Source organism: Patagioenas fasciata, chromosome 3, assembly GCF_037038585.1.
Source record: "Patagioenas fasciata isolate bPatFas1 chromosome 3, bPatFas1.hap1, whole genome shotgun sequence".
NCBI classification, from domain to species: Eukaryota; Metazoa; Chordata; class Aves; order Columbiformes; family Columbidae; genus Patagioenas; species Patagioenas fasciata.
In genome coordinates, this window is record NC_092522.1 from 66,721,770 (window position 1) to 66,792,679 (window position 70,910).

The 70,910-nt window shown below is 42.6% G+C and overlaps 3 protein-coding genes across 6 annotated transcripts; 1 reads left to right on the forward strand and 2 right to left on the reverse strand.

Moving 5' to 3' along the window:
* Positions 1–5,569: 5,569 nt before the first annotated feature.
* SLC2A12 (solute carrier family 2 member 12) lies at positions 5,570–35,052 on the forward strand. 2 transcript variants are annotated; one of them, XM_065835986.2, is made up of 5 exons: positions 5,570–5,908; positions 13,569–14,873; positions 30,791–30,913; positions 33,081–33,213; positions 34,738–35,052. In XM_065835986.2, exons 1-5 carry the CDS (start codon positions 5,776–5,778, stop codon positions 34,832–34,834), a joined length of 1,791 nt encoding a protein of 596 aa, XP_065692058.2. In that variant the 5' UTR covers positions 5,570–5,775; the 3' UTR covers positions 34,835–35,052. The 2 variants fall into 2 exon arrangements, with proteins under 2 accessions (XP_065692058.2, XP_065692059.2); XM_065835987.2 differs by lacking the exons at positions 30,791–30,913; positions 33,081–33,213; positions 34,738–35,052 and adding an exon at positions 29,744–30,768.
* Positions 35,053–40,973: 5,921 nt separating this feature from the next.
* Positions 40,974–55,254, reverse strand: TBPL1 (TATA-box binding protein like 1). Of its 2 annotated transcripts, XM_071806526.1 has the most exons (8): positions 55,054–55,254; positions 54,284–54,418; positions 48,542–48,728; positions 47,846–47,928; positions 46,917–46,980; positions 45,277–45,380; positions 45,081–45,175; positions 40,974–42,231 (listed from the first exon to the last, which is right to left on the reverse strand). In XM_071806526.1, exons 3-8 carry the CDS (start codon positions 48,674–48,676, stop codon positions 42,161–42,163), a joined length of 552 nt encoding a protein of 183 aa, XP_071662627.1. In that variant the 5' UTR covers positions 48,677–48,728; positions 54,284–54,418; positions 55,054–55,254; the 3' UTR covers positions 40,974–42,160. The 2 variants fall into 2 exon arrangements, with proteins under 2 accessions (XP_071662627.1, XP_065691252.1); XM_065835180.2 differs by lacking the exon at positions 54,284–54,418.
* Positions 55,255–65,293: 10,039 nt separating this feature from the next.
* TCF21 (transcription factor 21) lies at positions 65,294–68,418 on the reverse strand. 2 transcript variants are annotated; one of them, XM_065835942.2, is made up of 3 exons: positions 68,287–68,418; positions 67,478–67,930; positions 65,294–65,834 (listed from the first exon to the last, which is right to left on the reverse strand). In XM_065835942.2, exons 2-3 carry the CDS (start codon positions 67,925–67,927, stop codon positions 65,745–65,747), a joined length of 540 nt encoding a protein of 179 aa, XP_065692014.1. In that variant the 5' UTR covers positions 67,928–67,930; positions 68,287–68,418; the 3' UTR covers positions 65,294–65,744. The 2 variants fall into 2 exon arrangements, with proteins under 2 accessions (XP_065692014.1, XP_065692013.1); XM_065835941.2 differs by lacking the exon at positions 68,287–68,418 and having other exon boundaries at positions 67,478–68,245.
* Positions 68,419–70,910: the final 2,492 nt, after the last annotated feature.

A 70,910-nucleotide genomic window follows, 5' to 3' on the forward strand; every position in this document is an offset into this window, starting at 1 on the left:
TACTTTCCAACCTCCCATTCTTCATTTCAGTTTGATTTTAAGTTTCTGCTTATACGTAACTCTTAAAGTTTCTGATCCTGTCCACATTGTGCTTTTAAAAAGTACTTTTAAAGAAGATGCAAACAGAAGAGCAGCAGGAATAAATAGTTGTGCAGGGTGTCAGTAGGTGTTTCTCAGGCCCTAGAGGGAGTGGTGAACTGCAATGAGCTCTGGACTCTATTATTTGTTCTACCAAAAGAGGTCGAGAATTTTTCTGAAAGACTTTTTTAAAGTCAGATAAAAATGTATTGGTACAAATCAGTTCCTCTCAAAGTAATAAGAATAAAAGACAAAGAGAATGACTTAGTAAGTAAACCACAGGACTCAGAATGAAGAAACCTGTGATCTCATTTTTTCCTATGTGACAGGAGGCTACATTACTTATTTATTTACTTAGTATTATCCATTTATTGCTGTATTTAGAGTTTATTTCTTTTCAAAATGACACAAATGGCATAGCTTAAATATTGAATTTATGAAATATATCTTACATCTATAAAAAGCAACTTTGCAAAGCTGAGTCCTGAATGGCAATTCACTTGCTGCACAACAGTAATAACAATTATCTTCTCATTATTCGCACTTCCTCGTGGATGGATCATTTCACTTTCTTGAGATAGTTCTGTCTTTTTCATCTAGTTTTCATTGCTCTTTGACTGGAATTTTGGCACATTTTCCCCCCTTGTGTGTGGGTGTCAACGCGTCAACAGTAATGGGAAAGGCTACTTATGCTTTTTCAGATTAGTACTTTTTTCTTTTCTTTTTTTTTTTTTTTTCCTGGAATAAGCAGTACATTTTCATTGTGGTTTTTGCTCCGTTTCTTTTCTCTCTACATCTCTTTCCTTCTCCCTTCCTCCCATCCTCCCTCACGTTGTCCCGTGCTAGCTATCTCATGAACTTCTGCAAATGGTGAACTGTTAGTTCTGAGAGCAAACCTCAATGATCACAGGTGCAGGAAACGTAACTTCAGCTGGTATGTCAATAAAATCCTCTCTGTAGTTTTTCTGCAAAACTTTTTTCCCATATTTTAGAATAAATTAATTGGGAGAGTTCTGCTATCTTCTTTTTTTTTCTGAGAGTCATAAAATCCACAAGAAAATAAGATGACTGTCTTTACTCCGTCACTGATAAATATGACCTAAGAAAACTGATTCAGAAAGCCCTTCAGCTCTTGATTTGTTCCTATTGACTTAATGCTGACTTCCCTGTCTTTTCACAATCCCAAATTTGAGTTATTAGATTGCTGAAAAAGCAGACAAATACAAATCAATACCAGAGAATTTAGAAGAAATGTCCACCCCAGTCTCACAGATTTTTTAGGCAGTTTATTCAGCAGTTTAATGTAAATATCTCATCTTATCTTCTTTTTCCAGCCTGATCATGTATCTAATTATAAAATGTTTGGTCGGTTTTGAAAGCAAGGAATTGAAAAAATATCAGAAAAGATTATTTCTTGCCAACTGGACTTGGACAAAACAGACGGGGGAATCTCATGACTATTACACTCTCCTGCTTTTGGCTTTTTTGTCTTTTCTGCCCTTCTTTCTGAAGCCCATGTTCATTTGTCCAGCCTCAAAGGGCGCAGTTGTGGAGCTGGGACTTGTGCTCTTCAGAGCATCCGTAAGTTGCTTGCCTGGTGTTTGGGATTTTTTGCTTTCTGGAGCATCTCTCCCCACGCCCTGGTTTCATCTGGATTCCCTTCCCAGGCAGCAGCCAGAGGGGCAGAGCAGGTACAACCCCTTCCCACCTCGCAAACCCTCCGGCAGCGCCCCCGCCCCTACTCTGACTGACACCTCTCGCTCTCAGGCACACAGCAGGAGCCAAGTGGTTGTTTTAACAGCGAACATGGGCAAGGCAGGGACAGGAAAAGAACAGAGAACTGAAAAGCAGCAAAGCACACGCCCTTTTTTCCCCTCCTTATCCCATTCGTGTCTGCGGTGCTGGAGTTTTGTTTGTTTGCTTGCCTCTTTATTTCTGCTGGGAAATGGAGGGGGCACAGGGCTGTGGGACCAGGACTCTGTGGCCGCCAGCAAGTGTTTCACAGCCACTGTGTTTCACGAAATCACTTTATGACCGCCTTGGCTGCAGAACCAGCACAGACTGCTTTCCCTCCCTGTTTGTTTTCAGCGGCTGGAACTGGCCTTTTTTTCCAGTTTCTTCCTTTTCTGGGATGCCAGTTAACACCAGTTAACACCAATGCCACAGCTTTTTGGCCACAATTGTGAAAACAGATTCTTGTATCTGCTGAGCTGTGGCTTTTCAGTATCAGCTGACTACTGACAATGCTGCAAAACATCCCTCAAACTAATGCCATGCCAAGCAGCAGATCTCAGGGTAAAATTTTTCACATGCCTACTTACGGGGAAGTTTTTACCCCAGAACTTATGTAGAGAAATATTTATCACCCTGATATATTGCTTTTGGCATGGGGTATAACTTAAGGAGCAGGTTGAAGGCCGAGAATCCCCTGGTACGTTTGCAGCACCCACAGCTCAACATGGCAAGGGTGCACTGTCCTCTGGGCAGCCCAGACATAAATCCCCAGGATAACAATGTCTCTCTTCACTTTTTTCTGGGCATTGTGGCTTGTGCTGTGTACTGGCTGTTTTACCATCAGTGAAAGGTAGGTACCTCCTGAGGTTATCACAGGGGGCAAAGTTAAGCCATTGCTGCGTTGCAGCTGGCACGGGTACTGTGAAATGAAGGCACAACTAGGGAGGAAAAAATGAATTATTTTGCCTTTATTTTCAGGAGAGGATTAGTCTGGATTTCTGAGTAAACAAGTAGGTAAACATTTAAAAATAAATCTAAGCTCTGGCTTCTTGGGGGAATGCAGGTACCACTGAACTCCAGGTTTAAACACAGTTAAAAGAAATCCTACTGTCTAAAATATGCCTTTTTTCTATTACAAAAAATGAAATTAACTGTTGTATTTGCTTAACATTCATTACTTAAAATCTGTTTGTCACAAGATTTGGGAACTCAATGAAAGCAGCCTTTTATTTTTATTAGTTACTCAACAGCTTTTTATTTGTATTAGTTACTCCTGTGAGTAGTATGCTTCTTGTTCAGGGGAAGCTGCAGTTCCTGACAAGCTTTTAAAATCTCACAAGGTACGTAGGTGCCAGCAGCTATACATAATCAGTATATTAGTTGGAGAACTGTATGGGGGCGGGGGGGCAGGCACTTGAACAGAAAGGACTGCAGTTGCTTTACATCTCTTACTTCCGTCAAAATTAGTAATACCCTGTAGCTGATGAGTCTGATTCAGTTCACAGCTGAAGAAGGACACTCTACAAGTGTGACTGGAGTGGAGACACCTGCCCAGGCTGTCTTCATAGAGATTTGCAGAATCAGTTTTGGGCAGAACTGAGGTAATGAGGGGACAAAGAATGTCTGTAGAATTGCTTCACAAATACAAGAAGGAGTGATAAATACTTCCAGTCCCACCAATGCTCTGCTGCAAACTTGTCTTGATAATTTCACACAGCAGTCCCTATTCCAGCAAAGCAGCCACATGTTAGTTGGATGGCAAAAGCTAATAGTAAAATTAAGCACTCAGTTCTTGCATATCCAGTTACCTAAAGATGGGACAGATTTTCTAAGTGGAATCTTCTGTAACTCCACATGTACAAACTTAACAGCTGAGAATATCTGAAGAATCCTGGTGCAATGAGAACATGGGATGGGGAAGTTCATCATCGGCTCAGGCTGTTCAGGACGCCTCACTTCCCACTGGGCATTCTCCCTTAAAAACATCCCCCTTTTCTGACAGACCTCGCCAAGATCCTGAAGAGCCTCTCAGTAGTTCTCTGTGAAGCTGAACCTGCCATTCAAGTGAAGACTGAACTGAACTCTTTTTCTCTCAGCTCCTCAGCAGGCAGGGGCATCACTGCCTGGGGGTCAGCCCTCAGCAGGCAGCAGCTCTGGGCAAGAGGAGTGAACTCCAGAGCATCCTGGGTCTCTTGGTAGTTCTCTGGCTTCCCCAGGACCATTAAATACAGAGACATTTGGGAGGTGGAATCCAGTGTGTAGCTGTGGAGTTAGCTGGGTTTGCAGAGGGCAAGCACTTGAGCAGAGTTGTGGGTTACATGAGGTGTGGGTGGTTAGATGAGGTTGGTTACAAACCACATTATAACAGAGGAATCTTATCACAGCTGAGTTTAATCTTCGAAAAATTTCCGCTCATTCCCCAACCTAAACAGTCTCTGATTTTTCCTGACAACCTCAGAATAATATGTTTAAAAGTTGACATGAATTTGCATGTAGCCCGAGAGGAAACAACACCTTTTGTGGCAAGAAATTTGTGTTTGTGGCAAGAAATTGCTAACAGCACTGATAGCATCCTGTACTGCCTGACAGGTGGACATTTTACACAGAAAATATGTTACACATGAGAGCTGAGCTAGGGTGACTCTACACCAAAGGCACTGCCAAAACCAAACTCCCCGCTGGAACTGGTGCCCTCATGGTATCCCTGGCACTCAAGCTTCTGAAGCTGATAGTGACACAGCTGTCAGACAGGGCAGTCAGTCATGCTAGTTTTTGTCAAATTTTCTTGTTAAGAAAAGGCCAAAAAAGGGTGTATCATGCCTACTTGACTTAAGGGAAAAAATGTTTAGGAATACTCCTTCCTGGAAATATTGCAAAAGCTACCAACTTCCCACCTCTGTCTTCCCTCCCATGCTATCTGCAGACATTAGTGCATTAAAACAGAAACAACCAAGACAAAATAGTAAGCAATGAAAGACAGAGCACAAACAAGAAGCCTGCAGCACTGCCAAATTATACAACAGCAATTCCCATTGGGGATAGCTTGGACAACTTGCCTCACTGAAGCCACTGGGTAGGCTGGGAGAACCCAGAGGTTCCCACACCAGGACCAGGATCAGGATCAGGACCAGGACCAGGATGGGGCAGGCAGTACCCGTAGGCAACTCACCTGCACGTGTTGTAGCCTTCCCTGCTGCTGCAGTCCAGCCCCAGTTCCACCAAAGCTAGTAGGGATGGGGTGACTCCTAGCTCTCAAAAATCAAGCCTTTGACTGCATACAACTGACACAGTCTCAGTTTTCCCACAAATAATTCCCCCAGGAGAGACAGCGGCTTCCCTTTCATTTGCTTGTAAAATAGTAAGTGCATCTATGCTGTGAAAAATCCCAACTCCTAGTGTCACAGACTGCAAAGAGGGCATAGCTTGCTTTCCTCTCTGCTCTTTCTCACAACTTTTTAATAATGTACAAGAACAAAGTGACGCCATGCGTGCGTAATCAGTGCCCCTAACTTTAGCTGGCAGAAAAACGCTTCAAAGTCTCCTTTTCCGAGTGCCTTCTCTGTCAAAAAAAACCCTGTGCATATGAACACCAGAGAGAAGAGAGAATGCAGACGAGAGAGAAACCCTTTAAGCTATTGAGTAAGGAATGTACATCGAGCTGTGCGTGGACGTCTGATGTCTGCAACTATTTGTTAAAAGGCAAAAGCAATACTTCCGACAGACGGCCCTCCCCTCGCCTGCAATAGGCTCCCAAGAATAGCAACAGCCTGTGTCACCGCAAAGGGCAAAGCCTTCTGAAATAGCAACAAAGTTCTTCACAAACCACTTTGCGGTTTGCATTTGGTTTCAGCCAGCTTCAGCAACTTGTTGCAATGAGAAAAATAACCTGCGCTTTCCTCGCCAGCCAGGGAAGGACCGCTGCCCGGTGAAGTGCTCCTGCCCCAAGGTGCAAAGAGGGTGGTAATGGCACCTGGGCAGAGCACGGAGGACCTCGGCCAGCAGAGCCGGACGATGAGAGCAGGGGAGGATGAGGAGAAGAGCCGGGGCAGCCGCCGCAGCAGCCGCCGCCACCTCCACCAGCTCCCGGCTGCAGCAGGTAAAGCGGCAGGAGCTGAATGCTGCTGTTGGGGAGCAGCAGCGTGTCCCCGCAGCTCATGCTTGGGGCTGGGGGAGAACAGCCTCGCAAAACACAGAGACTTTGGCAGTGTGCTGTCTCGATTTCAAAAAGTACGAGAGGGGAAAATGTGAGTAGGGAAGGGGAATGCTGGCTTGGATTTTGAATGAAGGTTTATGTGATACTTTTCCCAAAAGGCCTTGGTCCTACTATTTGTGCATATCTTGTGTGCTGTGTAAATCCCTTTCCTTTTTGAGGATCAGTCACCTGAAAAATCAGAGAACCCACTGCTGCGTAAGATAAGAACAGTCCTCTGGTCCATGCGTGTTCGGGAGCAGTTCAGCCCTTTTCACTGAGTTGGAGGGAGGCCAGGCAAGCCTTGCACCCACTCATGCAGGGGGAAAGTACAGGGGGACACAGGGACTCCCTTCTGTCTTTTCTTCCCTGGCACTCCAGGAAGAAACAGGTTTTCTGTGCTGGCACCCAGGAAAATCAACTGTTTAATTTCTTATGCAAAGATATTTGAATGCTGAAGCTGAATTTTATAGCTCATCACCTTTGCTCTCCTACCCATTTTTTCTAAGTTACAGTATAGTTTTGCATCTTGAGTCTCTTCCACTGATGATCAGATCAAGGGGAAAATGACCCATGACTGTGACATTTCTCACCCACAAGACAGCTTTACCCAAACAGGATAGCATGATTGGAAGCCTGAAATGACTTATATGTCCTGAGCAGGTTTTGTGCACTTATAAATGAATGAACTGACTAACCCATGTATTTTCAGATACCACAGGCACACATGCTTTGTTGGAGCGTAATAGCGATCAGTCCAGCAACATCTACTGATACCTGGAAGCAGAGGAAACAGAGGTTAATCAAGAACAGAAAGCCAGTCGGTGTGCAGACATATTTAACATTATCTTAGGGTATGGGGGAAGCAATGCAGATGGTTATAGGATAGCATATTGAAAGGGAAGCACAGCAGTTACAATAAACAGCAAAGTTACTGCAGCACAAGGGCTATGGTTAGAAGAGTACATGCAAATTATATACTTGGCCTTACCCTCAGAAATTAAAGCAGTAACCTGAGGAATTTATAATTGCCTAGTTAGGAATTAAAATAACTTGTTGATTCTTGCTGAAAAGTAATAAAACAAAAACAAAACCAAAATCCTATTTAAAGTAATGAAGGACCAGGCTGCCTGTTGACATAACGAAAATACATGGCAGGACACTAAGAGATGGAGAGATAGCCAGGGTGGGTCTGTCCAGGATCTGCATTCACTGTCTCTCAATCAGTGCCAGAGGGATTTTGTTCATAAAATCTGAATATTACTCACACCATACATTCATCAGGCTTAAGCTATACGAAGTATGCAATGCTTCCCATCATCGCAGGAATTTAGATGTGTGAAAATGTGTGATACATTAACTTCCTTCTGCCTTGTTTTTTAGTTCAATTTTTAAAAAAATATTTATTTTGGTTTTGTCTTTCACATTTGAGTGGGAGGAGTCACATTTGTCAAATAATCACGATCCCACATGGCCCTGGCACTATTTTTGGGTGAATTCAACATTTTATAAGATTTTTCCAGCTCTGCTTGCAACACAACTTTGTCCCACAGCCACCATGTGTTTCATCCCTCAAGGTCTTGTTGGGTAACTACTTTAGATCCCATGTCAGACTTGTAAACGGACAGATAGATAGATGTGTCTTAGCTTATAGGAGAAATGCACCTATTGGGCAGCTACTGGATCTAAAGATCATGATGGAATGAAAAGAGGACAATTGCCTTTTACGAGAAGCAAAACCATGATTCAATTATGCAGCAATTTTCAACAAGTGCAATTAAATATTTTTCCTACAAAACTATGTGATCCACACACTATACACTTCAGCAAAATGTTTCTCTAAAGACAATTTGAGGAATTTTAAATGCTATTTCCCTGTAAAGGCAAACTTCTTGTATGTCAGGAGCACTCAAAGAAGAAATATTTTGTTAAAGATAGCTTAAAATTTTCAGATACAGATGCTGTATTTTTAAGATTTACCATGGATAAAAGTAGGTGCCTTGTTTTATTGAAAAAGGGAGATTCCGCGTTGCAGATTCATATCTATGCAATTCACTCAACTCATTGTGATTTTCTAACCTGCACTTATTAACCAAGAGTTGACAGGGCCTGATTTCACCTTCCAAATGTCTAAATAGATCAAAGAATCCCGAAGGATTTAAATAATATATATTTGACTTCCCACGTAAATCCTTTTGTTCCCTTCCAAACTGAGACATTTCTCACCTCAAATTAAATCAAAGTCAATGGAAGAAAGCACCGTGGTGGAAGAGACTATTGTATCCCCTCCTATTAAAATAGATGTAGTTGCACAGGTCACATCAAGGAGTAATCTCCCTTCCCATTCCATACCACTAGTTTTCTGTATGGATAGCGCATGTTCTCTTAGGAGAAAGGAAAAAAGAACTGCGTCACAGAAATCTCAGTGTCTGGACAAATGTGGAGCATGGTACTGCCAAGGTGAGCTGGAAGGGGATTGTGGGCACCTTTCTCACAGCTCTCTTGCACATTAAGTGAGGGAAGAGTGGTGTTTCCCAGCTCTGACTGCTTGCAGATCTTCCCTGACACAGACTATTTGCCTGTAATGCCAATAAAATACATGCACAGTCCTTTGGAAGGACTGTATTTTCTCAAATGTGTACTTGAAAATTAGTGAAGGGGCACACCCTTACTAACTTGGCCCCATCCAGTCTCATCAGCAGGACACTGTGCTATACAGCAACTGCACTTGGTCTCCTTTTCAGGAACAAAGCATAAACATTTCCAGCAAATGTTCTTAAAGATAAGTTTGTTTGCCAAGTAGTGCTGCTTTTGACTTGACTAACAGTTTTGAGAAAACATTTTGTTTACATTGGAAAACTAGAGAAGGGAGTTTCCAATCACTTGCTGCATACCAGCCACACACTCGTTAACCATGGTGTTTGTTGAAGGCAGAAGGATAAATTTCTCTGGAAGTCATAATTAAGTTATTTTATTGCCCTAGGCTGGACACTGCCACGTATTTTGCAGGCATGTCATAAAAATAAGAGGAATATACACTCTAAGAAGCCTTTTTTGTAAAATAAATAAATAAATAAATAAATAAATATTAAAAAAAACCCAGGAATGCCTAAGAACTGCCAGCAATATCATTAAAAGTGACACTTAAAAGGTTTGTGAGTAGAACTACTGCAACATGCTCTATCTGGAAATGTTAAAGCAAAACATATGCTGAAGTCAGAAGGAATTTTGTCTGGAGAAAAACCATGAAGGAAAACCAAGCAGAGATTTCAGGGTTTAACTCGGCAGGCAGTTCTAAGCAGGCAAGCCTTAGGTACCTCAGTTACAACAAAACCTCATGGTGATACAGGGATGTTGCTTAGAAGAATAGTGCCTGTTAGGGACAAGAGACACCAAGTTAACTGCTGAGTTTGCTGTTGATAATGCATGTTGATAATGCAGAAAGATGGTGTATCTCACTCTGCCTCACATCAGAATCTGCTTTTTGTTCAGAGGTCTGCTTTAGTTACAGTCCATCACTATTTCTCTAAGACTGTGGGCATCTATCACATGAACAAGGATATCAGTTGACCCAGTAAAAACAAACCAAAGAAACACTGAGGCATCAGTCAAGCCACTGTACTTGGAGGTGCAAGAAATATATGGTCTTGAGTGCTTCCTTAACAACTTTGCAGGTGTTCAAGCTCCACACCCAGTTTGTACAGCCTCTTGGTTTAAAAATAAATAATCACCCCCATTGCTCTGATCTGAGGACCACAGGCTGAGGAGAGCAAGAACAGTGCTGATGACAGGCTGCTACAAGGTATTTGACTTGGCGCTGTCATTTTAAATCAGAAACCAGGACAAAAATGACAGTCACACGTTTAGAGAACTAAAAGCTGTGTAGGACACAGATCTTAAATTACCAATTGGAGATACTGCCTACACCACTGTGTTTCTGCTGGAGAGTCTTAAACTCAAGGTTTCGTTCCTCTGTTACTTAACATTTTTTCTCAGTTGCTTGGAAGAAGATAATAATGGATTATTTGCAGGTGATAAAGGTGACAGGTGATTAATAAATGGGATATGTCACTGGCTGAATGCAATTTGGATGGCTTGGCCTGCTGACTGTGAGTGAATGTGCTGTTTGAGATTCCCTTCAGCTAACTTTAGACATCTGCATCTGAGCAAGCCACACAGATTCCTTTTATAGGCAATGGAGAAAAATAGGCATCTGACCTACTTCAGACACCTAGAAGTGCCTATTTTTTGCAAGTGGTTACAGAAGAAATTTAGAGATGCTGTAGATCTCTCACAGTTAGGTAAGTTAATCCCACCCTATGTGTTTTAATAAATCCCAGCACAAACTGATTTGCATTCCTAGTTAGGATGCAAGAAGGCAGGCCATATTTAAAGGAAAGGCAGTGCCTTGGAAAAAATCCAGTCAGAAAAGAAGTTGGTTGTCCTGGAGAAAAAACAGTAGCAAATGAGCTCTTGTACACTGCAGTGACAATTCCTCGATGAGTAGAGAGGCAAATGTTCACCAGAAGCAGGACAATTATGTCAGGTTCCTATCAACTCTGTGCAACCACTGCAGGAGTGCTCGATCTAGCTCACAATTTATTGAAGAAATTGATAATCTGGAAAGAGTTCAGAGAATGGGGCTTTGAATACTTAAAGGACTGGTAAACTTGTAAAGCCTCACAGGCTATGTAGTTTATCAAGGAGAGGTCTGTGGGATGACTCGATGACAGGTTATAATTTTGTAGTTAGTGAACACAGCTGAGCGCAGGCAAATGGAGAATGTGATCTGGCAGCTGGAAGCCAAAGCTGCAGAAAATAAGTCTAGAAATAATTTACAAATAATTTACAGTGAAAGCAATTAACCATTGGGACGATTTATGATTAAAACGATTTACTTTCAACCACTAGCAATTTTAAAATCAAAGCTGAATATTTAAAATGGCCTAGTTGAAGTAAAATGTCATTTAAACATGTCTTAAGGGTTATGTTGTGCTGTTCATGACAGTCAGACTGGATGACCGCAATGGTGTCTTTTGGCTTCATAATATATAAATTAAAGAAACATATTAGGTTAAATCTAAATAGCCCAATAACATAAAATACTGAGATATCCAAGAAAGCATGGATATCAGCACTGAGCATTAGTTTGGAAAGAGCACTGTGATCAAATTAGCAGTGTAGCTTTTAATACTCAAGCCCATTCATTCAGCACAAACACTGTTGCTATCAGCCCTGATTTCCAGCCAGGTTTCATTGGCAGGATATATTTTCCAGATCTGGTAATAATGAGGAAGCAGGCAAGTTGAAAGTATAAAGCGGAGGGAGAAATTAAGTTTTGCAATGATAAACTTAAGTTGCATGCATGCATTGGAGGATGGAGCACGTAGCACAAAGCAGCTTCACTGGAGGGAGTAGTACCTCCAACAAAGTGCTGTTCAGTATGGGAAGGAAGTACAACAGGACCTTGCCCTAACCCATGCTCTGTCTAAAATAAGTGCAATGATCTTGGATACTGAAGCCATAAAGGAAGAAAAAGCTTTAGGCGCAATACAGACATGGACAATAACAATATATATATAAAAAAAATGTTCCGTCACCAGAGCATTTTGCCATTTTTTTCTGACATTTTCTTCAAGCTGTCCCACCTCCATTGTAATAAATCTACCATCCACCCCCACCTTCTGAAAGTCTTCTCACTATACTCCCATTTCCCCCATGCCCTTATCATTATAACCAAACCATGTGGTTTTTGCCTGTCTCTGGTTTGCCAGCCCCCTGAGCCCAGAGGCAGAGGGGTGGCAGAGGAAGCTGAGGCACATGTGGTGCGCTCAGTTGCTTGGGGCTGCTGCCACTTGCCTTCTGCTTGGCTCATAGGGAGCAAACCCAGAGCCAAGTAGGGGAGCTAACAGACGATACTTATCTTAAGAGACTTAATGGACTTAAACATCTCCCCTGACCCTGGAGGCACAGCTTATATTCACACAGCTGTACTATGCTTGCTATCCTCCAAAATAACCCGTTCTCCTGCGTAGTGGCTGCAGGCTGTGATGTTGGGCTTGTACTGTGAGCCAAGCTGCCTCCAGGAATTGTTAGGACAGCATGAGGTGGTGTGGGGCACAACCATGCCAGGGACATGCCAGCCATTTCGCAGGATACGTGGCCTCATGCCAAAGTCCAGGCCTGGGCTCTGGCACTGTTTATTTTAGTAGTGCAGACATACTGCTAAGGTGGCACTCTTCCTCTCTTTTCACCATTTGCTCTAGAAATGTAATACTCTCTGTCAAATGGGACTGGTCCTCACCAATGAGCTCAAAAATTATTGGCAAGGAACTCCAGGCAGTCAGCATGATCAAAGAGCCTTAACACCCTAGAAAAATAAACTGAAAATAAACAAAGTCTGTGTATTATTTTCAATTAGACCATATACCACTTCCCAGCCAAGCTGGAAAGTGCTTGTTGCGGGAGAATTAACTGAAATATGGACTCTGTTATGCTGCAAAAGCTAGTTCTCCTCAGACACGTCCTATCTCTCCAACTAACCAGAAAATCAGAAGTCAATTTACTCTTTTCCTAGTTGTGTGGCAGCCAACATCATGATGAGAGGAAAATCATGCTGGGAGAAAGAACAAGACCAACAATAACAAACTGATATATTCCTTAAGGTTTAGGGTGCAAAAGGCTTCACAGTTAGTAAAATACGATCAGTTAAATCTGTCTTGTAATAATAAACAATGAGTCGCAGTTGTATAAAATGAGTTTATTTTAAAGTGTATGTTCAAAGGCCTATAATCTCCATTTAGTTTATTTTTCACCATCTGGTTTTTATTCCTGACATTCTGGCTGTCATAAACTACGCAAAATATTTGATCCTGATATTCTGAAGGATCTGAGATTAGTGATGAGCAAAGCTCAGAAAGTTCATGAATTTGTGCCTCAAAGACTGGTTTCTTTGAGTATCCCAGCTATCTGGGTCAGCCTGGTGCTCAGTGGATAGGTTTCCATTTAGCAAAATAAAAACACTGGTACCAGCAGCCTTCATGGCATCCTCAGATGAAGCAAAGGAATCAGTAAGTGGCCAGGGAAAACTTAACTTGTTACTTATTCAGGTCAAGGTTGAAGCAATTTGGCTGGGAAATTACTGCTTTTTTTGTCCATGTTGGGTGGACAAGAATTCCTCAATTATGTACAAGTAAAACACTGAGAACCTCTCAAGGCAAAAATTGCTTTCTTACTAGAAGATTGTATTGTCAGTGTTGCCTTTTGCAATGATATTCTGAAACAGGAGGTTTAATTCTTTGGAACCTGATCAAAACTTTATTAAATTTTGATTGGGAGAATAAGGAACTGAAAAGCATTAAAATTAAAGGGGCTTTTATATTTTTATTTTTTCTTTTCAAAAAGGACTTTTTATGTCACTACTACTACTGGGTTTGTATGCACCTAACTGCTTGCCCTTTTTACAAAAAGATTTGGGGGGCTGGTATATCAAATAAAGTTATTATTAGTATTCAGAATGTTGCAGAAGTCACACTTTCAAGTTTTTGTGTTTTTTCTATTATTTCAGGCTGTGGAACATTTGCTTTTCTGTCTTCTGCTGTTGCTGCTGTAAGTGGACTTCTGATGGGCTATGAGTTGGGCCTTATCTCTGGAGCCCTTCTTCAGATGAGCAGCATATTAGCACTCTCTTGCAAAGAGCAGGAAATCATTGTAAGTTCCCTGCTCTTTGGGGCCTTATTTGCATCTCTTACTGGTGGATTCCTGATAGACCGATTTGGAAGGAGACTTGCTATAATTATTGCATCTTCTTTACTTGTGTTGGGGAGTCTGATTTTACTGCCCTATGAATCATATGGGATACTTATTGTGGGACGGATTGCCATAGGTATTTCCATATCGTTATCATCAATCGCAACATGTGTGTATATTGCTGAGATCGCCCCACAGCACAGGAGAGGCCTCCTCGTATCATTAAATGAACTCATGATTGTGATAGGCATTCTCTTTGCCTATATTTCAAATTATGCATTTGCCAGCATATCTCATGGCTGGAAGTACATGTTTGGCCTTGTGATTCCATTGGGTGCCTTGCAAGCTATTGCCATGTATTTCCTTCCACCAAGTCCTCGGTTTCTTGTCATGAAAAATAATGATGAAGCTGCAAGAAAAGTACTGGAGAGGCTACGGGAAACATCAGACGCTACAAGAGAACTTACTGTGATCAAGTCTTCCCTAAAAGATGAACATCAGTATAGTTTCTTGGACCTGTTTAGCTCAAAAAACAACATGAGGGCGCGAATGTTGGTAGGACTCACTCTAGTCTTTTTTGTGCAAACAACTGGACAACCCAACATTTTATTTTACGCGTCAACTGTTTTGAAGTCAGTTGGGTTTCAGAGCAATGAAGCTGCCAGCTTGGCTTCTACTGGAGTTGGAGTGGTTAAAGTGATCAGCACAGTCCCAGCCACGATTTTTGTGGATCAAGTTGGAAGCAAAACTTTTCTGTGTATTGGCTCTTCTGTTATGGCAGTATCGTTGGTCACTATGGGCTTAGTGAACCGTAACATACATGTGAATTTCACCAATGTCTGTAGAAGCCAATCGCCAGAGGATTTAATTCTCCAAAGACCAAGAAACCTCACTGGTGTCACGAATGGGAGTCTCATGGACCTCTTTGAAAGACTGTCATTTGATACGCAGAGAAGCCCAGATGTTGCCAGGACAGGAGAACTGAACAGGACTGCCTTGGCAGGAGACAAAAGCACAAAAGGGTCTCACATGGAAAGTGGGGAGGTTCCCGTTGTCCTGAAATGGCTCTCACTGGCCAGCCTGCTTGTTTATGTTGCTGCATTTTCCGTAGGCCTTGGACCAAGTAAGTATTTAATTTTTCTAACTCTTTGCAATTATTTACTTATGGGTGGATTAAGTGCTGGGGTGACATGCCCAGCTTGGCATCAGGCAGTTCCCAAGCTGGGCAAAGCAGTGTTTTCTGATGATATGTGCTGGTATTGTCACAGACTGTCCTGGTAGGCCTGGGGTGTGCTTCTTAGCAATAGGTCCTTCCCTTTGAGGTCAGTGGCCTAACCTTGCTTCACTTCAGTGAAATCATCTGTTCCTCTTCAGTGAAGTTAAGAACTGGTGTGAGCTTTGTACAGCAAAAATATGTGCCCGCTGGCTATCTTTCCTGTTCCTAGTCTATTGTGTCCTTACATTGGGAATGTTAAGATGAGGCATTTGCTGCTGCTAACTCATAAACCCAAGATAATGATGAGCTCTAGACCTCTGTAGGATGGCTCAATCAAATCCATGAAAAGCCAACATGCCTGAGGCCAGCTGAGAACCTGGCCCCTTGGCTATATAACAATCTTCAGATACAGGAAAGTAATTCAATATACAAAAGAAATTCAAGGCATTGTGGTTCATTACCAAACCATAGTATCATCACCACTACCTGTGCTGAACAGCACAAGGGGAGGAACACAAAGCTGCATCCCTGTACAACTGATGTGCTGCTGCAGCTGCTGTCACACCTGTAGGGTTCCCAGTCTCTCCAGAGAGCATGTCTGCCATTCCCAGGAACTAGCAATTAAATCTCTTCATTGTTTTTTGTTTTGTTTCAATAGCACTTGCTTATTATTCTTCTTTGAAGGTGTTGATTCTTAAGCCATATTGCAAAACCACAGACGTAGAGTCTGTTATTTATTAACAGACTTCATGTGCTTTAGTGTCTTGGCTCAAACTTGCCTGCAAACACCCTGTACTCCTGCTGCACTATTATGATAAAAAACTTGCCACAGGAGTACAACCCAACAATTGCACTAAGAGCAACTCCCCTGCAGTATTTGTTTATTTTAAACACTACTCACTGGGAGAGCAGCGTGAGATAAGCATTCATTGCCAGCACAGCGAGCTTGACCGTGTTGTTGAAGCATTATTCTCTTCCTTGCAGGAGGGGGTTGGATTCTGCTTTCGGTGACATAGGTTCATAACCAGAAGTGCAGCCTTGAAAAGAAAATGTTACTTGAGCTCTTACTTGGGCGTTTCAAACACACGTTCAATAACCCTCAAGGCAGGGGCACATGTTCAGGCTTGGCCTCCTGTTGAAAGCTGCTTTCCTGTTGGCGTGGCAGTAAGTGGGTTCCCGATCGTTTGAGTTGGCGTGACGTGACGTTAATGATAACAACATCTACTTCATTGAGGGCTACAGAAACTGAGGTGTGTTTGCCAGGCTAATCTGAGAAGTCTTTGAGGCTCATGTTTGTTTTCTGACCCCTTTTTTGGCTAAGAGCACAAATGCTCTCCAACGGCAACTGGGAAAGGACACAGTCTCAGCTCCAGCATGTTAAAATCATGTATGATAAAGCCATGTTGAGGCAATTTACACTGACAGATGCATTTGTGTAGCAAGTGAAGGCCAGGTCCAGGAGAGATACAGGTATTTCAAAATGCAGATAAGTGCTTCCAAGACATTTCCATGCCTTTACAAACACAATCTTCAGTTAAAATTGAAAATTTATAGAAAATGCAAGGGTCAGAGAATCAAGAGATCGTTGGAATCTGCAGAAGATCTATTGTGGTTAAAAAGCCTTGTGTTGGTGCGCAAAGTTGTGATTTGTGGCTACTGTGGCCAGGCGATGTCTGGGAGCCTGGGACAGAGCATTGTAGCCCCTGCACCACCATATTTTCAATGCAAATTCTCATATTCCATGCAATGTCTGCCTATCCTGCTGGTTAAGGTGAAAGCTGTGCCGGTGATGTGTCTGTTTGTAACAAATCAAATCAGCCTCTTTTGGACAAAGAGCAAGAAAAGATCTTGCTCTTTTCCCACCACATCATGAGGCCATTTCTGGAACAAATTCACTCACTTTATTATGAGTCCATACTGCATTATGTTCTGTGGGGGTAAAGAAGAGTCTATGCAGCACCATTGGGAAATGGCGCGCTCTTCATAGGGCAGATCATGCAACATGAGCTCTATTCTTTTTTTTTTTTTAATTACTTTGCCCTTTTTCTTCCCATCCTTTTTTGGGATTCTGGTCAAAAGGTTAGTTACAGTCCACATTTGCACATCAGACATTTATTAATATTTTGTTTGTCCATGATTCTCTTTTGTCTCCAAATTACATGAAGTAGATGGATTTTTTAATGAACTAAATATATGCTAAATATATTTATTGCCATTTTTCAAAGCATCCAGGCAGCACAGTGATGAATGCTCAAAAATAGATGTGAGAGATAAAAGCCATTTTTGCATTATAAAAGAATTCACAGACTAGCAAGAATCTGTTTAGTCACTTTTTGATTCTAGAATGCTCTGTATTTATATGGTCAACTCTTAGGCCAGATAAAAGAATTATTTCTGAGGCTTGGTTTTAGATTAATTATGTTTGATGAACTGCTATTCAACTGCTTGTTCACACTCAATTTCACACAACTATGAGGACATTTTGTAGTACAACAAATCAGTGTTGCATCACATGACACCAAGGGTGTTTGCAGAGGTGTTTCAAGGCAGTTATTAGCTAAGGGGGCTTACTTGACACTCATCTTTGTCTTGAGTTACCCTTGTCTGTATATCAGAAAGGTCAAATGGGTATGAACTGTTCTCACCAGGGAAAGATGCCTGCAGAGCTCATGAGAAACCTCACTCTGGCTGTGAAGCAGGGGACACAAGAAATCTGAGCCATGTGGAAATGTTGCCATGCCTTGCCCAGGGAACAGTGAGTGCCAGCTAATGAGATGAGTACAGTGTGGAGGTAGATAAACAATTCATTGCCCAAGCTAGAAGTTCCATGTGACCCTGGAAATTAATTTAACACAAAAGACACACTGAGAAATTCTAGTCAGGGCCATGACCAAGCATGACCGTTTACTAAATGACACAGAGTTAACTAAAAGAGTTGCAGAGTATCTCATTTGCCAGATGCATTGTTCAAACCACTTGAGGTGCAAAAAAAGTGTTGTCCTTTCTTATAAAGAGATGTCACCTCCTTCACGCATCACTGTTGTGTGGTACAATATGTTGCAATGCATGAACCAGAAAAGCCAAGCTCCTGGAGTATCAGACACAATAAGGCTGCAAATGTGGGACTCTTGGGGCTGAATGGAGCACAGGTAAGAGAGTTCTTTTGCTTAACAACTGTAGGGCAGGTCTAACCTTTCTGAAACAGAAATTTTCCTCCATATTTTCCTGCATACCCCCTGAATGAGGAGGTTTCACTGGGTGATCTCACTGATAAGTAAATGAGAGACATTAGCACCGCACATATTAATACAGGGATGCAGTGTGGTCTGGAGGCAATTCTCCTCATTGAACAAAAATCAGAGGGGCTCCAACATGTCCTGGGCTGAGAAGCAAGTAGTGTAGACTCAGTCTGGACCCAACAGGGCATCTGTTTTCCCAGTATGAATTTGTTTTGGCAAATAAAAAGCAAGTGGGCAGTACCTCTTTACACATAGCACAGTTTAAGGAGATCAATGCCTATCACAGGGATTTTTTGTTGTGAAGCAGGGACCACGTTTATTTGATTGAGGGATGTTGAGTGCATGCGTTTGGACTGCATGTATGGCATTGATGCTGTGCACAAAAGAGGTCTTTGTCCTCTTGGTCCTTAAAACAGGTTTCTGATCAACTGCAAAGGTGTTTAGGCAGTCGGCCAATGAACTTTAGGATAATTTGCTGGCGCAAATCACATCAGCTCCACTGACATCACGGCAGTTGATGCTGAAGGTATGGATCAAAATTAACAAAAGCACCTACAAGTGGGACTGAGGGCAGTTTCATGTTGTGAGTTATCCTCAAAACCAATTAGATACATAAAGTCCAAACGTATTTATTTCTCTGCCAACTCATGACAACATATTCTGTTCTATTACTATTCTATTACTGTCTATCCCAGAGCAGTCACCAACTTCCGTGGCTCTCCAGAGTCAAGGGCCAAATTACCACAGCTCATCTCTTGGAGGTCATCACAAGCTCCTCTTCTAGGGGATTTCTCAGAGCTGCAGGGATGCCCTGGCCCCAAGTGCTTGGAACTCACTCGGCACACACACAGCTGTGGCCACGATGGACCTGTGGCAGATCAGTGTTTGGAGAAATGTCTTCTGCATCTCATGTCTTGGCACAAGAATGCCATATATACCCATCCAGATAGATACAAAATCTAAAATATGTTTTTTACATTTTTGTGGTTGACCAATAAATGTATAACAGATTCATGGAGGAGGAATTTACAACTTACTGCAAACACTGCTTTTCCACATAGCTGTTATAGTCCCATCAAAGCACAGCTGCCATGAGTAGGTCCTCATAGGACTGGAAGTACTGTGGTATTGACTAAAACCTGTTAAACAGTGGGATTAGATACCTGTGGGAAACCTTCTCAGGCTGGGATACTATGCTCTCTGTTGCCATCTGCTAGACTCAGCCATCAAGTGAATATTTCTGATTGGAAAACTGTGAAAAAAATTGCATGTTGATCATTCCATTCACACCAATGTTGCCTTTTAACTTCTGAAGTAGGAGCATTACCTGACAAATGAGGGACCAGCCAGCTGTGAGAGCACCTCGCCAGTGCCTGGGGCACACATGGAGGAGCTGTGACCTGTGAGATCCAGACCTGAGGTGAATGCAAGCATGTGTGAGGGTCAGGTATGAGTGGAGGATGAGCAATCCTTGCAGGCTATGTAGGACTGCCACATTAGTGCCAGAGCCAGCAGGGCACAGGGCCCATGAAATGAGGGGCAGTTTTGGGGTCAGCGGTTCCCCCCAGGATGTCTCCCTGGTGGACTCTCAGCCGCTGACTCACAGCCACCTCAGCCTGAAGCTCCTCCTGCATTTGGGGAGTCCTGACATCTCCCTGCTTCCTGTGTGCAGGTGCAGAGGCATCTCTGGTTTAAGTTGACAGGCAGATTCTGAGCTGTTGGGGCAGGCACAAGAGATGGACAGACAAATCCTCGTCTGTATCCACACGGGTTAACAGACCAGCAACTTGTGGTCACCACAGTCACCTTTGTTGGGAAACCTGGTGTCAAAGATGAGGCTCAGAAGGGAAATGGTTTCTCTTCTCAGTTACCTGGTGCTAAAGAATTTTTTTCTTCTCACAAGGTCTCCACTTTCCTGGATGCTTGGGCCTCAGGTCTGAGCATCCATAAGATCCTAGGGCAGGGAAGGGTGGCAGGCTATCCAACCCAAATCACCAAGTGGCTAGCTTCACACTGATGAAATTCCTCCCACATGAGGGACCTGGAATTGTGGCTTTGTGTTCCCCAGCCTGGGTCTCCCTGCGAAGGGACCATGACCATGCTCTCCGGCCAGCCCTGCTGTGATGCACCATCTCGCTGCTGTGGGAGCTCTCTGTGTGGGTCGACAGCCCTGTGAGGAACAAAACCCCTGCAGAGAAGTCAGTGAAGGCAAGCCCCTACTGGGGGAAAACCTTGGGAATATTTTTTTTACTGATGAAGGTCTAGTTTGGGATGAGAAATGCTAGTTTAAACTAGAGATTCTAGTTTAAACATGGGCAGATTTGCCATATTGAGTATATCAGGGTTAAATTTATATCAGCTTCAATGGATGCTTTAAAACTGAGCTAATTTATACCTAAGATGAAACAGATGTTTCAACGTGTTTGGAAATTTAGCTGATGTGGGAGCCAGATTCCTCAGATGATCAACAAAGGGAAATATTCTCCCCACTTAACGTGGTCTTTCAGACCCCTGGTCTCTGACATCTCCTTTGGCACACCTTTCCTTTCCTCACCACCTATTGAGGGAGTTTAGGGTGATCAGGAAGCTGAATTAGACTGTGTGATAGCATTTCACACATAACATGCTTTAACTTCCGGTCAGCCCTGAAGTGGTCATGCAGTTGGACTAGATGATTATTGTAGGTCCCTTCCAAGTCAACTGTTCTATTATTCTGTACCCATGTGAAAAACACATTTGTTTTGTCTACATTTTATTGTGAGATGTTGAAGTAATTTAAATGCAGTTTTAAACCCGTGTCAGGGACAGTGGGGAAGACGGGAGAAAGATCAGGCAAGAAGGATCAAGGAGGATGGAAGAAAGCTCAAGGGCTCACAAGAAAAGTGAAATCCGTGGGCGTGAGGAAGAAAGTAAATCCCTCTTTCAGTCCATCACTCTCCTTATGCAATCTTATGTGGTCTGTTGTGGTCTTTCTTTATGTATTTTATTCAATTAAGCAAGCCAAAACCCAGACCTGGAACATTGCCCTAAAGCCCAGCGAGTTACCCTGGAGACAAATTTAGTCCCCTTGACTCTGCTACTGTGATTCTTTGATTAACTAACTACCTGAGTTTAAGCATGATTCATTGGCACAGTTATATGCAGAACCTTTTCTGTTTTTTGTCCCTGCATTTTGAAATATCGTAAGCTGTATGGCTTTGCACTAGCTTGGAAAACACGGGTAAAAGGTATGAGTGTCTAGAATTCACATCAATATCTTTGATGTTAGAGCAATATTTCAGGCTTTTACAAAACATGTGGTTATTATATTCATTTATAATGCACATAAATTTGTTGTTAACAGGCAATGCTCAGCATTGCCTTGCATGACATTTGTTTGCAATGTGGTTTTTTGAGCTTCTACATTTTGCAGCGCTGCTGTGGCCTGAGCTTAAATTTCACAGAAATTAACAGCATCAGATTTATCTGGTATTGTGGTTTACTCTGGAAAAAGAGATAGTGGTAGGGATTAAATCAAGTGCTCAAACATAAGCGAGTGCTTAAATATTTTGTTGGATCTGAACCAGGATAATAAACCTTGGAAGTGTGCATGTTTCACTGAGGATCAGTACATGAAGTCCTATTTTTCTTAATTTAAAAGTGATCTTGAATTCTTTATTTAATGACAAGATTCCTAGCATTGTTCATTTGTACTGAATCATCTTTTAATGCATGCATCCATGTGGTTTGAAAATGACACTCCTAGTATTTATCTAGTTCATTATTCCTGTTCTGTTCAAATGGTGCCTCATGAGGCCTTTATTTTACACTGTATCAGCTGTACACTACCAAGCTGCAGTAGAAAGACAAGGCATACCAAAATGAAAAATAAAACAAGGATTGTGAATTGCTTGCTTTTCCTATTGCCTCGCTCCAGACAAGGTTTATCTAAAACCCCTTTTTAACATGTCAGCTACCCCAGGAACTGGTTTGCCTTTTCACAGAATGTTTGGTAGTAGTGAAGTGCAAACCAATTTAGAATCTTTTTGGATAGCTGGATGCTGATTTACAGAATTTCAAATTGCACAATGTGTTCTCAAAAATACCAGCCACATAGGTTAATGTTATGTAACTTGAGAGAACCTACAAGTTTGGAAGGCTTTTTTAGGTGTGAAAATGGTCACAATAAGGAAAAAATTGCTTTCACAGTAATAAGACATGGCAATGTCACTGGGAGGTTCTTCTTAAATATTTTAGGACTCCATTTTGCAAGAAGCAAAGTAGTCTTTTTCAATGCCAAGGCTGAACTTAAACTGCGTACTGATGTCCATAACTGAAATGTAGGACATCATTTCTGTGCTCCTCTTCATAACTTTACTTTCAAGTATATGAATGAGGGAAAGACAGAGACCTTGATACTGTGAAAAGAGGGAGCCACAGCAGCATGCCCCAGTCAATGCTCCAGTCTCTCTGCAATGACAGTGCTTCAATCTGCTGTTACTGGACACAAAATCTGGCCCCCTGAGAACTACCTAGAAAAGGCAGGGGACTACTTGTGTTTTGGCATACTACAGTCCACTTAAACAGTGACTGGAGCCAATATTTTGATTTTGGTGCTCTGGATTATATAAATATCTCTCTAGTAATAGTTATATGTTAGTAAACATATTGATGCAAAGGCACTGCCTAAGAGGAATGGCTCCTGTGCCTAAAATTAGTTTTAAAGTTTGACTCAGATTAGTTAGTAGCAGCTGGCCAAAATAAAGCATTTTACCTCCAGACCCACTTTATAAGAAGTCCTAGAGAATGAATCTTGCTGCAATTCTAACTAGAAATTGGGCATAACAATCCTCTTTTGTTCTACAGGGACATTATATTCTGTAAAGTGGTGCACTGTCAAGTGAGTCTAGCATACCATCTCCTACAAGCTTTCGTATGATAATCAAGGCTGCATATCATCAGCCAAATTTGCCCTTCTTACTTTGTAGGCCAAGTGTTGCATTTAATCATTCAGGAGAAGTGGCCTTTGATAATCATATCAAAGACAATGAAAGATTTTACATTCGTTTTCCTTGACCATGTTCTGGAAAGAAGATCATTGTGACACTGAAATGTGTAAAAAAGTTGATGGACTATATGTCAAGCTTCATAAAATCCAGTTTTCCTTGGGAGAGAGAGTTGGGAGGAACTTTTTAGAGTGAATCTGATCTTGGGCCAGCTTTGTGCAAAAACTAGAACTGTCAGTAGGACTTCAAGTGCAAAGATTGTATTTTTTTTCACTTGTAAAGATCACCAAACTAAAACAAGTATTATAACATATGAGAAAATAATAATGGTAGAAAGGTAAAAATGTCCAGTCACTGCCGAGGAAGGTGGAGACTGACAGCCCAAGTGCATAGGGGATGGCCCGATGGTAAGTCAGTGCATAGAGTCAGGAGACTGTTCCTCCCCACAGCAGCTGAGTTTCAATGTAATATTGAACTCTGGGAGGAAAGCCAGGGAAAGGGGGCACAGGATGACCTCCAGCTTCTGATGCCTTTGAAAATCCACCCTCAGTCAGAAAACTGTTATGAATAAAAGAGAACTAAAAGACACCTTGTGCTGGGTGATCCAGAGCCTTCACACCTTCCACCTTGCTGCCACCCTTCAGCAGCAACTGAAATAAAGCATGAGCAGCAGCGGCCAGTGAGGGACTTGATCATTGCAGGCCTCTCACCAAATACATCACTGTTGTAACAGGTTGCGTATCCTTTCCACTGGGCATTTTCTGAAGCATATGCACAAACCTCTATTTTGCAAGAGCAAAGGCTTAAGTTGCCCCAAACTGCAGTGTCCCAACAGCACTTTTCTGTTGTGCACCCCTTTAAGGACCACCATTGGCCTTTAGATACTGGAAAAACAGGCTCATTTACCCCACCCAGCTGTGTTTTAAAAAATGAAATATGTGATAATCTGAACTAATTCATCCACAACTTCTTAATGAATTAGACCCTCTGGCTTCTGCAGTCATTCCTTTGCAAATGCCTTAGAGGATTATCCTGGATTCAATATTCTGAACAAATAAACAACTACAAACAGGAATATACATTTCAGGTTTTAATTAAAAGGCCTTTTTTTTTTTGGATTACAGTATCATTATAATAAGCTTATTATAACAAGCACATTCTCCCTTGAAAGCTTGTTTTATTTTTTTTTCTTTTCTCTCTCTTTTTTTTTTTTTTCTGTTTGCCCTCTAAGTTGTTCTGCCTTTATGGGACAGTATATAGCAAAGGATGAGAGAGAGAGACAGTGGCTGTGAAATCCAGTTACAAATAGAATTGTCATCTCATACATCAGTTCAAATCAGCTTCTATTAGGGGACCTGAAAACATGTACAGACTATTACATGCCTGCCTACAGTAAAGCTATGATGCATCCAACTGATGTATTTGCATCCGAGTACTGTTATTGCACAAGATGGGCCACAAATCACATTAACTAAGAAAATTCTACCACTCCCGGAACCTTATACACCTATCATTTCTTGCCCAGTAATCCATCATATTGGAATCACTGCCTATAAGAAAGATCTTCTGGTTTGTGACTACTCTTTGAAGCTGAAAATGGATGGTAATTGAAGATCACTGAAAACAGGTTTAAGAATACATTTAACAGCTTGCATGAAACATGAAAATCTATACCAGGCATTACATTTTTTTTTTTCAACTTCATGGAAATGTGTAAATGTGTAAAATGCAGGCTCACAGTGGTGAGAAGTTTAGGGACGGAAGGATGGCTGGGGAAAATCTGAGGTGAAGTACGTCTCAGTGCCCTACTTCCCAACTGGCCCAGAAAGCAGGGGAAGGAGCTAAAGTGTTGGTCTCAAAGTCTCTTCCCCCAAAATGCTCCTGTTGTTCTAACATAAACTGGAGCAGGTGCCAGTGAAGGGTGATTTCCATGGTACACTGCAAAGTTCCTTAAAAAAAGCACATGTGAGTGTTGAGCCTATTACATAGTGAGGTAAATAGTACAAACACTGGACAACAATTTTTATGTACTCTGATACAGCCTCAGAGATAAAAGGATTAAATCCCACTTGTCCCAACATATGTTTTTTCAAGGAGTCAACCTAAAGAATTAACTGTTAAAAACAGAAACACAGTGTGCCACAAGAAAAGAAAAATAATTTAAGATTTGCCACACCACATCAGCTTTTTTTCGATCACCAATGGTACCAGGTAACTTTAAACCAGTAGTCACAAAGCTGCTCATAGAGAGGTGCCTTGGAAGTCATAGAAAAGTATATATTGACTTCTTCTGCAAAGATCAGGATGCAGCCAGAGAGATGCGATTAGCTGAGGTTTCTCCCGACTCCCCTATTGCTCAGCAATAGAGGAATTCCTCTCCTTTTAATGGGCACACACAGGGTTTGACTTGACTGGTTGGCACTCTGCTGGCAGTTTACACACTCTGCAAAGCAATATAGCTGCTTGTTTGCTCCATATTTGCCTGTTATTCATTTTGAGCAGCCACTTCAGTCTCATATTATGGGCCAGAGCCAGAGACAAATGGCTTTCATTAAGCAGATTCATTGATTTTTAATGTCAGTCATGGTTTTCTGCTTTGGCCTTTTGTACAAAACCACGGGCAGAGTTTCAGTCCACTTTTCTTGTATCCTACCTCTTTTATCTGCTTTGGAAAAGGACAAACTCCCTCTCACCCTCTCTTCTTTCCAATCTAAGCATCCCTCACTTTTGACAGCACCTCTAAACCTCCTTCACCAGAGATACTGCAAAAGCCCTTGCAGGGGCCATATTGTTGTGGATGTGTGGGTGCCAGGACAGTGCTGGTGCCTTACAGAAGCAAGTCCCCCCCACCCCAAATCCCAGCTCTGCCTCAGTGCCATCTGCCCTCATAGGTACACACCTCATCACCATGCACACTGCAAAGGTTTGTGCCATCGCCTGCAACATGCCATTTGAAATCAAGGCAAACTAGCATTGAAGCTGGCCTTTTGTGAGAAGTAGTTAGCCATCTAGCTATTTATGTTAATACCCAGCAGAGTCAGAAACCAGGTAAATGAAAAACCTGGGAGGCTTCATAAGCCTGGAAAAAAAATCTGGTCTTGGCAAAGTCAGTCATTAGCTGTGTCCTTTGACTTCCTTCCTTTCATGGCAGCTTTGCAGTGGCTTGCTTGCTTCCTTCCCCAGTACTGATCATTTGTTACATGTTCTTAGATGGTCTGCCTGCATTGCCGGTGGGATAATCCCTTCCTTATCTTCTCTCGGACCTCTTGTTGCTAACAACCCAGTCCTCCCTTTCAAAGTCTTACATACTTCTGCCTACTTCCCTCCTAAGCTGTAAAGTCTACTTAATCTCTTTCCATAGTTCATACCTCAGAAAACTGAATTCCTTCAAGTATTGCGATGGTTGCTTTCTAAATCATACCATAAAGAACTTGATCTCACACAATACATGTATAGGAAAGGAAAAAGTGCTAAGCAACAAATGAATACCAAGGGAATCCAATATTTCATTAATGAGAGCTGCTGAGCAGCTTCCAATTTGCTTCTGCCTTCTGGCAGGAATAAGGTCAAAACAAGGACATTTTTCATTCATGCACCTCACTTGAATGTTGAGTACCCTCAATCTCACAATATCTCTCAGATGTTCTCAGATGTTTCTGCTCCTCTGATGTCTGTCAATTTTTTGAAAATATTTTTTATTTACGACATAGCTGTAAAGTTAGGAAGTATGGAAGAAATAATGTGAGGGTTTGAGACATCTCTTTGCTTAGCGCCCAAATGTAAAGCTCATTAAGTTGGCTATGTTAGCTCAAACAAAAGGGCCACTCAATCAATCTGTTACCCTGCCTCCAACAGTAGCCAGTAGCAGATGCCAAGGGAAAATACAGAAGAAAAGGCACATGCAGCATGCATAGTGCGTCCTTCTGGCTATCAGTAATTTAGGGACTCCAAGAAAATTGTTGGCGATTTGTTTTCACTATTGTGAACAGTAGTCCTTGAGGGATTTTTCCACACATACAGAGAAATAATGTTTCAACACCCCGCATTTAATCATTTTAACCCACTAATGTTTTTCATACCCAAAGAATACTGTGGAAGTGAGTTCCATAGTTGGACACAGCATACACCTTTACGGAAGGCATATTTCTATTTCTAAAAGCTTTTTTCATTCAGTTGTTTAACTATGTTGATCTATTTATTTTTATTTTATTTGGTTGTGTTTCAAGGCTCTAATCAGGTCATTTAAACATTTTCCATAACACCATTGAAGCATTTACCCTGATCATTTTAATTTCTCTATAGAAAGCAGGGTTATTCTAAAGTTTTTCTCCTTTTGAAACAAAATGTGGTAGGGTACTGGATCTTCCATTTCTATAAGAACACTGAATTTGAGATGTTATAACCAATGTAACAGAATTACATCTTGAACTACTCCTGCTCAGCACTTAAGCAAGATTTGCTTTTTTTCTCTCATTAAGTATCAGTTAAAGTGCTAAAAGAAACCACCTTCTGTGGTATCTAAAATGTAGTCCCATCACTGTGCACCGTTATGCAACTTATTCAACCTTAATGGAGCAGCTGTAATGTTGCATTATTATTCTGTTTTCTGCCTTTACAGCATCAGTGGCTTTGTTTAGAGGTGAATGTCACCATCCTGGTCAAGCGGTTGTTTGTGTACCTGAATCCTCTGCTCTTCCTCTTTAGGAAAGGAATGTCAGGGCATTGAGTTTCTGTGAATATTTAATGAAATGGTTAAACTTCCTGATCCAATGCAATATTTTCTTCTGCGTTTGCAGTGGATGTTCCTTTCTCTAGATTATACTATAATAAAAGACCATTGAAGTGTACAATTTTTCTTAACTGTTGTCAACATACAACTCACTGCAGGTCAGTAAAGGTGAGTTATTAACTGCAGCCACTGCATGAACACATCCCCTAGTTGGTGAATCTAGGACAGAGACTCATGCTGAGCCCTTAGCCTCATCTCTTACCCCCATCTGACCTGGAAAGCACCAGCTCTTTTCCCATCTGTTCCACAAATATCAGCCAAGGGTGGCTGGAGCAGATGCTAAAACCTATTGAGTGTGTGTAATGTGGTTACTGACACAGCATCTTTTTGAAATAATGTTAGATTATGTAGTGGATGGAGACATGGTGGGGTTATCTGGACCCTCTTTACAAGGATGGGCTGATTTTCCCTGTGAAATGTTGTTGCTTAGGCAGAGCACATAGTTGACTTTGCAGTGACTTCGGCAGCATGCAGGTTAAATTTCTGCAGCGCTGCATGCACACAGCACGTAAGGTAGCAGCAGTCATTATGAATGGGAGCCTGAACCTAGTTACTGGCTCCCCAAGAGAAAGCCATATCCCTGCCATACCTACAGCAGCTGCTGCTTTTTGGCAAAGGTACAAATAGTAAAAGCAATCCCAGAGAGGTGCTAAAAGCAAAGAATCGATCGTTATCGCTGCCTCAGCTTGGGGAAAGGAATAAATAAAATGTAATAAGTCTCAGATTTCTACAACTGCTTGTTCTCCACAGGGAATAAGCCTCTCCACTCCTCATCAGCCAAGCAGAGGTCAGAGCCATGCCAGAGGAAGTAGCTACCATTAGCAGACATGAAGAACAGATCTGGTGTGTCGATGGGATCTGTCTGAACTAAATGACTAATTGAAATAAGAGTAGCTAGGCACTACTGCAGCTGATGCAGATGCTCAAATCTTTTGGTTTCTTAACAGGCAGATAACATATTTCGGATCTCCGGACAACTCGTAGTTAGCCTGACAGGGCCAGTCTATCCTTGGAAAAATGCACGGTGTCGGAGCAGCCACACTGCCACACACTTCAGGTGTGGCACAAACCGTACCCTGGTGCCCATCACACTTCTGAAGCTCATATGGACTTGCTGCTTTGCATTTTGGCAGTCCTGGTGGTGGAGGGGGACAAATTACAATAAGGAGATCCCCATGCATTGCCAGGGCCTGGTTTTGCTGCGATGCAGGGCTGGCTGGCCTGGCAGGGAAAAACACCTGCTTGAGAAGCCAGTTCTCTTATTCTTTGCCCCTCTGCCACCTGCCATGTGTAGAAACTCCCCAGAAAATGCTCAGGCCATTTCTTTAGATCAACGTTTGCCTTGTCACTATCAAGTATATTAAACATTGCTGTGATCCAAGTCAGAAAAAGAAAGAAAAGCCTCTCTAGGGCTGGTGTCAGACACAGTGGCTGTGTTACAGCTGTGCACCACTTGGCCGTGTGTAACAGTGTGAGGCCATTGTGCAGTGTGGTCTTGACTCTCCAGAATAAAACCAGCACCTTGACAGGTCACTCCCACTGTGGGAGTGAAGCTTTTTATATTTTTCCTTAATAAAAAAATTAATAAATAAATGAAATCTTGGCAAGCTCCAGAAAACATTATTGGATTCAAATCTGTGGTACAAAGATATATAGTTTGCTTTAATCCGCCCTGTTGACTCAAGGGTCAGAGATTATTTTTCCCCTTTCAGTTGGTCCTTCATAGTCTCTTTCATGTCTTTTTTTCTTTTCTACCTTTACCAGTACTGTCACGCAGGAATCCTATAAGCATCCAAAGAGATATTCCAGCAAGATGCACATCCAGCTGTACAAGAGTCTATTTTTAAAAAGCAACTTGAAGATTGTCCAGTGTCAGTGTCCTGAGGAATCTCCCATCTGTCATTATGCAGAAAACAACATTGCACCGGAGCAATTTATAATGGCCATGTCTTAGAGTCTGAAGATACAGTTCATCCACATGCATCTCTTTGCTCTTGTGTTGTGGTTGTCTGCTAACCCACAACCTCTCCATGCAGTAACCTCTTGCCAATGCATCTCACTTATGAACAAAAGGGGGGTGCTGTTTTTATTATTATTATTTTTTTTTTAATAACCAGGAGTGGTGCAGAAATGTAGTGTCTTTTTCTTTTCTTCCCTTGCTATCAAGGTGGTTACACAGCTCTTCATGACTGGATTTGTTTTTGTGGGCCAGTCACACCAGCATTTAGATCACCTGTTTTGTGGTGTGATATGAAGGAGCCAAAAATCAGGCCCTCTCTCTTCATTTATACCTCAGCAATCTCATCTATATGGAGCAGACAGCTGGAATAGCAAACTTGCTTCAGTGTGGCAGGTTGATTTATAAGGTGGCATAAACACACAGTGCCGCTCCGAGGCTGGAGATTATTTTGGTTTGCTGCCCCAGTTCCATTAGCATTATGTCACTGGAGAGTTATTTAGTCGGGGCTCCCTTTGCTACACAGATGTGCAGTCAGAGCTCAGGTCCCCAATGTTTTCTGAGTTTCCCTGGTTCTGTGTGTGCTGGCACTGCCCGGCAGTGCTGGTGTCACCTGTGGCCCGCTCGCAGGGCGCCAGGCAGGGATGATGCGCCGGGGCGATGCTAACTGCAGTGCGCTGCTTGGAGAGCATGGGTGGTCCTCAAGGGCTTGGGTTCACCCTGACCCTGAAAACCACCCTATTCTTTCAGGCAGCCTCACCTGAACTCATGGACTATCTCAATTTACAGCAAGGAAAGTCATCCTTTCAAAGACAACACCTCTTCTTTTTTTTTTTTTCCTTCTTCTATTTCAGTGTCCTGGCTGGTCCTGAGTGAAATTTTCCCTGGTGGGATCAGAGGACGGGCCATGGCTTTGACATCTAGCATGAACTGGGGTATAAATCTCCTCATCTCCTTGACATTTTTGACTGTAACCGGTAAGATTTCCCTGTGTCTTTCCAACCTGATATTCTCCTAGTGGGCAAAACAAATCTTTCGTATACAAATAACATTGATAAAATTGCAGCCATGGTGTCCCAGCAGCCATTTTCAGATCTTTGTTTCGATGCCGTTTATTAATGTAACTTCATCGTTTCCACCACATCTTTCTAAGTTTGTGCTAGTAATAATAGCCCCATGATGCTGCTTATCAGAGGACCTTGCATAATGACTCTATAGGCTGTGAACCCCAATTCTTAGAACACCATCTCCTTAGTAGATTGAAAACACATAATATTTAGGATTTAGTCCTTCATTTTCTGAAGTCTATGGAAGTTCTGCTCTCAATTAGACTGCAGCTTTACTGATCAAATATTTTGAAAGACAATCCCATTGAAATGATTCCTTTTCACAGGAATGTCCTGGCTTTGAGAAATTTTCCTTACAGAAAGGTCTGTATAGTAACTTGGAATGTGATGATAAGCAAGGGAGAAGGTTAAATGATGACGTTAAAATTCATTGATTGGCAAACATTTTTTCTATTTTATCTCATAAGTAGTCTTGCAAATTTTAGTTTTCAGTCTTATTCTGAGGAAAATATGTGTAGAAAATCAAAATATATAAGGGAATAGAAATTCCAGGTTTCCTTTAACTTTACATCACTCTCCACTAGAGGCAGGCAATCAACCCACAAAAAGTCAAGGTGGTTTTCATCCTGCTACATGCTTTTTGAGAGAGATTTGAAAACAAGTGTGTTCTATGACTAAAATGGGGTTCAAAAGAGAGAGAGAAACCCCCCTGATTACTATCTTGATTAAAATTAGGAAAAATATGCCAGTTCAAACTCATTGTGTCCACATTAGCACTTTAGTTAGATCAAGGGTCCTCTTCAGAAGCAGATCACCCAGTTTCCCCCACTCCCTGACCTTTGGTTTGCATCACAGGGCAGTCCTGAACTGCACAAGCTTTTGGAAAAATTAAACAAAACAAAGCAAAAGAAAACAAAGCAAACAAAAAACAAATACAAAACCAACCAAACAACAAAAACCCCCAAACAAACTAAACCAGAAGATGAACAGTGAATACACTCCAGCTGTCAATACTTGATCAGTCCTTGGAACAAATGAGAGCTATTCCTAAAGGAATGTCCCCAAAACCAGATCTCAGGTCCTCAGCATCAGCTGTTTCACTTGAAGGCCCCCTCCTATTGTACAGCTTTACTTGTTAATGCACATCTAGCTGTTCTTCTGGTCTCAGTTTCAATGAGCCACAGTAACTCTACTGGATTACCTGGGTCTAATCTGGATTTACGGAAGTGTAACTACCAGCAAATATGCATTTCTAGTCTACGGCAGAAATGAAGAATTGGAAATTCTGTCTTCAAGTGAATACACATGGAGGTCATGGTGGCCAGGAGCACCTGCACTTGGGTATCTGGTACAGAAGGCAACAAGTGAATTAACAGCTTCAGCTACAATTTTTAGCTCGTAACACAACTGACAAATGTTTCACCTGTCTGGCTTAATTTTAGCAGTGAAATAGGCAGAGAGGGCCGCAGCAGCCTCTTGGGTTTGTATGTGCTTTACCCTCCAATGGCTGCAGAATGCCTTCCTCAGCCTGAGACAGCAGGCTAAGAAAGCCATCAGCTCTTGGCTGGCCCCATCAGGAGTTCACTCTTTGATCCCTTTCTGGCCCAGGACCCAGGACTTGCAGTGGAAATGCTGGGAACTGACAGACGGCAGGGATTAGCTGGAAACAATAGCAACAGTGTGAAATATGCTTGGTTTTGCTCCATGAAAGAATTTGCAATAAAGCCAGACATGGTGGAGATTTGAGGCACTTGTAAGCCCAGTGCCTTCGCACAAATCAGGGATAATTGCTGCTCACTCTTAACATCCAAAGTGACTGTAAACAAAATAAATCAATAGGTTTATGCTAAGCAGGTCAATATGGGTTCTTCCATTTTCTTCCATAAGGACTATTAGAAAAAGCAAAACCACTCTTCTTTTTGCATATTATATCCAGGCACAAATAAGTGAGCCAAAAATAACAGCCTAACTTCTTTCTAACTTCTCCTGTGCATTTGGGGCTGTATCCTGTAAAAATATAGCGATGGAAAATTTTTTGTGACATTTGAAAATTTAAAAATGTTTTCTTCCTTTGTAGAGCTCATTGGCTTGGCCTGGGTGTGTTTCATTTACACAATAATGAGCCTAGCATCCCTGGCTTTTGTTATTGTGTTTATACCAGAGACGAAAGGATGCTCTTTGGAGCAAATATCCATGGAACTTGCTAAACAGTAAGTATTGAGTCTGTGACTGCATCCCGTAAGTACTGAGCCTGTGACTGCATCTCCCACGTGCCAGAGGGACAAAGCCTTTCAATCAATGCTGCATTCTAAAACAAAAAAGGAAACTTTTTTCTTTTTTTTTTTTTTTTTTCTGGAAAAATCAGATTCTCTCAACGCTTGAGCTTGCATGTGTTGATCTCGGTGGCCAAGTACACATTTTGTTGGTGCGGAAGGACTGGCCCAAAAGTGGTGGTGTTTCCAGCATCTCTGTGAGGAATAAGAGAGGACAAGAAGAAACATCCTCAAATTGTGTCAGGGGAGGTTTAAATTGGATATTAGGAAAAAAATAATTCATGGAAAGGGTTGTCAGGCATTGGAACAGGCTGCCCAGGGAAGTGGTGGAGTCACCATCCCTGGAGGGGTTTAAAAGGCATGTAGATGAGGTTCTTGGGTATGTGGTTTAGAGGTGGACTTGACAGTACTAGGTTAATGGTTGGACTTGATGATCATAAAGGTATTTTCCAATCAAAACAATTCTATGATTCTATGAATGCGTGCAGCCAGGCCTGGCTCCACAGCACGTTTGCTGACTGTCATTCCTGGACAGAAGGTGGGCTGTGTTCTCACATTTAGAGCTGTTTGTCTTGGCTTGCATGCAGAAAAAGGAAAGGAGTGAGACCCTATCTCAAACACCTCAAGTCTCCATGTGAGTTCTTCTAGATGGGCATTTTTTGTGCATTTACTGAGCCTTGTGGCTCTGTACACTTCATGAGCTCATACTCAAAAAAGGTTTTTCCAGCACAAGTTTTGTGTTCCCATCTCATCACATAAAAGGGGTAGAAGAGCAATGAGGAAGTGTTGGTGACATGAATGCCATGTGTCTTCTCCTTTAATATGAACCATTCCAACTGTATTTGTGTCTTTTGAGTGTCTTTTCTCATCCCTCAGAAGCAGAGTGGCCCTTGGAATGACATAAGTTCAACAAAAGTAGTACATCAGTTTGGAGAACAGAATTAAACAGTCTGCTGATACACATGCTGTGTACTCACAATCTCCAAATGCAAGTGTCATTGACCATAAATTAACTGGCAATTTTTATAATACTATCAGTTTGCTATTGCCCCCATATTTTTCAGGAGTTTTTGGCCATAAAAGAGGTAAAAAACCTAAAGATCTCTGTTTTTTAAAATCCAGCACTCTCCTGAGCTGAGAAACTGATGTCTCCGATCCAACCTGCGCTGCGCCCGCGGGTGCCGCCGCCTCCTTCTCCCTCCTCTTGAAAGAACCACACAAACCCCCGGCACCTGGAGCCGGTGGAGGGACGATCGTGCGGCGGGGCCGCCCCCGCGCGGGCAGGCGGGGAAGCGCCGGGGCCGCCGGAGCATCCCCGGGGGTTCGGGGTTCGGCTGCCGGGAGGCGGGGGTCTGCACAGCCGTGCCCTTAGCGGCAGCCTAGGGAGCACGGGGAGCATTCTGCCAGCGGCATTCAATGGCAAACCTTCGTGGGTTTTTTGCTTTTGTTTTTCTTCTCCAGGAAATACGTGAAGAGCCCCTTGTGCTGGATGAGCCAGCACAGAGAGAAACTGATGCCAGTGGAACTTGCCAAGAGAGAGAAAGAGCAGCTCTACTAGACCTGGTGCAATCAAGGCAGCTTTCACCAAAACACTGATTTAAAAAAACAAAAACAAAAACAAAAACAAAAAACTTCAGCGATGCTCACATTCTGATGCAACACATGGTATCTTTATTATACACAAGATATTCTCTCTTTCATTTGTTTGTAGAGCTTCTTTCAGTGGCAGTTTGCAGCCAACATTAAAGATTGTTGTAGTTTGTAACTTACTGGAAACCTTGGCTCCATGTGTTTCAAATCACCAGTCCTTTCCTCCCCTGAGGTTGCTCACCTCTTACATACAGGAGGTGAATGGAAATTGGAATATTGTGCACAATTCTAGTTAGCCATGTTCAACAAGTTCAGCCTGGAAGAAGTGCAAAGAACACCTGGGTTCCAAGGAAAAGGAAGTCTCACAGGAGGAACCCACCCAAGACAGGTCTATTTAGCCTAGCAAAAAAGGGGTTGAAAAGTGTTAACAACTCACTGTCAGTATGTTAGGGAAGACAACACTATGGAGCAAAAATGGACAACTGTGGAGTGTAAAGGATGATGTTTGTGCTGAACAACTGGGTATGAACTGTTTACAAATTAATTTAGGCTTCAGCTTTATAAGACTTGAAAAAGGATCTTGTTCATCAGAACTTCACTATTTACATCACAGAGCATGCTCAGCTTATAAGAGGAAGTCTACACACAATTTCCTAGCAGGGCCAGTGACCTGCTACTCAGAAAACACAGTAAAATTGTTAAACGGGGACATTTGCATAATCAATTACTGCAGACTAAGGATGGCCTTACAGAGGAGGAGATAGGATTTCTTCGGCTTCCCAGTCCCAGGAAATTTGGAAGCTGGAAGTACCAGAGTTGATGCCAAAATAATTTTATTTTGCAACACAGGGCACACTAGACTTTGACTTTTGGATTCAGAAAGCAAGAATCGTGTGGTACAGGGCAGCGCAAAGGGAATTCAGAAACTGTGATCACTGCAAATTGTAAGTTATGTCAAATTCTTGGTTGTTGCTTAGCAAGTGTATCCTGAAGTACTCAACAAGCCTCTACAAAGGATTGTCTATATAGCTCCATAAAAGAATAAAGCTCTTTTTTTTCTTAGAAGATTAACAGATTTTGTTAGAATGATCAGTAGGTAAATATGTATTGGCAAATAAATAAATGGTTCTTTGCTTAAAGAAAAACGCATGCTTTAAGAGCATGTTGGCTGTCTCAGCAGCCACACATCGGCATCTCTTCCAGCATTTAATTGAGGAAGCAAGACTGACACCGTCAGCTGGCATGGAGATGCTACTTTGAATTAAGCACATGATACCACTTCATTTGCTGTCTCATAGCACTAAAACCACCTGACTGTGTCCTGCACTGAAGGAAGAGTAACTTACTGATCTAGGTAAAGTTTTACTTCTGAACAGAATGGATCAGTTCTGATCAGATTTTCACAGGGTCACTCTTCTAGATAATGACATTGCAAATTTATAGGAGCATGCCTATTCAGACAGTCACCATGTGTTCAAAACCTGAAGAGAAACTATAGAGGCTAAGGACATGATTTGCTGGAAATCTAGCTACCTCAGAATGTGAACCTACTGACCAAGTCTGTACCACAACTTTCCTGCATTGTAAGCTTTAAGGGAACGAATGTCAAAACCCTGTTGGACTTTTGGTACAAAGGTCAGGTAAGCAGTTATCACAATGCAAGATTCTTAACTATGTAGATCCCATGTCATCTAAAACAAGTGAAACTCTGAATCACTGGGCCACTGGCTAGCTGGTCATCTTATGGCTGCCTTATTTTTCCTGTCCTGATCTTACAGCCAGCAATCATCACAATAACCTCACGGGTACCACGAGACCAGGCTGTTTCCAGGGATGCTTATGACAGTAGGCGTAAGGCTCTGCAAGATGCCGTTTTTATCATAGACAATGCACCAAAGATTAAGCAAAATCTTCTCATAAGGGTCCATGTGAGCCCTTTTGACATAGTCTATAAGCAACAAGAGACCAAGCATGCCCAAAACACATGTACAGACGGTGGGGCTGTGCACCTGAGACGCAGGTGATTCAGACCAAAGGCCCCATCAGAACCAGTAAGCTCTAAAGCCTTTTGCTCTTACTTCCTACAGAGAATCAGCAGGTTCCCATCCCAAGTTAAAATTCCACACTGGATCTCAGATGCCTCCACCTTTTTCACAGACATGGAAAACTTTTATTTCTATGACTCTGAATATTCCAATAAAAATTGAAACCTGCTTAGAATTTTGTTTGAGATCTACAGTTCCAATATCAACCCCGAGAAGCTAGAAGAGGTCCCTTTGCCCCTGCATGAGAGAGCCCATAGCGCTGAGTCTCCTTGCGCTTCTCTGACCTCAGCAGTAAGTTTACTCTGTGCTGCAGCAGCAGGAATTGGCAAAGGTAAGAGTATTCCTGTAACTTCTACAAATAATCTGAAAAAGGATGCAAAATGCATTAGAGCTCAGCCACGCGAAAGTTTCGTAGCAAAGTGAAACAGCGAAAGCTGGAGAGCATTGTTGGTTAAGTGGGAGAGAAACCATGGATGAGGAGAGCACCCAAATGCAAGGAGGGATGAAGTCAGAGATTGACTGTCGGCAGGGAAAGGGGGCGGCTGAAGTTTTTAAGAGTAGATGTTTCATGCATAGAAAGTTGAATATTTTACCTTGAATTTTCACACTTGGATGTGTGAGGAATTCAAAAAGCAGAACATGGCCAAAACCTATAAGATTTGGTGGATTTTTTTTTTTTTTTAATTTGGAATGCTCAGTTCAGGATCTGATTTTTGCACTTTGACGATCAGTTCACATTGCAATACACAGCATGAATTTAGTTGCTTTGTTTGTTTGTTTTGTTTTTTACCATCATAGGCTCAAACAAAGAATAGTTTTGAAAAATATCTGTGCTTTTTTTGCTACAGAAAACAACACATTCTATCACTGAAATGGAAACAACAATAAAATACGGGATACATGGTCAGTGCCATGTGTTGCCTAATGAGCAAGTGTCAAGCCTGGGAGCCTAACAACTTCTCAACTGCCAGCAAAGGGCTGCAGGCTGAACCTACTATACTGTAAAGTGGGGTTTTTTGAAAAAGTTTTTTCAACAGTGACATTTTCTTTTTATAAAACCTACACATTTCACTGTCAGTTCTGAGCACTTATAAAATGATATTGTCAAAAAACAGGGCCCGAACCCACCATTTTCTGGGTTTCTGCACATTAGCACCTTCCTCAGTTCTTTAGCATTGATGTCTACTGAAACCTCTCCACCTGCTTCATGTTCAGGCTGGAGGACAGTTATCAGTATCATGCATTCTACTAAATCAACTTCAGAAAAAGAAATATTAGGGTGACTCAGGTTGTCTTCCAAACATGCTGTTAGTTTCTCCACATCATTCCCATACTAACAAGTGCCTCAGATTAAATCAAGTAATATAAAGCATTTTTAGTAAGAGTATATTGCAGGAAATTAATCTACTTCCTGATCTGTGACTACCAGGTAGTGGATTGCCTGCACTTCCAATAGCATTCCCATTTGCTCTGGTTGGTAGTTCTCTGACAGTTTTCTCGCTATAGCAGACCTTTGCACATGCAGTCCAAGGCTATACTTAAAATTTCTATTACACCACATTTAGCAAAAGGGGCATCTGCAAAATCTTTCTTAGTGTTGCAGCTTACTGAACCTCTGCTGCAATAAATTGCACGAGTGTTCTTACAAAAATAAAATCAGAAAAAAACACAGAAATCATCTCTCCACCTTACGGACTATGGGTTCCTTGTGACTTCTTCTAAACTTTTCCCATGCATACCTATTTAGTGCAGAAACAAATAAGTAAAAATACCATTTTTCTGAAAAAGGCTGAGTTTGAACACTGGGTAAACTGCAGAGACCCTAATAGCTTCAGGTACCTCCAAAAGGTGATGATGCTGTAGTCAAGGGCTTTTAAAATAAATCCAGCTATAGTCTTAATTGTAGTCCTACAGACTTAACACTGTATAGCCCTATAAATGTAGCCCTAATTGGACTGTTCTTTTGTGACAAAGCCTGCACATCTGATGAGACAGAACTGGTAGTCACCATGTCATTGACTATGAAAATTCAAGCGAACAAAGGGACACATCTTACAAATCACATCCCTGGATTTCTGCCACAGTTCACCAAAAAGTCTGTCCCAGATCTAAAATTATTCAGTATCTTCATTAATTGACTGGATTACAGAACAGCATAGGCTTCTTAAATTTGCAGGCAATAATAGACTGGGAGAGTCTGGGTTGGAATTCAGGGCTTCAAAAATCCATGAGAAGGGGCTGAAAAAAGCAGGATACAATTCTGAAAGCATAAGTGTAAATTTCTCTGATAACACCAATTACAAGTCAGAGAATGATAAAATGGAGCTAGAAACTGCAGGAAAAGATCTAGTGGCTATGACAACTCAGAAGCTAGCAATGAGTCAGTTACCATTCTACTGAAAAAAAGCAGCCTTTAGTAGGCTCTATAAATAGAACCAACCCTTCTCTCTACGGAATACGAAATAAACTTTTCATGGTGTTGCGAGCGCCACAGCAGAGCGCTGTGCAGTTTTGCGTGGGATCCACCTGGAAAATCCAGCGACAGATGAACAGTGCTCTAGAAAACATGGCCATTGAGGAAAAGCTGATTGATTGACAGGTAAGTTTAATTTAAAGCACCACTCCTCAGGTTGGAGGCAAAAACCAGCATGCTGGGGCACGCTGTCCGGCCTGGGGTCCGCATCGTGACTGCAGGACTGGATAGCAAGTGCCTGGGTGGATGCAGCACAACATGGCCAAGGAAGCAAAGACTTAACTCGTGAGCATGGGGAAGGGTGTGCACAGATGCAGAAATCAGCAGCAGCAAGGCTTACTCCACACTGAGGTGGGCACCTACTGATTTACAGCAGTGACAGGAAATAAAGCGATAGCCCTGAGTTTAAGCACACGCTGCCAACTGCCCTCCATCATCAGAGGTTTTAAAGGCTATTTGTCACAAAGTTTGAGGCTCCCTTCCAGCTACAGGGACAGGTGGGCACACATTTCAAGGGATCTTTTATTTGCTATTATTCTCTTTCTCAATACTACCCTGCAAGTTTAATAGTGTGCTTTTGGGTTCCCTTATGGATTGTTATGACAGCCTCAAACCTCCAACATGGATTTACACAGCACTTCAAAAGAAACGGTTCCCATTTTAATACATTACAGCTTATTATTACCTTTCATTTTTATTCTAACAAGCAGATTTCATACTATGTGACAGTGCTAACCTAAAAGCAAAACATTCCTCTTCCTCTATAGATAAAATTAGAAGACACAGATACCTGATAAAAGGCTTGGAATTTCACTGGTAGCACTCAAGTGCTATAATTTGATCCAAGAGAAGAAAAGGCAAGCCTGATCTAAGACAGCTCCTGTAGTTACACTGGCCAAATCCTCATCCATCAGTTTAGGACCACACTTCGTTCCTGGAAAAACCATTACAATTCTGTTCACTGTTTTAATATCTTCTGCTTTTTTTTTTTTTTTTAATTGTAATGATAACACACTAGTGCTCTCTAATGGTGATTTGACCATTGCTCTCCAAGATCTTTAACAAAATCCTCATTAGTGTCAGGAGTGCTAAGATCCACGTTATCTTCTATGCAAACTGGAAAGCTTGCATACAGCAAGCAGCCCTGGCCCTGCTCTTCATCATGGGTTCTGCAGCAGTTGAACTCAACTTAGTAATTTAGTGGTTACGAGTCCTCTCCTACCTACACTTAAAGGGCTTTTAGGAATATGTAGCTTGAGGCCTGTGGCAAACGGTTGCTTCCTTCTTTTTGTTCAGAAGGATTTGGATGCGCGTTTCACATACTGTTCCTTCCTTTCCATAATTTCTGCACAAAGTCACTACAGACAGCCCCAACTTGCACACCATCCCATGAGACAGATTAAAATAGATGATGCTAGGCATTTGCTTCTTCGGGGTGTTCTTCCACCATTCTTCTGCAGCTGTGACTTTGGTACAGTCACAGCTCATGGTTTACTCGTTTTAGCACCCACCAAGACTGCATATTACCCGCAGTACACAACAGCAGTGTTACATTTCTCTTCAGTGAGATAGGGAAAAAAAGACATACATATATTTATACATATTTATTGTATCTTTTTAAAAGTAGCATTTGCAGTTACTTTTAAGCATTCACCTCTCTTCTGCTTCAAATGTGCACTTACTGAGAGAAACACCTACTGGCTTCCAAGTCCAAGATTAATACCAATAATAATACATGCCAGAATCAAGCTTCTTTGCTTGTTGGCAGCTCCTGTCATGAAAATATTATACAGTGAGAAGAGGGTAGAAAAGGTCTGTGTTAATCATTCATCAATATGCTAGGGCTGGATTAGCGTGACCACACCATCTTCTCAAGTTGAAGGTCATCACATCATCACATCACTTTTCTGAAAAATGAAGCTCACATAGTAACTTTCTTCCTTTTGCATCCAGTAGGTGGGCAAGGCAGTTGGTTTTTCTATAGTAGCTTCTTTAGTTGATAAGATTTCCTCATCATCTATAGGAAAACACTTGCTGTAGACGTTTACATTTAGAAATGTCTTCATGTAACAGCAAGAAAATACTTGAAATCTGGCATGTAGTTAAGAGAACTTGGAACAAACCAAATTTCATCCTCAGATAAACATACGTAACTACTATAGATTTCAATCTAACCCACACACAAAGTTTTACACATACTACAAATAGAAACAGAAGGTATCAGCAAAAGACTATTCTTACATTGTTTCAAATTAATTTGCAACTATACAATTTTAACTGTATTAGAAAAAGGGAAAGGAATATAACAGAACAGGTATGAAGAGAAATATTTTCCAAATTTTTATTTGTGCACATTCATCAGGTGAAAAAGATAACTTTTACATCTTCTTTGGTGCCCAATATTCAGCATACAAAAATGTAAAAGACTATTCACAAATAAAACACAAGCTCAAACTAAAAAAAAAATGTTCTAAAGGTAGTGCACATCGTGACAGCTTTGCTTATGAATACACAGAAATTACTGCAAAAATAAATAGAATGTCTTTTTAAAAGCAGCAATTTCATATCTTGTAAACTTCCGTTTTTACAATACAGCACTGTTAAGAGTAAAATCCAAAAGAACTGGAGTTTATACTGTGGCCATGAGCAAGTAAAAGAGTCTGTATTCCTCTGCTATGGTTGGTCCAGTTTTTCTTTTTGCTTTTAGTCCAATGTGCAGCAGTCTTTAAAGGTGCTTGGTTAGGGAACCTAACCATGAAGTGGTGAATTATAAAATTTATTTCCTGCTTTCAAACACGAATGGGTAAATCTGTTCCACGGCACTGGCAACAGCCTTTACGTTTGGCCCTGAGACATATTAAAAAAAGCAGTAGGAAAAGAAAAACCACAGAATCAGAAATTAAAACAACAATAGGGTATTTAAAATAACATTATTTTTAGCTACCACAACTTTATACTGTAGGCAAAAAATAATTCCTCCCCCATTTCTCCCAACTTAAGAAGCTGTTCCTCTGATCACTTTTACCTATAAGAAAAGACTCCAGCACGACATCTGTTAGATGTTCTACACTTGTCAATGGCTAGACTACAAATAAATAATACTGCCATTTAATTTCATAACAACTTGTGTGCTTTCCCACTTACTGGCTTAAATAGTCAGCCCAGAAGAGGCAGCAGAGGGAAAAGAAATATTTTTACTTACGCTAATCTTCTAGGAATCTGTGTTACTCAAAGCCCAGCCACTTTTATCCTTTCTTTTAAAAACCTACCAACACAAACTACCGCTAAATTTAACACAAGTATGTTTCAAGCAAGATTATTTTATATTTAAAAATTACAGACTTTCTAATCTGGATTCTGCAAATAGCTCCACCGTTGACCTCAAGACAAAACCTGCAAACCAGGGAAGGGTTATTGTCTCAGGATGAAACACCTGCAGGTTATCTAACCTGATCTATGAGCATTTGGGGAAAGAAAAGGAAGAATGCACTAGTGATGCTTTTTAATGGTACTAGACCATTTTAAGCAATGAATAATTAAAATTGAAAATAAGTGAGCAGTAACATGCCAGAAGAAATTAATCCTGGATAGAAGTTTGGTGACGCAGATAAACGAAAACAGCAATTTCTCATAAGCTTTAATTCCAATGAACTCTTTTTTTTCTTTACCTCACTTCAGACTTGTGAAGTTTCTTCCAAGCACAGAGAACTGTTCAAAATGCTTCCCAAAAATCTTAAACTAACTTAAGGTAGAAATTCCTTAAGTAGTTCGGGAAGTATTGTTTTAATTTACACGCTCAGTTGGAAAAAAAATAGAATGGAATCTTGATTCTTCCTGTATTTTCAAACTTGTCGAGTAAAGCACTCACCCAAAACAAGTCTGGTGAAACACACCCGCCTTTTGGGTAGATACTGTACCTTCCTTAAATTTGTCTGCTACTGCAGAAATGCAAGTTCTAGAGAAGGTCTTCAGAAAGCAAGAGTATGAGTGGGCAAATAACTATTGTAGAAAAAAATGCTACTCTCTGTAGGGTTCAAGAGATGGAAAGACTGGATCATCACTGCAGGGAGTATAAGAGAAAGAAACAAAACACACCCCCAAAAGAACCCCCTCATCACTCATTTTGGAGGAAAAAAAAAAAAATCAATACTTCTTCCTATTACATTATCAGTTCTTTTTACTTTCTCAGTGTAACTCTAAATCTTTTTATACTTGTCCCATTAAAAAAAAAAAAAGTTAAAAAAATCACCTTTTTTTGCCCTAACATTTCTAATTCTGTATCTCAAATAAAATCATCTGAATTAGTGGCATGACAAGTACTAGTACTACACAAACGTGAATGGTCTAAAGGAACCTCATTTGAATGCACTTGAGAGGGAGTAGAGTAAGTAATCTAAAACATTTTTAGAACCAGAAGCATAAGACTGCGGGACAATTTTTTTTCTCCTAGAAGAAAGGCCTAGGCAAAACAGAAGCCTTCAAAACCAGAGATCTGACATATTTCAAACTCAGTGTAACAAGTACACCAGAAGGAAGTAAAACATTGATGTTTACCATATTTCCCTTCACATTTGAAAGGACTATTCTGAAAATATTCAAATGATTTTGCCCCATATATGGAGTAATAAGAATCTTACAGAAAGGCTAAATCACATTAGGAGGCTGAGAAGATGCGCTGAGAACCTTTTATTAGTGCAGTGATACTCAAGCTTCTTATTTATTTTAAACTTAGTTTCTAGTTTTGGCTAGACCAGTTGTTCTGTTTAGAACACATACTGCAATCTTGAAATACTTTTTAGCCCTATATTTTCACATTCCCAAATTTGAGGGAGTTCGTCTTCTTTAAAAAGCACTTCTCTTGGTATCTTTTGAGAAGCGTACCTCATAAAGCCTAGGTATTTGTTAAGGAATTAAGATGCGAAAATAAAAATCCCTACCCAACTTCTGATACCAGCAGCTGAGCTCTAACAACTGCAAGATGGAATTCCCACTAAAGTGATGTAAAGGGATGTTTTTTGCTTCTATGGCATTTTAACAGGTATTCTGTAAAAAAAACTGACTTCTTTTATCTGGAAACCTCTGATGGACACCTCACAAGCAAACATAACAACAAATGGAAAATGAAAACTAGGAAAGACCACGGACAACCATGTCTTTGATCACATGGGGATGACCGCTGCCTGTGATTCAGGGAGTGGTTTTCCCTTCAGTTGAGCTTTAACAGAAGACAAGTCTGAAGAACTGCAAATATTGGTCAACTTCAGTTATTACAAAATGCTATGCTATCCTCTATGTTTCCACATATCTCCAGTTTGGAAACACGTATTTATGAAAGAGATGTCAATGCTACATGCAGTGTAGTTGACAGCACTGAGAAGATGAAGGAAAAAAAAAAAGAAGGAAATTCAAATCTTTAAATAACCAATAAATGCGTGCATTCTCAAGTCCTATCTCAACTTTGTTTTTCTAAAAAACCAGACTATCTTCATTCAATCAAAGTAATTTTTGAGCAAACCAATAACACTTTCTCTACAACTCTTCTGGCACTTTCACTCAAAAACAAACTAGGTGTTAGCACTGGAAAAGTAAATCCCTCCAACTTTTGACTGTTTTAAACATTCTCCTTTCCTAAACCTACTGGTCCTAAAGTTAAATATTCCCAACAAGTTAAACATTTATTTTTGACATCAAAATACCTGTAACTGTGATACTGCCGGTGGAAAAAATCTGTAAGGTAGCTCTGAGAGTTTTTATTCTGTAACACACGGCAGGATGAAGTTCTGGTTCATAACTAGAAAACAAAATAAAAGGTAAAAAAATACAGACCTAGAACTGAAAAATAAAAGCTTAAGAAACATACCAAGACTGTAATGCTTTAAAATCCTATCTTACCTCGCATGAGGTCTGTTATTCTTCGTAAATTCCGGCAATCTGATCTCAAAGGGCATGTTGCACACTGCTAAAACATTCACAACTTTAAAATCTGTGAAAATTACCTTTTCAAAAGAGAGGAAAAAAAAGACATCAGCAAAACAGTTCGAGAAAGTAAAACGTGGTGATTGATGCATTTCTAACAGGAATCTAAACAGTACTTAATGGACTCAAATCAGTTACTTCATCCTTCTGTGGCACACTAACTGTTGAACTACATACTTCACAGTTGTATTTTGTGGTTTTAGTGCAGTTTGAGACAAAGAAACAACTCATATTGCTGTACTAAACACCTCTAAATTGAAAATAAACTAAGTTAAATAGCTGATTGAACATCAAAATAAGCAGAGAAAAAGCTTAAATTTCATTGTTTTAAGAATCTTACGCAATTTAAAAACTTCTTTAATGCCTTGTTGCTATACACCATTTTTATTAAAGCTAAGAATAAGAAAAAAGGCGCAAGTTGTTTTGTTTCAGATCTCCAGTGGCCAGTACGGCAGGCTGTTTTTCTACTGTTACTTGCTGAAACCCAGCTCAAACTACTGGTTTGCAATTATTCTTCACCACTGCCATCTTAGATGACAATAAAATATCCAACAGACAATGACCATTCCTCAGTCAAAACCTTTTAGAAGTATACTACCAGGCGAAGCAACTTAAACTTATAAAAGGTTAACTATCAATTTAATCTTCAATATATTCAGCTTAAACTGCTCACTTAATTATAAAACCTTGTGCAGTGTTTGTCTCACTGATTTAATGTTCCACTCCAACTTTAAGAGGCTGGGTCTAATGCATTGATTCCTGACAGTATAAGAGTGTCAGGAATAGTCTGATGCAGCATTACTAGGACGGGCTGTCACTGCTGCCTTCACGTTATTACAATCAAATGGACCCTCCCCTTGCCAGAGCACAGACAGTCACTGTGTCTATTTAACTGCCTGTCTATAAACTGAAACTGTGGGTAAACAACACAACTGACTACCAGGAAGTTTTAGAATACTAAAACATGTCGCTTTTAAGTCATTCAAGTTGCCATTTTTTGACCTTTACTATGAAATGCAAGTGGTGTTTTTGACTGGTAATATTAAACCAGACCCAGAAAAAATAGAGGGGTTCCATGTCCTAAGTATTTTAATTGGCCTGGTGTTACAATCTGACAGCGCAGAGCCACTTTTTTCCCCTCACTTAAAGAGGATCAAATTTGCTCTTAACAAGATGCTATTCCATGAGAAATGATGGAAAATTATGTTCAAATGACTTTAGGTTTATACTCTTCAGCAGTTCTTCCAAATAAATCTTTCAAGATATTGTAAATTCTATCCAAGAAACATCTGTGGATGGTTCATTTATTAAACAAATTTTGTTGTTCATTAGCCAGTGAAGAAGTACTACTCCAAGCTGCCAAATGAAACTCAAATCCACAAAATAAACCAGCTTCTCTTTAACCAGCATCTGGAAAATGTATGCTGACACAAAAGGGGCATATGAGTGAAAACATGCTTACTGCTAAATTGTTATGCTCCCTCATTTTGTTTCTTTGTAACAAATGGACTACCAGCATTTCTCGGGTCATACAAGTTCTTTTTCATTAGAATTACCTGAAAACCTAGTTTCTGTAGACTACGAGCTAATCGTCTGGCACCAAATTTAGCTTCTTCTTCACTATAAAGAAAAGAATCAAGCATTAACAGAAATAAGAGTATATATTTGCATGCACACATACCACAATAGCTACTCAGACTACAAAATGAACTGTTAAACCATGTAACATGAACCACGATCACATGGACAGCCTTCATTTTATCCTACTGTACATGTTACATTTTAACTATCTAGATATTCAAATGAAGTTCTTTATGCGCTGTTTGAAGAATATCTTAGCACTAGGCTCCAGCTGAAGTTGGAGACGTATGTTGATCATACATGATGCTAAATACTCTTACAATCACAGGTAGTCTGAAGTTAACATCTTCCATTTTCAGACAGAGATCATATACAGAAAATATGCAAATTTACTACTGTACTTTATCCTTACTCCACAATGCAGACATATCTTAAAGGAATTCGGCTGTTAAGAGTTTAGTGAGTTTCAGATGTATCTGAACAGAGTTTGCTTTTGCTTCTTTCCCATCCTTCAACACTGTATAGCTTGATTACATTCAGGTGGGTGAAACAGTAAGAGATATCCCTCAAAAAAGGTCATCCCTACCCAAGCTTCAAGTTCTGGCTAAAATGAGAATTCTTAAAGAGTTCTCAAATGAAATCTCTAGGATTTTCTTCATAGAGTAGTTTTCCCTGCTGTTCTCCCAGAAGGCTGAACTGATGTTGCTTGAGATTTCAGCTCAGTCTGACGCAGACTCTTCACATAGAAAACTTCCTCCCAAATACACAGCTTGGCAAGGATCTGCATGTGATCCAGTGTGGGTGAATCTTAACAGTGGCAAGTATTGCCTCTTCCCATCTTCTTCATTTATATTTTAAAATATAAAAGAGTTCACTGCTAGAAAAGGAACCTTCATGAACTCACCTTGTGGCTCCCGTGCAAATAACTTTTCCTGAGGACCAAATTGTGGCCGTAATCCTAGGTTTCCTAAGCTTCATTAATACTTTCTAAAAAGAAAAATAAAAGTGCAAGAACTGGAAATTAGTTGTAGCTTAATTTCATACTGAAAAAAAAAAAAAAATTGTTAGACAAATCAACTGTTACAACAACAATTCCTTTAGTTTTGATAGCCTTGAACTGTTCCTTCATTTCTTTAAGTAGTCAAGAAAATTCAGCTCCTGAAAAGAGTAAAATAAACGTGGAATATCTTAGCCAGTGATATAGTGTTCACAAAACAAATTAAATGAAGGTATTTTCCTCTGAATAAAAAGCAAAAGCTGTGAGAACTGTGCTAATTTTTTCTTATTACAGTGACTTCTACATTGCTGACTATCAGTAGATATTTTCTTGATCAAACCACCACTGTTATTACCATGAGGTGTAAGAGGCCTCATCGCATACCTAATACTCAACATTCAGCCCTCTAGCTGCAGTCTTCTGAGCCAATATTTACCCCCACCCCTTACTGTACATTTAGTGTAAGACAGACTAAATGCCTATCAAGACAGAAATACAACTTTTTTTTTCCTCTATCCACCATACACAGATATCAGGCAGAAGAATGTTTAGCTTAAGGAATACTAGTTAAAACAGATAACTGAGATATGTTGAATCTCTTACCCCAACATCACGCTTGTATATCACATTTGCTCCCTCTAATGCGATCTTCCTCAAGTTTAAATGACATCTTGTTCTAAAAACACACACTACATTTGTGATTAAAATGTCCAATGCAACATCACTGTCTGCATCCATTGGGGTGATTTGCAACTCAGTTTTCCCACCAGCTCACCATGAAGACCACATCCTGAGAAAGGAAAATGATAAAATTATACATACCAGTTGAAAATTACCTATTAATGCCATTGCATACATCCGTCCTTTAAATGAGACAAGAAGTGACTACACTCTGACTCAGTTAACTCTGTGTCAAGAGGGGAGTGTCTGCATCCAGTATGCTAGAAAATAGGAGGTTACTTGTTTGAAACCATGTTGCCAGACTTAACAGAAATAACACGTATATACATGCATAATATTTAAACTTGCCAGTTAAGTATGTTACAACTCTTACCAACTATATTCAGACACAGTACAGATTACTAAAACTTCTTCCATAGCTCCAGTGTATAATCTTTCCTCAGTTCATTTGACGATGTCATTAGACACCTCAGGAAAATGCACTTCTCTGACTGCTGAAATTTGTAATTCTAAACAGCTTGACATCTGTGTTGGAATAATGAGCCTGCTGAATAACTCTGAACTAACAAGGGTTACACTAACTGCAGCCTGTAGACAGCCTCCTAGCACAGCTTTCCTGTCTTCATCTAGCACTCTTGGCCTATCCCTCCCAATATAATAGCATAATGTGAACTACACAAAATGTCCTGGTAGCATCAACAGCCTGGGCTGAGCCACAGTGGCCTCTCACCCCACAGGAAATGCACAGAATGAACATATTGTACATGCAGACCAAAATCAAGTGTTTCTGAGGAAAAGCATAAGTAATTGTGAAGGCACAGGACACTCGCCCAGTGCAGGCACAGCAAACCTAGCGCAGCCAAGAATCGCTCTGGCGGCCCATGCTCGCTAAAGGTGACGCTCCCAACACACTCCTCAACTGGGGAGGAGGATCACCAGATAGGGAGTTGGTCGCCCAGCCCCAGACTGCCTGACATCTCTAAGCACACCAAAGCCAAGACAGCAGACATCTCTGATAAATCTCAGGTGAAGTATTTGGGGAACGGAGAGGAGAAAAGAGCAAGAACATCGGTATACAGTGAAAAGGACTTATATCAAAACAGTAGTTCAGTAAGGCATTTTTCTTTGTAGAACAACATAAAAACCTTAGTTTTACTCCAAGAGAAGCAGCTTAAGTAGAATATAACCTAAGACATAGAGACAATATTGTCTTGATACATTAATCTAAAATTTTAGTAGTATTTCATCCAAAATGAAATTGCAAAATTGAAGAAAAATAGTCAGATATATTAAATGCTGTACATCGTCATTGCCATGGAAGAAGCAGGAGACTATGCATCAAGAACAACATACATAACACACTGTAATGCATTTATATAACTTTAAATGTTTTGGTGTTATGTTCCATATCAGAAATCTCCAAGATACAAAACTAATGTTATTATCAGTATTTTCATCTGATTACACCTTCCTAAACATCATGCCATAGTCTCTAACTGGGAACTCACTCAAGGTGTATCTTTGTCTAAAACTCACTGACAATACAGAAGTAATAAACTACAAGGTAAATGTGCATAATGTACTCAACTGCTGCGATGGTTGCTGGCTGCTTTTACTGTGCAGCTTGTTCCCAGTTGAAATAATTATTCTGCAATTGTTGGCTTTTCCAATATAAGAAAACACAAGATGGGTGGTAACACAGAAAGAGAGATGGGAGAAACAGCAAGAGAAAACCAGAAAAACCAAAGGCTATGTATGGGGGCAGGAGAGGAGGTAAGCAAAGAAGAGAACAAACTAACTAATTAGTATTCCCAGATCCTTTTTCTATTTTTTTTTCCCTGAACTAAAAATTATATGAAATCTCAAAGTCAGAAATGACTTATCCCATCTGGTTTTGATGGGCTACTACAGATTGGGTTAGCAATTTATGGCACCAGACCCAAAGATAGCACATGTGCAAATTTTGAACAGCACACAGGCAGGGCCAGCAGAGCAAGGAGCTGGAACCCATGGCATCTTCAGAGAGGTATCTGTTTTCCACCCTGGCTCCAACTCCTGGCTCTCTCCAAGTTCACTTGCTGGAACCCAATAATGCCCGACGTATAAGAAAACAAGATATCCCAATCAGCAGCATCTCCCAATTATCAGCAAGTTTCTACTGGCATCCTCAATCCCTACATTCTGAAAGAATAACACCCCCATGCGTAACACCCTTAAAGGGTTGTTAACCTCCAAGCAGACCACAACACTGTACAATAACGTCCCCATAAAACTCTGATGGTTTGTCTTAAACAGATCCAGGGAGAAAAGACACGTGCTCATTCAGGACAAAGGAGCAAGTGTTTGAAAGAGATGAAAATTACAATTTTAAAGGAAAAGCTCTATCATTAAAAGAGGATCTACAGGAAAAAAGAACATTAATATGCTGTGGAGCTGTCAGTAAGGATGTTATGAGCAACTATGATGTACCATGGTTAGAAGTACAATCTACTTGCATAGATTTTAATGGCAGAAAAATTACACATTACAGTAATGTGCCCCCATTTTCCTTAGCCATGTTCTGCAAGTTCAAGACAACAGATATTTAGGGATGAGCTTTTTCATTTCAGCTGCAGCTAACATTCTGTAACATTCTAGACTATGTTTTGGGACATTGAGTTAAGAAGAGACATAATTTGTTATAGAAGCAGTGTCTGAATACAGCGTAAAAATACTGAAAACTGCCTTTGTTCTACTTTAATGTTACTTGATCTAACAGAAGCATTGTTAAACTTTTCACTCAAATATTGGACATTTCAAATATTAATTACTAAGTTTCTCTCATTTGTACTGATAAAACTCTTTATTGGCTGCTGCTAAATACTATCTGTGTTCTTTGAGAACCCAAATCTACATGTCAACGATTTTGAATACACCCACTCCCATTTAGTTTACAAATACAATGTTAACCTCTTCCAAGGCATGGCTTAGAAATACTAGGCTTGGACACCTCAGTCCAAGCAGTGAGTGAGCATAACCTATTACGACCTCTGCCTTAAGCGTTCATTTTAATGTCACTGTACTGACAACAAAGAAGAAAATGTAGAGAAAAGAAGTCCTGCTACCTTTCTTTGGGAAGTCTCAAATCAGAATTCATAGGAACCATGAGAACAGAAGGAAGCTAAATGTTTTATTAATTAAAAAAAACCAATAATACATGCAGTGCATATTAAAAAAAAAAAAAATCTGAAGAACATGCTTATAAAGAAGGTGGGGAGGGAAGGTTGTTATTTATACATATCTCCAGTAGCAGGACTAGCCGGAACACAGGAGTCCTAAACAACATCCTGATACTCCTCCTTCCCAGCTTTCTCTTGTCTTCTGTGCTACTGAGACACCCTGTTGTATCCCTGCTGCATAGCCCTGACCCCTTATGTTGTTTCCCAAAACCTGAATTTCTGCATTTTTGTCTCCTATCTGCAGAATGGGGAAAATAATACTCCCATGCTTTTACAAAAGACATTTTAGATCAAGCAACAACCTCGCGTATATGCTTGTTACTATTCCGTATTTATGCAGTTACACTCGCAGAACAGAGGGACTTAGTAGAAACCAAACATCTGGTTCTTTATAGTTTTGGATTTCCAAATACCTAAGTCAATTTTATTGAGTCAGCTTAGGTTTTGCTGACAAATTTTGCCCAAAGGTTCTCTCACCTGAACCTTAGAATTCTGGCAGCTCAAATCTCAGTTGCAAAATTACATTTTGCTAGTTAATTTAATAGTAGGGAAAAATCGCAAATAAAATAATTTATTTTCTATATGTGCAAAATTTCTTTTAAATTGTGTACTTCATTCAGCTTTCTCTGGCTCAAGAAACTAGCCAACTTTGATTTCAAGTTATGTTCTACCAGCATAACACAATCTACCCTGACAGAAGAAGCTTAAATACATCTCTGTATTAAAATTTCCTTAATAAGAGTTAGTTCTTTATTTTTTTCTAATGAAAATTTCAGGGATACCTCTGGAATATTAACCTAAGAAGGGGAAAAAAAAAAAAAAAAGAGAGAAAAAAAAGTAGATAGGTAAAACATGATAATGAATGTAAAAATAAGAGCAAAACCAAAGGCTAACTCAAGGATATTTGACACTGTAAAGTAATGTATTCTGCACTGAAACTAGAGAAACTTCCCAGAACAAGAAATACTTCAGAGGAAGGAATGAGACTCAAATTCTTAAACAAAGCATTACCCATACATCCCCAGTTAGGACCATGGCCATACTATTTTAGATACTATATAAACATACATGAAGACAAACACACTGCACTGAAATCTTACAACCCAAAAAAAAGCCAGTGCTCTTTGTCTTCAAAAAGTTCCAAACCAACCACACCGTCATCATCAAAGAGAGGAAAAGCACTTGGGATGGGGTATATAAACAAAGTATTATTTTAAGCTTTTGGCTACCTTTGATCTGAGAAACTCACAGCTATAAAGGTAGATGGGGGATATCTAACAATGGTTACGTTAATGTCAGAACAGTTTAATAAACACCTTTTTCACCAGCAGTGTAAGTATAAGCAACTTCTACTGGTTATTTTTAACCTTGCTCCAAAGCAGTTCACCAACTGACTGACTCCAAAGAATTACAACAGCCCAGCTGAAGGGATAGGCAGCCATCACTGCACCAGTAGGCATTCATCAGACCATTGCTTGCAAACCATTTCTGAAGAAGTTAATGGGAATATCTATATGAGGTTTCCATACGAGAACAGAGAGAGAGTCAGTTGCATCCTTCCACTGAAGATGCATTTTTTAACCTTTGTGTTCAGACCCTCAGGAAACAGCTCCATATGAAATGCTGGAGGTGACAGACATCTGAAGTCTGCTTGAATTCTTGGATACAACACAGTCCCAGTGATAGGTGGATGACTCCCCAGAACTAAGAGCAACATAGCTACTACTGTCTGTATAAAAAAATCCTCTGACCCAAACAACTTTCTTAGTTATAGTCACAGATATAGAGGTGTGCTTTTATTTTCTGTTGTCTTCAGGGGCAAGCTGAATTGTCCCTAAAGCAAAAGGCCATGCTGAAGCTATTATTTCACCTTCCAAGCTTTGCACAGTCATGACTATTTCCTACAGAATTGAAACAAATATATTTTGGAGAAGGAGAAAATTTCCAAATAGGCAAAAAGACAGTGTCAAAGCAGGGATTTCTCCAATTAGATCAATGAACAAAATTATGCTATCAGCTATACCATAAGCAAGTAGGATACAAATGCCCAATCCTGCTGTGAAATCTCTTGGATAAGCCTACTGCATCCCCATGGAACTGGCGTCTTTCAACACAATTCCAGATGGAGGAATAAAGCTAGACAGCTTACAGAATAAGACCAAGAGATATATCCTTACACATGTAACAACAGCCCATTTTCCTCAAATCTTTCTCATCAAAAAGATTCGTTCACATTCAAAGTGAGAATCATTTGCATCCAATTCTGTGCCACCTTTCCATTATAAGATCCAGCAATAGCTGAATGCCAGGCACTAAGAACAACCCTTTAGGTCTTTATGGTATGTGGAAAACCGTCATAAATATGGTAAAAATCTGAACCAATAGGTTAGGTGGCCATTCCAACTTGATAAAACATTGTAAGGAAAATAAAATGCTTTGCTGTTACCAAATATTTTAACACGGGTGAGCCTCTCATCCTCCTCCCAGTCCAACGTTTACCATTTGCGTGTCTTGCCTGAGGAAACAGCAGCACTCCTCCTACCCACACCGCCGGGAACCTCACTTAAAGCCCTACATGTACCTGCGTTACAACACTCAGGTTATCAAGTCATATTTTTATCTTTTTCTTCCCCCCCCGTTTCAGCCCCAGACGAAAACTTCTCGGGCCAGCACAGCGCAAACAAAGCGCGGGCAGGCGGCGGCCCGGCCACGCCGGTCTCCGCCGCCCGGCAGCGCGGGGCTGTGCCTGCGCCTCGGTACCGAGCCCGGGGCCGCCGCGGTTACAAAGCCCCCAGCACCGGGCACGTTGTTTTGGGGACGCAGGGGCAGGCGGTGTCTCCTGGGGAAGCCTCGCCGGTTGCCAGGGAACAGACCGTTTCTCCCGGAGGCTGCTCTGCCCCCCGCCCGTCCCCGAAACGGCGGCCCCGGCCACGCATCAACCGCCCTCCCCAACCCGCCCGGCGCAGGGGGGAACGGCACCGTGGCGGGGGCAGCCGGCAGGGCCGCGGCGAGGAGTGGGGGAGGCCCCGCGCCGCCTCCCCCACCTCAGCGGGAGGGGAAGGGGCAGCGCGTAGGAGTGCCAGGCGGGGCACCAGCGGGCAGCAGGGCCGCGTCCCCGCGGGCAGGGGCTGCAGGTCCTGCCGGGCCGCGGCTCCCCGAGGCAGTGGCGGGGAGGAGGAGGAGGAGCGTGGCCCGTCGGCGGGCGGCAGACGTTACCGTGCGGGCGGAGGGTCGGTCGGGCGGTGGTGTGGCCGGGGGGAGCGCGGTGCCGTTGCTAGGCGCCCCGCCGCTGGCGCCCGGCGGCGTTCCGGCTCCTGGGCCCACTCCTCGCGACAATAAACATCCCCCAGCGCCGCGGGCATAGACGCGGCGCTGGCTAGAGCGGCCGACGGAAGTCACGGCGGCGGGAGGGGAGGAAGGGGGGCCGCGCTAGCGGCGCACTTCCGCTTTCGTCTGCCGCCCCCCTGAGGCGCGGCGGCCGGAGGCGGAGGCACCGCCCGGGGCAGAGGACAGGCAGGCGGCTCCGGCGTGCCCCGCAGCGGTCTCAGCGGGCAGTAACCGCGGCGGCTCTGGCTTCCCGGCGCTGTGGCCCGTTAGCGGCCTCACCTCAGCCACGCCCAGGCGGCCCGTCGTGAAAGGCCCCGAGCGGCCGCGTTCATTCCGAGCTCCCCGGGAGCTGCCGGGGCCGCGCAGCGGGTGGTTTCTGGTGAATTTTTCCTGTGTGTGCAGCAGGAGGCCCGGGTGAGGGCCGCTCTGGAAGCCCTAGCCCGAGCGCCTGTGGGCGGTAGGACCGCCGTACCAGGCTTTTGGGTGACTGGAGAGGTCTGGAGCCCAACCACATAGTGTGGGGTGGCACCTTTGCCAGCAAACCGGCAGGAGCCTTGGTCCAGTTTGCAGATCTGATGGTGTGAATGCTCACAGCACCTACCTGTGGTTTCTGCCATGCTACTTGCCTTCAGACTTGATACACACACTTGGATCGCTGGCTTGGCTACTCAACACAGGACAAAACCAAGCTGTCACCAGTGCTCTTGGCACTACCCAGCGATCATGTCTGGCAGCAACAAATGCTGCTACTATTGCTATTCCATGCATGCATGTTGTGCTGCAGCAGGATTCTGACCACTGTCTCTCATCTCACAAATGGTCTATGAAGATTTTTTTTTCCTTAAACCCACATTGTTTGGTACTGAGGGAGAGTCCACAGCAGTACACTCTGGTCCTAACCCTTTGTGTGGGAACAGACTACTAACCCCAAGTGAAACAAAGATCCAAGCAGGTGACTGAGAAGCCTCTAATATTCCAAAATCCCCTGAAGACTGTATGGCCCTCAGCAATTTTTTTGGTGGTTCTAATGTTAAAAGGACTCAAGTAAGACTGCAGCTTTGCGTTCTTCCAACATGCAGCTTGTTTCGTCTTTGCAAAGTGGGCACGTGGCACATACTATGAGGAGAGATAGAAGGGGATGTGAGGACACAGCAGGGGTATCTGGCATGGCAGTGGCTCTCTCTGTCCAGGACAGTCCACCAAATTTGGCACTGTTCCACCTATGCTGTATGTAGGGAGTAGAGACTGTGATGAACTGCCTTTCAGCTATACTTAAGTTTTCTCTTGGAAGAGCTGTTTGTTGTGCTTCACTTGGAGACATAGGAACAAATGAGTGTGGCAGAGCAGCCAATTAAGGACCCAGCACCCAGACTGAAGAACAAAATCAAGTTTTAAGATTGACTTGAGGTTTATAAAGACATCAGTCTTTGTATGAGAAGTATATGTATGTATATTTATATGTGTGTAGTGCAGAGTATTCACTGTATGGACAATTTCTTGGAACTGAAGCTCTTTATTTATGTACTTCCTGCATCTAAAGTCATAGCAGAATAGCTTTAACTAGGATAGGGAGAACAGTATGGAATTTGAGTTCTTCAGAGCTGGGAGGTTTTCTTCTGCTAGATTTAGTTTAACTCTTGAAATGAATATGCTAGGTTCACTTGTCAAGAACAATTGTTTCTCTTCAAACCAGCTGCGGGTACATTAGTGACAGGATTGCTTATTAACCCTGGTTTTGCCTCCCTGTTAGCCGGCTGGCTGTACAGTGTGTGCGGCAGCGCTGCCGCCCTGCGGCTTCTCACTGAAACGGATCCACTGCAGCCAGGTGAGGATGCTCAAGCCAGGAAAAAGCTTTTGGAAACGACAAGTCGGAGTTTAGAGCAACTCTTAACAGTTCAGTAACTCTGCGCGGGATCTCCAGAATTTTTATGGAGAGTCTTAAGACTGTTATAATTCTTCACAGACTTCAGCTTAAAGGCTCTGAGTCATTACAATTAACACGGATAATGCGGGGTAATTTGTTCTAATGGCTTCTCCCTGACAATTCTTTTGAGTTCTATATGGCTGTATCACAACAGATGCTGATTTTTTTCTTTTTTTCTGAACAGCAGATTATATAGGCAAGTTATGAAGAGAAGCTTTATAAACCATGATTTTGCTTGAATTCTGACTGAGCTTCCATGTTTGTTTTGTTTGTTTGTTTGTTTGTTTGTTTTAGCATACTCATAAAGTTCTACATAAATTCAACACAAAATATCTTCTAGCAAATATACATTCATTGTTTATCTTCACATGCTGCTTCTTTTCAGGATACAACTTTTTCTAGCAGATGTTCCACAGAAATGTGCACTCATCCTTGGACATTAAGAAATATTTTTTTACTGATGAAGAGATGAACTCTTACCATGTCAAAGTTTTGACTGCTCTGTCAGCCTGAGCTTTTCCCATTTAGACTGGCACATGGCCTGAAGATTGCCTCTTTAAACATATACTTGCAAAATGTGGACATGGAATTCAAATAAGGTGATTTGGCATCTACCTAATTTGACATGTAAGTTTATCAGTTGTGCCTGCAATTTTATTCCACACCTACATAGTTACAAAACTGCTTATTCTGTCCGTATGTTCTCCCCGTCCTGATCTCTGTCCCTCCATACAACTCTAACTTGGCTCCATGGCTTCCCCCACTGGGGTGTCTAAGATGTGAAGGATTTCCCACCTGTGGGAACTGTGTCCTCATTAACCCATTGCGTGTTCTGACTTCACAGACACTGTGCTGACTCAAACAGGGAAGGCACAGACACTGTCCCTTACTACGTGATTTCATTTTCCTGTGCCTTTTTTCTCAGTTCCTTGTTTGGGAAGTAAAGAGGAGATGGAGTTGCAGGAAGACTGTTTTCTGTGCTTGGACATTCTGCAGAGTAGAACCATGGGCTGCTTGGGACCACGAGTATCAGTGCAGTAAAAATGAGGGTAACCAAACTTTAGGACACCGCACATATTTTGGTTCCACAAACTACAGCAGTGAGAGTGAACAAACGTGCAATTTCATGATATTGTTACACAGATCTAACCGCAGGTTTATGTCAAAAAAATAACTCATCAAACTGAAGCAAATGCTTGGTTATCTGGATTTTTGCATTTTTGCAGGATCAGTTTTCAGTCAGATAAAAATCTGGTGCAAGTTGGACTGTGGAGAAGTGTAGAGAGGAGAGAAGAAAGATGGACGGCCCCTTGAGGCAGCCCACAGTGAAGGCTAGTTGAAGAATTTTATGCAGCTCCCTGTTAAGTACTTTGGGCTCTGTGCAGAAGACTGTAGTGAAGTATTTTTGTTTGAAGAGGAGCAACCTGTATCTCCCATGTTCCATAGAAATGACATTTTGTGGAGCGGTCATCAGCTACATGCATGTGGTACTGCAGGTTAAGTATGAGACATCTCCCAGGCTTGCAGCCAGCAGGGAACAAATTTAACCCTGTGGCAGGAGATCAACCATGGAGGGAATGCTTCGCTCCAGGGCTTAAGTTTACGAGATGAAACTCCAGTGTGCTTTCTCACACTTCTCTGATGATGTACAGTATGACAACTCATGCCAGCACTATTAAACTGTTGCCTCCCTGCTGTCGGTGGTACTTCAATCAACTCCATAATATATATTAATTTTTACATTTGTATTCATAAAAAACCAAACCAAATCAAACCAAACCAAAAAAAGCCCGCCCAACTATTAACATGAAGCTGCTTGGCAATGGCGAGAAAGAGTTACTCAGAGGACATATATAAAATTTTGGCATCAGAGAACTCACAACTCAGGTAAAAAATGTATGCAGAGCTTGGTAGAGTTGGGCAACAAAGGAACAAGGGTTTTCAATGTTAAAATTTCAGATATAATGTTTAAATCTCATCTTAAGTTTATTTTTCAACTTGTCCCCTTGCTTCTAGTGACCTCTAGTCTTAATGTATTAGTTATGAGATACAAATAGCAAAGAGGGTCCTCATGAAGAATTTTTGGCCCATAGAAGAAGATAGCAGGTTGATCTAGAAAACAAGAGAGAAAAGCATGGGGCTGGGATAAGACAAAGGCATCAAGTACCTTTATAGCTCTAGCTTCTCAGGCTGCAGCAAAACTGACAAATAACACAAGGCCAAGGCTTATTTTTTTGGAGTGCTGAGTTGTTAGCAGGGTCCTTGTCAATCCTTGGGTCTGTCTGACTAACTTTATCCAACAAAGTGCCCAAGCACAGTTTGGGAATGACGTGTGCCAGGGGCAGTTCTCACCCTTTGGTGAGAGTGGAATAAAACACAGATGTGTGTGGATATGATCCCAGCTACAGCACTGGCTCTCAGAACCACAGAGTGGTCCATAGCCTGTTTTATCTATACTAGCAAATATAGATATAAATATAGATATACAGCCTGAGAGGATCCTTCCCTGTGCCTATTTTTATGCTGAATTCAAAGAGCAAAGATCCCTGGAGATTTCAGTGTCCCTGGGAGAACACCTGCTCAGTTTTTGCCCCAGAAGAGCTGGTGCCTTGAGCCTGTACCAAGCCAACGTGTAAACCTTCAGCCAGTTGGTTGTCAGCTCTGCTCCTCTTTGTCTTCCCATCCGTAAATTGTAGTGACCTCCTGTAGAAAAACATTTGTTTATGAGGCGACAGCAAATGCTCAAAGGTATCTGCTGTCTTCTGTTTAATTTCTGCATTAAGTCTGAGGTGCTAGCCATATGGAAGTCCCTACATAAGAACAAAACAATATATGTTATCGATGAGGAAGAACTGTTCTCATTCTGGTCAGCTCGGCCCTCAGAAATCACCACAAGCAGCAGGATGCTGAAGCAAGAGGCCGCACTGACACTTGGATTGCGTGTCGCACACGATGGTCTTTGCCTCATCTCTGCTGGGGGAGGGAAGTGCCGCTGCAGCAGCCTGGGAAGCCGTCCAGCAGGACAGTTATCTCTGTGAGCACATCCCTGGGAACCCTTGCTGCCTGTGCCCGCTCCTCCTCCACTGCTGCTGCCGCCCAGGATTTCACAGATGTTCCTCCCAGAGAAGGCAGCTGCAGCTCCCAGCCTCCTGCTTTCCATCTCCCTGGTGGTCCGGCTCCACCCGGCTGTGATGGAGCTGCTGATAGTTCCTCCCTTCCCAAGCCCGTCCTTTCACAAGGACTGAGCAGTAGTAATCAGAGGAAAAGGGATTATTCAATGCTTTTTCCCCACTTCCACTCATCTGGCTGTGTAGCTTTTTTCCCTAGCATTTCTGATCCCTGTTCTTAAACAGCATGCAAACAACTGAGAGAAAACTTGAGTGTGTAGATAATCCGTATTTACAGTTGGATATGGCCTTACAGTTTACATAGCAGACTGGGATGTAAATAAGGGTTGTTTTTTCCGCCCTTGCTTAAGGAAAATGGCCTCGTAGAATTTAAAGTGAAGTAGGAGTTTGCATTGGTTTTTATGTTTCTGCTTTTGTTATGATCTTTTGTTTTCCTTCCAAGGAGGTTTGAATCTCTCCACTCCCATGCAAGGACAGTGTAGCTGTGTGCACGCATGCGCATCGGCTTGAAGACGCATTTGGTCTGTTTACAAGTTTCAGTTTAAGGGCAAAACCCTAAGGCAAGAAAATGCGTCATCTCAGGGCTGTTGTGACCCTAGGGTATGTCCACGCAGCAGTTGGGAAATGCGATGACTGCATGCCTGGGCCTACTCAAAGCTGTTTTTATTCAGCTAGCTCAGATACACCAGTCTGAAGTGAGCTGAAGAAAAATCAGTTACTTGCGGAACTTTGCTGGGTTTGGCATCTGCTGGCAGCAGTCCTTGCAAAGGTAACTCAAGTTTTGGGTTTTTTTTCCATCCCTTGCAGAGCATAAGTTTTAGGTCAGACCTATGACATTTTCTCAGGGTTGCAGAAATTCACCAAGCCGTAATACACAAGTAGCTTTGCAGCACTAAGGACAAAAAAGCCATTATTACTGGTTGTGCCGCTTCCCATCCATAAAGCACTCTGGGCTGAAGAGTATGGAGCAAGCCACGGCTGAACAGTGAGCAAAAAGTTGTGTTTATCCTGTGGGTCTGTGTTTGGCAGCACAGGCTTAGTACAAGAATGGTCGGTGCTACATGGGTCAGCAATGAAAAGGGACAATTTGAATTATTTGCTCTTGGGGGAAATCCTGTACAGAGGTGTTTCTGGGTGTGTATATACATGGAAATTACGGAATGCTTGTTTGCTGCTACAAATTTCCATTTCATGGAGACTGAATTTCATTTCAATGTCATCTAAATATCTTCTGAAAACCTGTCCCTCTTGGCAGACTCTGAGTGATAATCTAGATTCAGATATCTAGACAGAAACTAGAAATACACTGCACCTTTATCACATTATACTCTCCACTTGTGCACCAGATATATGTGAGTTTTGTTCTCTTTTAGATGGCTTACTACCTGCAAATTAGCGAATGTCTTTGGTGTATATGTACATATGTATATATACATATATACATATGTACATATATATATATATATATATTTACTACAAAAAACAATGAATGACAATGACAATGGGGTTTCAGGAAAGACTACCTTTTGAAAAGTATATATGATTCATTTACAGGGAAGCATGTGTTTCTAGGCAGACACAGCTGTGTGGTTACCGATATAAATGCTTCAAACAAACCCGTGCTTGTGATCCTGTCATTATATCCAGGATTCAAACCAGCTTCCTTACAGAAGAAACCACATGGATTTTCTCTGGCTTTTAGTTGCTGAGGTGAGCTGGGAATTTCAACCTTCTACCTTGCAGACACTTCAAAGAACAAGCTATCCAGCGTGTGTTCTCCTTGTGCACCTTGCGGCCTGGGGGCTGCTGCCCCAGTCAGTGCCCAGGACAGCAAGGCTTTGTGGAGGTGTTTGTAAAGTGGATTTCTTGCTATGTTGATGTTTCGGGTTGGCAGATTTCCATCCCAGCAAGAGGATAAGATAAGCCTAAAATGTTTTTTCTGTAAGGTACGGAAAAAATGCTTGCTCTTAAAAGCCTTATGGACTGTGAAAGCTGCTGCTAAGCAGTATAACATGAGCACCAAGCCCAGGAGCCAGAACACTGAGTGCAGCTCTGCAAATAAAGGATTTTTCTAGTCTCCAGCTGAACTGAAGAATGGTTGTGAAGTAGTTGGGCGGAACTGTGTTTCCTTAAAAAAAAAAAAAAAAGCATAATAGTATTAAAATCAGATAGGACTAAACTATTTTTAGGGACTTCTTATCTTAAAACACATAGGTCCATAAGCAGGTTTTCTGTGAACTTGCATCCTGTGCTTGAAGCAGCGTTTGAAGCTTCATCTACAGCTGGCAGTCTACTCTGTATGCTCTGGTATCTGATAAGGGCTGAGTTAATGTTGAAACTTTTCCTCTAACTGCAGACTTAAAGATTTTTTCTTTTCTCTAGTCAGCTGCCTGTTTTCACAAAAGAAAAAAAAAATAGCGATTCAGTTATCTTTGAGACCTCTGTCAAATTCAGTTGAAATCAGGCAATGAGTTAAAACATTATTAGGAGGGAATGTACACAGACACTCATGCAGCTGCATCTACATCCATGTAGATACAGAAAGATAAATCAAGTCAGCTTTGTTTCCACATGAAGAAGGGATCTAAGTATATTTTGGTAGATCTTAAAATGCATCATTTTGTACAAAAAAGCAGGAAAGCAAAAATATTTTCTTTAAAATCATTGGCATCAATATTTAAACTGGTTGCTTGTTTTCCCTTAACACATTAGCAAGTTCCTTTCAAAATCATCAATTGCTTCAGTCAGACTAAACATACATTTTCTGTTTGCAAATATTTTTATGTAAAATTGTATGCAGCAACAGGGAAGAATGTTTTCACTCATTGTTCTCCTGACATACATGGTAGGACTCTTATTTCATCTAAGAAATTTGGGCTGTTGAAGCCAACTGCCAATGCTATCAGGGCTGTGCCCTTACACAAGAAGACAGTGGACCAAGGGTTCCCAGACACATAAATACCTCTGGAAAATACGCTTGTTATCTTTAAAATGGAGATAAAGCCACAAATTATTTTACAGTCAGAGTAAAGCAGTTATTTACCTTTCTGTATATTGCCGGTTGCATTTGTTTATTGTTCGCTGCTTTTTGCCTTTTTGTTTATTACTGAACTGTTGCTTAGAGGCAAGGACTGAGGAAGGTGGAGGATGCTCGAGGAATATTTCAGTCCCCAAGTGGCTTGCAATCTAGACTGGTAGGTAAAGTGAATAGCAGCACAAGAATTAACAGTGCCTACAGCCTCCTCTTACCGTTCGGTTTACATCGCAGCTTGTGGCACGTGGTTATGGTTGTGTTCCTCATATTTCACAGGGGACTATCGCATTTCTCCCTTCTCTTTTTTTCCACACTGCATTTCAGGTGGCAAATGAAGAGTGAACATGGCTAGCTCAAAAGGGTTCAAAGGGTGCTGATTGCAGTTAGTAAGCATTGCAAAGCAAGGTGGCAAAAAAAGCATGTGTGAAAATATTCAGAATTTAACTCTTAATTTTATGCACATCCCAGATGCCTATCAGTTTCAGCTTTCTAGAAGAAAAACAGCACCTTGCTATGAGTCTTGAGCAGGCATTAACTAGTATGAATTGAAGTCGAGACTTTGAGTGGTTAAATTAAATGGTTCATTTGAATTCAGAGGGTAACTTGGGTGGTTAAAGTGGTATTTGTACATTTGCTGTATCAGTCATTTGCACTTAGTTCAAGATTGGAAGGCTTTTTTCTGTCTCAGTTTAAGAGAACAACAATTGCCCCTGAATTTCTTAGTGTCTGGGGTGAAGAGATCAGCCCTTTCAACTGTATTTACCAGGGTTGCTCATCTCTTCAGCGAGAGCTCTGGCTGTTCAAGGTCATGTGTTTGGTAGTAAAATCAGTCAAGCCTGGGTGTGCAACTGTGTGTCTTGACTGGCGCAGCCCCGCTCATGACAGTGAAGTTGTGTATGGCTAGGGCAGGCGAGGAGGTCTGCTTTTAATTGTGCAGGATGGAGATAAAGCTGTGAAAAAGTGAAATTAAACAGCTCTCCCCTTTTAAACCATTAGGACGATACAGCAGACCCTGGCCCTTTCCATGACGAGCGCTGAGATGTTTGCACAGCCCTCGCCTCACAGCAAGCTGCTGTAATTAAACCTAGCCCACGCATGAACCCGCCTGGTGAATTTGGGTCGCCTGGAGGACGCGCCACCTCACCCAGTTATTTCGGGGGGGAAAAGGGGCATGAGAAGAGACATAATCCAGCTTGCGGGAGGTTGCCGGGGGGAGGCAGCTCCTGGGAGGGTCCTTGGCCCCCGCGCTGTCACCGCGCCCCGGTCCCCGCCGCCGCCCCCCGCCGTCCGGACGGGACGGAGGGCTTGGCTGGGGGGGTGACCGCGATGCATCCCCGACTCCGGGGTGGCCCTGCTGCCCCCGGACAGGGCGCTGCCCCGCTCCTGCTTTCCCCTAGAAAATACTCAGGTATCAAACGGAACCGAGGGACGCTATTGAAAGAGCAAGTGAAGCGGAAATTTAAAGCCCCTCTGCTAATAATAACAGTATAAATAACCGAAGACGTCTTGTAAACAGTGCGGTCATAACCCTGAAACATTAAACAGCGCGGTGGGATCTGGTGCATCAGCTGCCGACGGCCGCTGCCGGGGGAGCGTCCCGCAATCCTGTTTATCTCAGCCTCATCTCCCAACGGCTCGCTGATCGATAGAGGGGAGATGTTTAACTTAAAAATTCCCAGCACCGAGGACCGGGGCCAGAGGGGGATCCTCCGTCCGACTGTACTTCGTCCATAGATAACCGCTCTCGTCCCCGCCGAGCGGCGCGGAGCGGCCGGCGTGGCTCCCGCAGCGCCCGGGCGCCGGGCAGCGCGGCCGGGCCGGGCTCCCGCGGCGAGGACGAGCTGCGGGCCCTACCACTCTCTTCCCCGGGGATTTGGTTAGGTCCGGGGAAGCAGCTCTCCTGCGGCTCGGGGCGGAGAGGTGGGCTCCCCGCACCGCGCTGGGCGAGCGCGGCCGCTTCGCGGAGCACTGGAGGCGGGCGGAGGCGCGGTCCTTCCCCGCGCCGAGCCCGAGAGTCGGAAACGAACATTACACCGCTCTGTGATCAGTGGAAAGGAAGGTTTATTCACAGAAATAGAGCAAAACCTGCTTGAAGAAAATATATCTATATATCTTTAGGGTGAATTACTTCATAGAGATGACTGTCAAAGTCAGTTTTTCTAGGCATCTACATATTTCACAGGTCTCAGACAAAAGATACACACGTGGTAGGTTTTGTTTGATCTCTGTCTTTCCTCTAGTAGCTCTTGAACCAGCAAGGCTCTTGTTGCAGGACATTCGACTGTACACGCATTTAATAAAGTTAAATAGAGTCGGGATCTCTCGGGGTGGAGTCTTTGCTAGGGCTCATTTGGTCTCCTCTGCTCCCGGAGAGCGGCTCTGCCCGTCGCTCTGCCCGGGGCCCAGGGCAGCGGCGGGGCCGCGGCGTGTCCCTGCCCGCTTCGCCGCCCGCTCCCCGGCCGCGCCGGGACGCTGCTGGCCCGGCCACCGGGGCTCAGGATGCCGTCGGGCCGCACAAACGGTTTGTGTTCACCACTTCTTTCAGGTCACTCTCGGGTTTGCCGGCTACCATAAAAGGCCAAGTCTGTAGCCAGGAAAAGACACGGGTGGGAAGGGGGTTACATACGGAAAAATGCACATTGCAACGCTTATTCCGCCAGCGGGTCCAGCTCGGGAGCGCCCCGGGGGATCGAGCCCGCTATCTACCGCTTGAGGCCGCTTCTGGCAGCGCGCAGCGGGGCTCGGGCCGGGGCAGTCGCCGCTGGCTGCGACGAGGACCCTTCTGCCTTTTGCCGGCGGCTGATCCCGCTTCTCCTCGCAGCCGCGGCGGGCTCCCCGCGGGCGTCCCCGGGGCGCCGGAGCCCGGCTGATCCGCCCCGGGAGGGAGGCAGTGAGGGAGGAGGGAGCTGCGCCATCCCCGGCACATCCGCGTTCCCCCGGCACTAACACCGCGGGCACCCCGCCGCGCCACCCCCTGAGTTTGGTTGTGACCACCCTGGGGACTCTTCCCCACGGGAGCAGCCCCATGTCCTGCCGCGGGCCCACCGCAGCCGCGCTGTCCCGGCTCAGGAGCCGCCCGGCGGCCCCTGCAGCACCCGGCCACCGTCCCTGGCCTCCTTCGGCTCATGGGGCAGGTTTGGGTGTTTCTCTGTGAGAGGGGAGGGCGGCTATATTTGGATGGAGTGTTGAATCTGTTTTACTTCATCTTTTTTGCCCATGTTGTTGGGCTGAGTATTTTGTTTGTACACACACACAAAAAACAAAAAAACAAACCAAAAACCAAAAAGAAATCTCCCAGGCCCTTATCAGCTGACACAGCAGGTAATGTCCTTGCCTGGGGAGTCCAGAGCTCAAAAGACAGCTGGATCCTAGTGAAACTTCCCCAGATCCCCTCTGCCATCCCTTTATCTGGCAGGGTCTGCACGTGTGGGCAACATAAAGGCTGTATGTCAGAAAAGCCCAGGCAGATCTTGCCCATCGCTGGTTTACATCAGTTGCACATATTTTTAGAGCTGGAAATTCGATGTCTCTGGCAGCTGGGATTATTGGGGAGACCCCAGGCTGCTGGGGAAAACTTTCTGTGGGTAGTGGGATCAGAAGGAGGGACGTCGTGCAGCCCAGGGAGGCTTTGAGAAGTGTACCTGAGGCAGAATCCCCCTGAGGAACGACAGTGATATTTATTTTTCCTTTGCTGGTTTACATGGATAGGAGAAATATCCTGGACCCAGCAAATCCAAGAGGCTGCGCGCAGAGCCCCATGAGTTGTGTCTTTTAAAAGCTAGGACTTGAGGATAGCAGGAAATATTAGTAGAGAGGAGGAATAAAGATAAATCCTGGGGTCCTTGTGTTGGATTCTTCCTAAAATATGCTTTTCTCTCCTCAAATTCCTATAACCACCCGCTTGCAAGTAGAAAGCTGCCATCAACCTGCTGAGGTTTCTCAGACATTCCTGTGGCAGTAAAGCCCATCCCTGCCTATCTGTGGCCAGCGTGGCTCCTGCCTGTCCCCTGGAGGGGATTGCCAGGAGCAGCGGATGGGGCACAGGGCAGGAGGGCAGCTGGGAGCATGTCCCCTTGCACAGTACTGCTTGCCACCCCACTGGCATCAGACTCTCTGTGAGAAGCACAGCGAAGGTTTCTCCCCCAACATACCCCATCCCAGCTCCTCACCCACCTCTCCCCATGCACACGTACATGAACTGCCTGGCCCTGGCAGGCTGTGACTTACCAGGTTGACTGGGTGGATGTAGCCGTTTTCATACTTGTCATTGGCCAGGATCTGCCTCAGGTGAGCGATGTAGCTGGAGGCCAACCTCAAGGTGTCCAGTTTGGAAAGCTTGGTGTCTGGGGGCACCCAGGGCAGTGTGGTCTTAAGCCTTGAGAAGGCTTTGCTAAGGACCCTCATCCTTGCCCTCTCCCTGGCGTTGGCAGCGTTTCTCTGGACCTGCTTTCCCTCCTGGCTCACTCCATTTAAAGGGCTCTTCTTGGGGGGAGCTTTTTTCCTCTTTCCCGAGGCCCCTCTCCCCTTCTGAGGGGAGCCATTCTCGCCATTGGATCCCTCCTCGTTGCTCTCGTTGGACGCCCCAAACTCTTTGTTAGTATCCATTTTCAGGCCATCGCACTCCAGCATCTCCACCTCCTGCAGATCTTCCACATCACTGAGGGACCCAGTGGACATGGTCTGGAAGATGCCAAAGGACCAGTGGGAAGGGGGGAGGGGGGAGGAAGAAGGGCAGTTCCTCAAATCTACTTCAAGGCAGTGGAGGAGAGAAGGGGCGCCAGTATTTTCTTCCCCTTCCCTCCCCCCCCAACACTAAGGCGATACCAGTCCAGAGAAGATCCCCGCCCTCCCGCCTCGCTACCCTGCTTTGCCTGTGTTTGAGGGAGGGAGTGAGAGTGTGTGAGAGAGGGAGAGAGAGAAAGAAAGCCGAGGAATTTAGTGAGGACACTAGTAATTTATCTGGGGGATAAGAGAGGCGGATCCAGCCCAGGGGAGGGGCCCTGCCCGCTGAGCACACCACATCCCCAATCACAGACCTTTGCACAGGACAGGGAATGAGGTATCCCGGCAAGCCTTTGCCGAGAGCTCGGAACTGGGATTCAGATCTTCACCACTGGAGCAAAGCAACTCACTCTCTCTCTCCCCCTGCTCTGTCTTTCTATCCTCCCCCTTCCTTCTACTCCTCCTCTTCTCCTTCCCCACTTCCCTTTCAAGCCCAGGGTTGCTCTCCCCCTCCTTGCCTTCTAGATGACCCAGGCAGCTGGTGTCATGATTCTTGAAGAAAGCCAAAATGGGTCATGAGGAGAGTGAGCAGTAGATCCACTGGCCAAGCCTTCCAGGGAGCTTTGTAATGTGTCCTGTCAAAACGCTGTCCTGCAACCTAGTCTGGGGGAGATTTGTGAATGATGATATTTGAGAACACATCCTGTCCAGCTACTGGTGTATTCCAGGAAGAGAGTGCTCCACCGCCCGACCGGCAGAATGGACATCGCCATCACAGCCCAGGGGCTGGAGGCAGGATGATCTGACTTTTTCCAGCCTTCCTGGGTGACCTCCAACAAGTCTCAGTCTCCTCTCACTCTTTGAGTCCCCCCAGCTGTAAGCGTCCCAGAGCCTGCCCCGTCCGCAGGTGTGCCAGACAGATGAGATCCCGGTGGTCCATGGAGCCCTGCCGAGCCAAGGGCAAGCCCCGCGCCACTGGGGTGGTTCAGTGTGGCTGTGAATGGGGTGGCAAGGGTGTGGGCTGAAACGAAGGAAAGGGGGGTGGTTATTGGATGGTAGAGATCGCAGAGAAAAACTCCCTTTTCTCAGCGTGTTGTTGCAGAGCAGATGTCAGCGTTTCGTTTTGTTGTAGCCACGGAGTGCTTTGTCTGCTGATTCATGCTCACTCGAAAGTCAAGGAATTTTGCCTAAATAAAGAGGAGAGATAAGGCCCCTTCTGTGGGAGCGGTGGGGGTGAGGGCATTGGGCTGTACTTTGCAACCTCCGCAACCAAACCTCCCCAGTCGTTTTACCACTAGTGTGAATGAACAGGTTGCTGTGTAGCTTGAATGAGCAGATGTACGCTGCGGTTATGATCTTTTTGCACGTGTGTATTCAGTCTCTGCCGAACAGGCTTTTAAAAGCAATTAACTTTGGCCTATCTCTTCTTCCTCTCTGTGTAAAATCTCCTAAACTCACATGTAGAGCCCAAAGAGGCCAATAAAGCATTAGCTTGTTCCCCTACCTCTTTTCCTCCTCACACACTTCCCAAAACCTCACAGATTCCCCAGCAGTGGGCTAAATAACTGGGCACAATCTGCACATTGGACTTGTCTGGACACAGTGTCTGATCTGATTGCAGGAGCAACTCCATTTATGCAGCTGCTTACCTGAGTATTCACGTAGGTCTGGACAAAAATATACAGCCTGAGATGTCACCATGGCATGCAGTGGCTTTGGAGTTAATCTAAGGTCACCGGAGCCAAAGGAAAGTCTCATACTGATATGAGTGAGCATCACATTGGGTTTTCTACATACACTAAACAAAAGCAACACAAACAAACAAACAGAAATTGTGGAGGGCCAAACTAATATGTCTGGCAAATGCTATGTATTATCTGCAGATCAAAGTTTCAGCAAGAGGCAGAGTGTCATTTTTGATAAATAGCAAAGAAATCTTTCCTGTCTCTTGATCCATCTTGGTTCCTTGGCTCACGTAAGCTGGAAGAAAAAGGGCAGATCTCAGCATTAAACCAGCTTTTTACTGTTTGGCTGGAAGATAAGACCTTCCCACTCGCAATAGGATAAGTACATTAGCATATCATATCTCCAAGCCCTGGGCTCTTGGGAATTCACTAACTTCTAACGTCATGTTATGTTAACTGTGCCCTGTTTGTGTTTTCTCTGTGTATAAACTAAACAGATTGTCAGCATATCACTCCTAATTAATGCATTAGCTTTGCTTTTTTTTTTTTTTTCTTTCTAACATCCACGTTGCAGATCCAAAATATTACTAATCACCAGCATGGAGATTTATGAGCCTGTTTATTTTCTAGGTCTAATTATTGTTTGTGCAGGTGGAGATTTAAATGGCCATATCCATTGCAGAGATTTATAGTCCAAGTGATTGATGTTAGAAATGAGCTACAAGACTCTTAGTGGAGCAAGGATGACAGAAAACCAAGTTGAAGTTGCTTGTGTCTCTAAGCATGAATGACCAGAGAGCACAAAATCCCATCAAAATTTCAGCATCAGAAGCTCCCAGAATAACAATACAACAACAAAATATATACTCACATCCTTTCTATCATGTTTCTTTAACTTTACTTCAGTAATTTCTAAACATTTTTTTTGGTCAAAAGCAGAAGGAATGTTTTGGCTTCTTAAAAATGGCTTTAATATGCTGCTACATGTGTGTTCTGAAAACCAAGGTATGCTTAAATGTGTGTTATGAGCCTTTAGAACTGCCACACATTTTTTGCTTTTACTGACTTACATACATTTTTGAGTCCTCAGAGCCAGTAAAACTGATCTAATATGGACCACACACTTTTGTGGAGACACATGACACATTTTTGTATTCATTTTCTGGAGATTTTTGTCTGTGTGGAACATATACTCACACACATGTAGCAATATGTACCTTGAGCCCTTTATACCTACAGGCTGTTACACATAC

What these genes read in the sequence shown, in the direction of transcription:
- SLC2A12 (XM_065835986.2), top strand. Translation starts at nt 5,776, where the DNA reads ATGGCACCTGGGCAGAGCACGGAGGACCTCGGCCAGCAGAGCCGGACG. An exon ending in CCAGCTCCCGGCTGCAGCAG is followed by an intron (nt 5,909 to 13,568) that starts GTAAAGCGGCAG and finishes CTATTATTTCAG; the next exon opens with GCTGTGGAACATTTGCTTTT. An exon ending in GACATTTTTGACTGTAACCG is followed by an intron (nt 30,914 to 33,080) that starts GTAAGATTTCCC and finishes CTTCCTTTGTAG; the next exon opens with AGCTCATTGGCTTGGCCTGG.
- TBPL1 (XM_065835180.2), bottom strand. Translation starts at nt 48,676, where the DNA reads ATGGATGCAGACAGTGATGTTGCATTGGACATTTTAATCACAAATGTA. An exon ending in TATACAAGCGTGATGTTGGG is followed by an intron (nt 47,929 to 48,541) that starts GTAAGAGATTCA and finishes TTTTCTTTTTAG; the next exon opens with AAAGTATTAATGAAGCTTAG. An exon ending in TACAGAAACTAGGTTTTCAG is followed by an intron (nt 45,381 to 46,916) that starts GTAATTCTAATG and finishes TCTTTTGAAAAG; the next exon opens with GTAATTTTCACAGATTTTAA.
- TCF21 (XM_065835942.2), bottom strand. Translation starts at nt 67,927, where the DNA reads ATGTCCACTGGGTCCCTCAGTGATGTGGAAGATCTGCAGGAGGTGGAG. An exon ending in ACATCCACCCAGTCAACCTG is followed by an intron (nt 65,835 to 67,477) that starts GTAAGTCACAGC and finishes TCCTGGCTACAG; the next exon opens with ACTTGGCCTTTTATGGTAGC.